Source organism: Battus philenor, unplaced genomic scaffold (assembly GCF_028537555.1).
Source record: "Battus philenor isolate CCGP_79_NKW_IND1 unplaced genomic scaffold, ilBatPhil1.0.hap1 SCAF_12, whole genome shotgun sequence".
Taxonomy (NCBI): domain Eukaryota; kingdom Metazoa; phylum Arthropoda; class Insecta; order Lepidoptera; family Papilionidae; genus Battus; species Battus philenor.
This window is the reverse complement of record NW_027181674.1, coordinates 4,974,173-5,046,261: the sequence shown is the minus strand read 5'-3', so window position 1 is coordinate 5,046,261 and position 72,089 is coordinate 4,974,173. Positions and strand designations below refer to the sequence as shown.

At 32.9% G+C, this 72,089-nt stretch overlaps 2 protein-coding genes across 3 annotated transcripts; one reads left to right on the top strand and one right to left on the bottom strand.

The window, feature by feature from the left end:
- The first annotated feature begins 12,998 nt into the window (after positions 1-12,998).
- Positions 12,999-49,420, top strand: Sap-r (Saposin-related). Of its 2 annotated transcripts, none has more exons than XM_068776347.1 (21): positions 12,999-13,212; positions 23,118-23,187; positions 25,484-25,628; positions 26,853-27,050; positions 27,933-27,978; positions 29,442-29,502; positions 31,779-31,926; positions 36,526-36,723; positions 38,050-38,163; positions 39,129-39,328; positions 39,991-40,088; positions 40,721-40,971; positions 41,342-41,530; positions 42,562-42,696; positions 43,468-43,605; positions 43,868-44,174; positions 44,927-45,057; positions 46,195-46,381; positions 46,759-46,898; positions 47,950-48,096; positions 49,101-49,420. In XM_068776347.1, exons 1-20 carry the CDS (start codon positions 13,158-13,160, stop codon positions 48,088-48,090), a joined length of 2,952 nt encoding a protein of 983 aa, XP_068632448.1. In that variant the 5' UTR covers positions 12,999-13,157; the 3' UTR covers positions 48,091-48,096; positions 49,101-49,420. The 2 variants fall into 2 exon arrangements, with proteins under 2 accessions (XP_068632448.1, XP_068632447.1); XM_068776346.1 differs by having other exon boundaries at positions 46,756-46,898.
- A 3,704-nt stretch (positions 49,421-53,124) lies between these two features.
- LOC137932855 (nucleoside diphosphate kinase homolog 5-like) lies at positions 53,125-65,324 on the bottom strand. Its single transcript, XM_068776537.1, has 4 exons — positions 65,184-65,324; positions 59,772-59,944; positions 58,384-58,529; positions 53,125-53,463 (listed from the first exon to the last, which is right to left on the bottom strand). The coding sequence occupies exons 1-4, from the start codon at positions 65,322-65,324 to the stop codon at positions 53,228-53,230; spliced, it is 696 nt and encodes a 231-aa protein (XP_068632638.1). The 3' UTR covers positions 53,125-53,227.
- Between the last annotated feature and the right edge of the window lie 6,765 nt (positions 65,325-72,089).

The window sequence follows — 72,089 nt, the reverse complement described above, 5'->3', positions numbered from 1 at the left end:
TCTTTTCGAAAAAAAAAATACAAACTTAAATTTGCAAGAAAAAATAAATTAATGAAGTACGAATGTTAAAATAATAATTGATTTTAAAATAAATTGATGCTTGCAATGATTGCTTATTAAAATAAGTTTTCTATTTTGTATTCTTTAAGGTTTTGGTAATAATCTGAGTGTAATCACTCATACACCTACATTAATTGTCATTTCTATAATAGTATAAGAGATATTTGTTTCTTACTAACACGACTATTTTTAGTTTATTTTTGGCAAAAAATCTATGACAGCTAAAGTCAAGTGTTTTATTTTACTCTGTGCTTCAAATTTAAAAAAATTGTTCTTACTATTTTCCAGGAAACATTTTTTTCCCTATATGAACCTTCCTTCTTAACTAAGATGAAACAACTAACATAATTCGTTGATTCGTTTTCAGACTTTGCGCTTAGTAGTGCATTTGATGATTCATTTTTTATACTGATAAGGTTATTAATTCATAATTGTAATCCGTAGTAATTTTTCATGTAGGAACTGTATGGTAAAACTAATTTGTTGAGGCCGTATAGGTTGTACCCTTCGCTTGGGTTTGACCACGGTTTTGATTATAGGGTCGTCCTGTACTATTGTGCGTACTTAAAGAAGGCTCTAGAGAAAATTTTAATGAAGTAAAATGTGCTTAAATATGTTGTCGACTGAGACGCAATCAAAGGTCACGGGTTTGATTCCCGAAATACATTCTTATTTAATTCACCCTGTACATTAATTATATACGATTGCCGCTATTCTTAAAAAAAAAATTCCGGAGAATGGGCAGCAGAGTTCTCTGCGTACTACAATATTACACTTAAACGACGATTACTACGATATGTAGATGTAACCGCGTTGTAAATTCAGATGTTTGTAAAAAATTATTGTTAAGACCAGACGAAAAAGTCGTGCTGGTAAGTATAAATAACGACGCACCGACGGCACAAAGAGAGAGTTATCTTCTTGATGAGTGAAGAAGAAAACGTATTAAGAACATTTTTAATTTGTCTAGCCATATAACAATAATATATGTATATTTAATAAGTAGTTAATTGAAGAACGCTTAGTAACTACTACATTTTTTTTCATATTTCTTGCACCTATTGTGTTTGTATCTTAATTTACAATTAGTCCTGAATTTTTTAGAATTCTTTAATAAACGAAATAGTTTAATTACTCAATAAAAATAATGAATACGTTATTTCTAATACTATTAATACTTTAATTGAGAAATAACTGGCTGGCAAGACATATTTAACGTGAAACAAATAGCAATTTCAAAACACTTGACGTGGTGTAGCGAAATACCCGAGCAGTAGAAACGGGCATGTTCAAATTTAACGTTGTTCCTACTCATGAATAAATCATAAGAAGTAAGCGGGGCTCGACGCCTTTATAATTCTACATAATGCATTAAAACGGCGTACAGATTGCCCCCGCCTTAATAATATAAACTTAATAGGTATTTTAGCGTGTGGAACGAACGTACGCTTTGAGGCGTTTGAAACTTCGCATTTATTATTTATTAAGTATTTCGGCGATTTACAAAATTTTGTTGTTACATATAAGTAATATCGCAACAAGACTTATTAACGCTGTGTTTTATGATAAAAAGTACACTGATCTTTTAAATAAATCCTTTTTAAATTTCGTTTAAACATTTTAAAAAAAGTGTCTTTTGGAATACATTGTTATGATAAACTCATGTAGTATTGCAGACGTCCAAAGTCAGCTACAACCAACAACCACTTACCACGATAGTGCCGTATATTGTTTGCCACCTTAACATAAATAATGTAAATACAGGGTGGTCACTTAAAGGTGCTTAGCTTTTAAGGAATTAATGTATAGCTCATTTGCTGTCGCTTAATGTATAGTACACCCTGTGCAAAAATCATAGGTTTCAGAAATAAAATAATAACGTAATAATAATACAAATTAAAAAATAATGTAATAAAATAAAAGAAAAAATTAGGATTGTTGAATATCAAAATTAATTATCGTTATCTGTCTCTACTGACTTTGTACTGCCAGAAGTTATTAGATTGTCGCATTCCTAAAGTAAAATAATGAATGTAATATATTTCAGAGCTAGCACTTTATAATTATGTTTTGAATATGTGTTTAATATGAAAGCTTTAAAGCTTTTTGCAGATGATCTTTTACATCCATAATCAATCGCCTTTTATATGTACGCTAATATAATTTATAAGTTTTTAAATATAAGATTTATGTCACGTAGCTTTTGTGGTTTTGACTTGTGGTATTATCTAGGGTTTAGCGTATAAATAAATCAAATAGATGTCCTAGAAATAAATTCTCTGCCACGTTTTTTTTAATGCACCTTTGTAGCTTTAGAATAAAATGCTCCACTGCTGTGTTTACTTGCTTGTAATTGATGTAAATCCTTTAAAATCAATGTGCGTTTGGAACTCTCCTAGCTTTAAGTTAAAAAATGTCGTTTAAGGGGAGTTTAATCTCATGCTTATTTTCAGCTAATAGCCGCACAACAACGAGGCATAGGCCCCCCCCAAATATCGCAACGATTGTTGCTCTTGCGCTGCCATACAGCAACATTCCGTGACTTTAACTAAGTCGTCGGTTCATCTAGTGCTCATGGTCACTACTCTAAACTACACTAAATATGTACAATTCTATTCTTTCTTCTCTTTTCAAAGACACCCATTGCAAAACATAAGCTTCCTCCTGAGATATCTATAGGGGACATACTATTATATAATCGCACAATGTGGTATTACAGTACGCAGAGGGCGCTTCCGCCCAGCCTCTGGAAAGTTGCGATCAGTGGCAATCTATATAATTAAAGCAATAAGTGTGAATTAGGATTGCATCCCCTGAATCAAATCCGCGACATACGATCGCAAGCCTCAATCCTCTACCGCAGGGCTAGATTTATCACTAATATGTACAGTTATTGTTGTAAACGTATCAAACAAAATTACCGATAAATACGTACTTTATTTATAAAAAAAAAGAAAATGACTTAATCATTTTTAGCTGTCCCAAATGGAATAATATATGTATAAGCGCGTGTGTATATTTATATGAATTCAAACGTACTTATTTAGTATGGAATGCCTGAGTTTCGTTTTGAAAAAATTTACAAATCCTTCATAGACATATCTTAGACCTTTCTTCTCTTAGTTTTGAAATCTAAAATAAGAAGTACATTATTAAATAAATTAAAAAAAATAGTTTATTGAAACTATTATTACGTATGCATCAAATTTTGTTAAATTTTATTTAAGAAGAGTATCTGTTGCGCTTCTATCCGGTTCTTTTTAACAGACCAACGTTCCGAGCTGGTGGTAACTTACTTATGACTTGAAAGTAATTAACGATTCAAAAGTGCGTGTAAATTGCCTACAGGAACAAAAAATTTTTTTTAAATTTGAACAGCGGATGGATCGCGGCGCACTGATCTTCCATAGCCTCGTGTTGAGTGCTTGCGGTTTTGTCATATTAATTGAATAGTATACTACATAATAATAATAAATTAAATAAAAACTGCGATGGTGTTCAAATTCAGACCGCAACCCGACCAATATACTTTTAGTCCACAAGCGATAGGCATTGATTAACACGCGCTTTTTGCGTAATCTGTTGCCTTATTGTGCTGTTTTCTATGTTTTAAGCATACCATTGTATTTTCTTTTTGACTCGGATGTTAGAGTAAAAAAATGTTAAATAATTTCACTCCTCCAACATTAAAAAGGTGGTTCTTTACGAAAATATTAGCTTAATTAACTCAATGTAAATTGTGAGAGCGGCATGATTTAATTCATTCCGCAACTGGGCCGGAGTTGCGTTGTGCCTAATCTTGAATAATGGCGGACATTTGTCTTTGTGGCCGTTCACGTGGAATTGAATGCTCGCCGTTCATTTACACGCGGCCTTCGAACGGTTGCGGCGTTACCTTTTTCCTGAAATGAAAGCTGAAATTTATGTCGCCCTATAGGCTACATATGACGAAGATTATTAGATATGAATTCCGAGGAATTCTTTTTTCGCAAATTACAGACAAAGTCAATTAAAATATAGAGTATGGACGTAGTTAAACAAAAAGATCCAATCCAGTAAATTTTATAAAGTGTGTTTTACACACAAAAATAACACGAAACAGCCTCTTTAAATTATTTTTGAAAATCAGAACATTCAGCACAAATTTAACTTGCAGGTAAAGACTCGATATTCTGCGTTTAGAAAATTATAAAAGCGACTTGGTTTAAACAATGTGTTTTCAGATCCAAGCGTGTCATATGGCTGTTCCATTTCGGTTGTAGCTGATAAAGCAGACGTCTGCTTACAAGGTGGATAGACAACCTTGATGGAGTTGTCTGCACTGGTGCTATTGGAAATCTAAAATAGAGGACTATGTCCAGCGGTTAACATTCTACGGTTAACTTGATGATGACGATTGCTACGATGTTTACAATATACAAATTAAACCATTTCAATGTCGTCTGTCTTTTTAATAGGCCACTGTGGTCTACAGATTTGCTTAAACTACGTCCAAATATTAATCTCCAAATTTTGGTAACACAAGTCACCTTCCAGAGAATGAGTATGAGGCGTGTTACATGCTGATTCGGTTGCCAATTTTATAATGTATGCCTTGATCATTTGAAAGTTGTTTACTTATTTATTAATCCACACATTGTACCGCCTCACAGAAATAAAGATAGCAAACCACAACAGTAACTATCATTTCTCTCTATAAAGTAAAAAAAATACATACGCGATACTTAAATTAAAAAAAAATCAACTTTTTTCGTTCCATAATGCACATTGAATGCAGCTCGTATACTTTATAAAAACCTCTTTAAACTGTTTTTATTTTATTTCTGTCTCAATCATACAAGGCTTCCTGAATATGCTTTAGATCACGTTAATGGTTCTTGGCTGTATAAACATGTGAAAAAGAGGTGAATGTATAGCTTACATGTCAGCAAATCATTAAAACTTTTACACCTACTTCCAATCACACTGCATACATTCACATTGTGATATGCGTTACATATTTTCATTGGAATATGAAAGACCAATTATTTCTGGCAGTAAAAAGTTTCCAGGGACAGATAGTTAATAACAATTAATTTAAATATTTATTATACATGTATTATTTATTATTTATGAAACTTAATTTGTGGACATTCAATCCTCTAAACATATTACACCTATAATGAATAATGCTGTATATTACATAGTCCTCATAGCTTATTGTGTTCCAATAGAAGATATGAAAGACACTAATAAAATCACTATTAAAGTTTACACTCATCTCTTGATCCGCAATAAAAAGCTGCATTTATCAGAGAGTTCTTTCGCAGAACCTTTTTAATATATCGAGTGTTTCAGTGCAACGAAACAGCGGGTTGTTTACAGTGGGGGAGGGTCCCCTCGGGGATGAAGGGTAGGAGGCAAGATGGCGGCGTCGCCAAGGCAACTGCACTCGCTTCCTTAATCGACCGTCAGGCTGCGCGAACCCCCAAGTCTCGGATCCAATGTTCGCCTGTAACTTGTATTGCACTGAACTTATAAAAGCTAATGTGCTTTTTGTCTCATTCACGTTTTATATGCATTATCGAAGACGGTAACATAGATATACTTTAAATAGTTGTTTATATGGTAGACTAAGTCAGTTGAAATTCATTATTATATTCCAATAAGTCTCATGAAAACCAATTTAAGGTAATTAATTATAAAAAGGGTGATTGGTTGTAACTTTAAAAGCTTTTAGGGAGTGAATGTCTATCTTATTTGCTGTCAATTAATTTATGATAACCAAATCTAACCAAAAATCGTTTTTTACAGAAATAATAGGTAAAGTAATAATAATATTGTGAAAAAAATTATTAGAATTACTTTGTGTTTACTATCAATCCTTGCGGAATTTAGTCTGCCAGAAGTCACATTACAAAAGAGTTTCAGAGGGATCTCTTTGTACAGAATGTTTCGAAATAAATGTAAAGCTTTTTCTAATATATGTACATTACTTAAGACTTATATATCTATAACTAATAACCACACGTAGATATTAAAAATAATTATTGTTTACTCTGTTCATGGAGACTTTGTACTGCTAGAAGTTATTGGTCATATTTCAATGTTAAAATAAATTAATGTAACATATTTCAGAGTGATCACTCTCTACAGGTTGATTCAAAATTATTGTAAAAGCTTTAAAATAAATGAAAAATGAACTACACGCTGAACCCTATTAAGCTTTTATGCTTATAACTAATCACCATGTATACACGCTTTAAGATAATTATATACTTCAAATAATTTGAAGCTATCGTCAATTATATTCAGTACACTAAGTCAAGTATAATATTATATATTAACAACACCATTATGGTTTATTATACACACATTTTATAAGGCATCATTAACATATTAAATTTAATAGTTCGTATGCATAAATTCATAAAATAAATTGTCTTTTTGTCACTGCTGGCACCGATAAAATCAGATCAATGCAGGAATTGATTTATTTTTTAATTAAAGAGAGAAGAGACGATACCGCGCTTCCGTCGACGTTGCGAAATCATTGCTCGTACAGATTTATAACTCGGACACTCATCAATATACTCGTATGTGCATATAAAAATAAATTTATTCGCTTCTGAAATATTTTTTATACTACTTTCTTGTTCGAACACTAACTATTTGTAATTATTTTATTAATTTAAATTATTGAAAATATTCTGACCGCAGTAGATATCTGTTGGCATATTTAAAAATCATATTCCTGAAAGAGTAAAATATAGTTTAATACTCATACAAATGAATAATAAAATGGGAATTTTCGGCTTAATAAACAGTAATGAACTAAAATTTATAATGGATACAGAAAAACTACGAACTCCGATTAGTAAAACAAGAAAAGAATCCTAATTAAAAAGAAGAAGCATTAAAAGTAAAGGAAATTAAAATAGAAGACAGAAGAGAGTTGATTACAGTTTGTTCGCGTTAAGAATCCACTTAATTATTGTTCGTGGGCCTAATAGTTTTCCACGGACAAAAATAGAGTAGTACTAAATTAGCAATTGCATTAGTGTCCAGATAAAGGTAAACTTTCAACGATGATTCACAGCGTTCTTAACGCAAACGGCCTGTGGGCTATATCATACATTACAAAATTATATAAATATTTATATGTTATATATTAGAAAATTATTTTTTAAATCAATACTTTACGATCAGATTAAGGCCGTGGCGAGCAAATTCCCTACTGATTATATCTCTACATATTCAATTGGTGCTTTCAATAACAAAAAAATATTTTCTCTTCAATCGGCTCATTGTCTTGAGAATGGCCAATTGCACGGCGAGTTGATTTGGATGATTGTCTAGCCTGACTTTATATTTCGTGCTATTGGCTTTAATTTCCTGCTGCCATCTTTTTTTCACAGACCACGGAGCCTTTGATACTTGAGGATATAGTTCTGACATCTCTTTATAATAATTATGCTGGAGTTATAGACTGAGCATCCAGAGCTGAACTTCATAGGTCTATATAGGGTTTAACACAGGTTTGTAGAATAAGAACATGTTATATATAGAGTTTGTCGTTATTTTTTAATATTGTCGAAGTCTTTACTCGTTAGTGCCCTTGACGTGATGCATTGATGACTTATAGCCCTGATACGAGACATCCTTTACTATGGGTCAAAGGTCACCCAGAGAACAATGAAGAAAATCAAATCAAATGTAAGTTCACCAACGTATCGTAAATAATTGCTGGTCTAAAGTGTCTGTGGGATGTTTTGATTGATTATAATTTAAATATTACGTCTTTTTAAAATATATCTTTTACAAAATATAATCATCATTATTAACGTCATGTCAGATGATAGACGCCCACTGCAGTGCAAAGGCCTCCAAAGATCGCCCCTATGACCGGTCATATGCTGCCCGCTTCTAGTGATTTCTCGCGACTTGACTATATCATCGGTTCATCTAGTGGGGGACCTATCCACGTCGCGTGTGGTTACTTGTAGTCGCCGCTCTAGAACTTTCGGCTACAACGACTTTCAACTTTCATCACCTAAAACAATTTCCAAATCCCATCCATGTTATATAATTCTATTACAGAATAAAAATTTTATATTCAACGCAACGTAATAAGTGTATGTAACATTTAGCAGTGAATTTCGAATGAACAAATGTAGCATATCCAGGAGACGACGCAGGTCGAGTGGAGTCGCGAAGTTGGCCGGCAGTTAGGGAAGATTTGTCGCGAGCGCGTCTAATGCCGTATACTTGTGCTCCTGTAAGTAAAAATTATGATTATCGCCCGGCGTGAGCTGAGCCTTTGATCCCCGACTAACGGCAGCGCGCGGCTCCAAGACGGACTTTCCTTTTCGTCTTAAATATAACTCTTTTTTATTACCCACCCGGCTGCACCGGCGCTGGCCACTGGATTACGGGCTGGCCTAACTGATCGAAGTAACCCTCTCGAGCACCTATATAAATTTCAAGTAAAGCAACCGGCGCGGTGTTCGATTTTTATTTTCCAATAGCGATATCATGTGAAAATACTGTTTGCTGTTTTTGTAAAATTCTTGTTCATTTAAAACTTATTGATAGTAGATTTAGCTGAATCATCATCTTCCAGGGTATAATGTTAAACTTTTTTGTTTTAAAGACAAAAGTCATTTAATAGAATCATTTCAGCTTTAAGGAGGTCCCAGCTCTAGATGCACACGTCGAATAAAAACGGTTGAAAGCAGACTGTACCCAGCGTCTTCTAATTCGTGGGGAACGTCTACGCTATGCTTGTTTGACCGTGGTCTCGACTCCAAAAGCTTAAAACTACAGTAGCCATCTGTTTTTCGTGCTATGTGACAGACCATTGCTACTTCAACTTGCCAATGTCAATGGTGCCAATCTATGTAGGTTACATTCGTTTAAAATTCCTCATTCCTAATTGGATCTTGTAAAGAAATCAAAAACAGTCCGTCCGCCCAAGCGGCCTTGTCTTAGGATGATGATGGCGCGTTGATACCGGTTCTCCGGAAATCTATGTAAAAGCTTAGGTCCAGTAATAGATGTCCCGTGACTGAAATGATGTTGATGATGATAACATTCGTCACTAGTGCCGTTATATATATTTTTATACACGTATACATTATTTTACGTAACCATTGACTAATTTTCTGCAATACTCTACACATTTCTGTAATTTCTTTAGTTAAAAAATAATTACTTTATTAAGGGTTAAAGTCATCATTCTAACACTGCTATTTTCAATATAAAAACGGATTTTCGCTGAATTAATGTGTTTAGTATTAAAATTTTAAATTATTTCTAGGTTTCTTAGACATTATGAAATCAATAATTAGGTTAAGTAGGTGGGCTGATATGTCCATAACATTCCGGCTACACATCAGTGTCAACCACGAGCCGAGGTGAACCGATGATATAGTTAAAGTCTCTAGAAGCGAGCAGCGCAAGACTGTTCATCGTGGCTATCTTTGAGGGAGCTCTATACCTTGCAGTAAACAACGCTCGGCGTATACTTACATAATGATACCCTACCTATAAGAAAGCAAATTCAAATGTACTTAAATTTTGCCAGTATATTTACCATATTTCTAATACAAGTTCACTCGTCTTTATTTTATTCGCCTCTCAAAGGACATTTCATAAGCTAAGTTCGACTTGCAAAAGTATGTAATAAAAGATGTTTTGATATCCAAATAAAGGACATAAGTGTGCATATACAGTCACGTCACGTGGACAACAGTATGAGGACAAACAAGGATGTCCAGTTGTTATACGCGAGACGATATTGAAGTGTTATTCAGAATATGTGAACACGGTCTACGTGGCGACAGAAATGGAGTCGCTATTACATTTAAAACTTTTGATTCAGACCATCCACTGATACAGTATTTTATTGTTAAATTACAATTTTAATAAATGATAAGATACTTATTTACTCATCTGCCGTTTAAACAATTAATTCATGTTAAAAAAGTCCAATAGAAAGTAAACCAAAGACTAGGGGCACATAGCAAGCATAACTGTCCGCCATAGGGATAAGACTGTAGTGAAACCACACAATGTCGACAGACGTCACTGTTAAAGTCGTAGGAAGATGCTTGATGAAGGCTTCTTCGAATTGACTATATTAGAAATCTGTGGGAAAAGTCTATGTCCAAAAGTGGACGTCATCTAGCTAAAGTGATGGTAATGGTAAGCTATTATGCAGTATCGTTGATTAATGAAATCTCTGGCTATGAAAACTGTCATCATCATTATAATACTTATACGGAATTATAGTTACTATAGAAGTTAACATATTAAATACAACAGGGGATTATATTAATAGGTCGCTGCGTGCGTGGTGCTTCCATCCGCTCCTTTTGGAGAATCGATGGAGAGAGTGGACGTTCTATTGCTGAAATGATAATAATTATGATTAGTAATATACTATGGTAATATTTATATTTTTTCGCTAAGAACTTTGCCTAGAAAAGTACTAAGACCGTACCACTTTTCTAACAAAGACTGCCTCAAAATTTGATATATAAGAAGCAACTACCAATGTTCTTTGCCTGTATAAAGTATTGCGTACCTTACTATCTCCCAAAGGAGAATTAGAAAACAGTGAAAACAACAGCTACAACTTCAGAAAAGAAATCAGTAGCGAGCAGCTCCATTGCCGTCACATTCGGCTTCCACGGGCCGCCGTTGGATTTGTTTTATGCTCACCGTCGGCACAGACTTACCGCGACCGCTCGCCCGGGGCGTCTTCTTAATTTTATTACACGACCGACCCTCCCCAGGGAACGCCGCCTAATTGTGTCTTCGGGAAAACTAACCTGGGAAAATACCTTCTGTTTTCTTTTTACATCTAGGTAAAAAGTAAACAATTTAATTAATAGAGGCTAAATATTGTATATTTTTAGCCTATCGTCGTCTTATACCAACACGCTGTATTAATAAGATAATACCTTCGGTTCCGTCTGAAAAGTAACAGACTTCGTCAGAATCGAAATTTTCTCGTGTTTTACAGAGATCGTCAACCTCTGATTATTCCAGATAGAAGTCTTGCTGGAGTTTTTTCCGCGACTTCTCCCAGCGCTAACGCTTTCTGAAGGAGTACTAAAGTTAGTCAGGCCGACCAAGTCGAGGTTTGGCCCTCTCTGCCGCCCTTGAATCGGAATACTAAAAGGGTATCATCGAGTGACATCCCAAACCGAGATCCCCTTATGGGGGCACTTGCGCCTAGTCATTCCAAGGAGCGTCCCAATCCGCTGAAATTTTAGCATATTGCGGCCAAAGCCGCAAATCCTCAGAGAACCCTCGTTACATTGAAGGTAATTATAGGCTGCCCCCTCGTTCTACAAGTGCTACTTGAAGAATCTGCAGATGCAGCATCATGGTAAGACGAATAAAAAAAACCTAGCATAATAAGACATGGTTATATTGCATATTGTCACAGATTCAGTTGATTTATATTAAGTTGATGTAATTTAGCTAACTTTTTAATTATAATATTTATGTTTGGCTTCTAAGTGAACGTGAGCATAAACACAATCGACTAGTTTATATGGACCAATATATAGGAATCGAGTCAAAAAAATCAGCCGTTGGACGTCCACAGCTGGACATGGGGCTTCGCAATAGATCTCCAAAAAGACGGTCTCATAGCATCTAGAGTCTTTTACTCGTAATAAAAGTGAAAACGTTAGAAAATGTTAGTAAATTTAAAAAAGTGAAAATAGGCTTTAATTAATTAATGAAGTTAGTCTTCATTAATACGGCATGCGTTTTGACAATTGCACATTTTTATTATTTTCAATAGGGGTTTAAGTCAAATTGATTAAGATTTAATATTGCAGGAAATATGTTTGCACTTTATCAATAGTAAATATTCAATTATTTTAAATGACCCATGACACAAAATGTTGTAATAAATAATCTAGAATAGGAAGACACTGAAAATACAAAAATCACTGTTTTTGTCTTTACGTTATTAATGAAAACCGAGTTTTCAATACATATTAATCTCGTTATGAGGTAAATTTTAAAAATTTGATTTGAATTAACGCATTTAACAGGTGCTTGTGCACGTTTTTGCTCTTAAAAATCAGCCCAAATGTAATGACGATGGTGAGATTACTAGTGGCAATCAAATTCAAATATTCGTTCGAATATAAATTCGAGCACGCACGAATGATTGAATACAAAGTATTATGGCCTCAGTGGCCAGCAATACGAAGCGTTGTTGTCGTCCACGAACATAGGTACATAGGTAATATATTCAGTATGTGCTAGGATCTAACACAATTTAAAGTAGTTTAGTCACAGATATCGTGCATACTTTTAATTCATCTTATCGTTAAATGTAATAATAGTTTAGAAGCTTTCAAAATCAATATACAACAACAATGTTGGTTTTACCACATATAACATAAATGTAATTTTTCCCATAGCAGTATATTTAAACTTTCAATTACATTTTTGTCTGTATAGTCATCTCTTGTTAAGTAGCGTTACCATTTGGATCTCAAGTAGTTCTTCCAACCAATAATAGATGTCGTCATATAAACTACAATTTTCAACAGTTTGTTATCATTAAATAATTATTTAAAATAGAAAATCTGCTTTAATTAATCATAATTTATATGTGTCATATTTCATATACAAAATTAATTTGTTTTCAATAATGTTTATAGCAATAGTAAAAATAGTTCATCTCAATTTTTACTAGCCCAAAAATCGATATACTTTTATTTTTGAATTTTTGATAGGACTATAACCATAGTTCTGTGTATAATAAATTTTATTAAAGATGTTTTTTACAATTTCAGCTTTATGAAATGAGTATACACAAATTTCTTCCTTCTTTCAGTAAATAATCGATGTTAGAAATAAATCATAACAACATTGATACATCGTTTACATTGTTTGACTAGGCGCATTCGTAATAACGTCACAAGCACAGTAATATTTTCCTGTTTCGGGTGACTTGACACTTGTTTATCAAATCAATACGCAATAACTTCCAAACAAAGTAAAATTGTTGGGTGTTTGTATTTATTTAGTCTTTCGATCGCCGTTCCTGAAGTAACACGAATAATTAATTTTCGTTTTTGAAAATGACAAACATTTTAAGTGTTTGTCTATTTTCTCTGCTATGCTTTTATTACCCAGGTAAGTTCTGTTGTATTTATTTTGCTTATAACGTAATTGAATTATAGCCGTGTAATTATTTCCGTTATTGTATTCTGTACGCATTTTGTAATCATTTTGTTTAATGAATCAGTTGTTCTTAAAAACTTTATATATGGCATTATTTATCCGGATTTAGCAGAATATATTCATACTATTTACATTATTATTCAAGCTTATAATAACGATCAAATAATTGCATATATTATTTTAATGCTATACATATTTTAAAAAGTATTTAGCAAGCCGATTTTACTACGTTGAGTACAAAGTTATAATGACTAAGGAATGCAATTACATTGTTAGCTAAACATCGTAATTTCAACGCCAAAATAGACAAAAAATATAAATCGTACAAAAAGTGCATTGAGGAATATTGTCCACCAATTAATTTCGAAATGCAGAGATTTTTGCGTTTAAAAGAATATTACAAACAGTTGTAAAAATGAAATTGAACCTTATAAAAGATTGATTGCACAAATTCCCTTAACATGAATATGAGCTGTGGTAATACAAATAAGTAAGAGGTCAAAGATTTTAAAGGCAATAAATTATGTGATTAATAAGGATTTTTCTAAAACTACAATTGTCAAATGGAAAAATTGACCAATGACCAAAGATGCAAAAAATAATGGAACAGAAAATTGAATTATTATTTTTTTAATAAAAAAAAATCAGAAACTTAAGTAATTTAGATAATGATAATCGTTAGATTGCATAAAAAATCTAGATTTTCTTATGATTATAGACATACCTACTAAAAGTACTTTCACTTGCTCACATGAGAGCAGTTGGAAGAGCACTTTATTACCTATGCTTAGCAATTATGATAAGTTTCTTGTTGCTCTTTGCACATTATTAAAAAGACTGCAAATTTTTTATATCTATATAGCAGCCTTCATATCTGTATTATAATGAGTGTAATAAAGCATAGGCTCATTGTTGATGAATCACTGCAGACATTTAATTTTTCTTGTGATTTTGAGAAGATACAGTCGTGAATCATGGTGGGGGGCCTTGTAGTATGTAAACCACATACACTGGAGTAGTGTGTGAGCAGTTGTTTTCTAGTCCTGGGTTGCTCTGCACATAAGACTGCCTGTAACACTTAAAGTAAACAAATGTTTGTTAAAAACCAGTTAAAACCTCTGTCACAATGCTCGTGACTGAGATTTTAACTCAGAGAATGATTATTTACTCCAAAACCTTAAGTATGATTAAGAGTGCGACCTTATATGTGTGCAATTGTACCTAACTTCAATACACATATTTTGTACTTTTGTCATATAATTTCAATTAATTTAAATGAATATTAAATTGTGACTTGCAAAAAGTTCCCAACTTCAAACAATGGCTTGAACTATCATCGAGCTTGGCCATCAATGTTATATATCAAAATTTGTTATAATAGTTTGTCTGCTTATCCACAGTTAGTAAGTAAATATAACAAAGAATAAGAGTTTCTCATGAAAACATTTCTTAATAAAGTAGCATCAGAATAAAATAATGTCCCCTCTGACATTGATGTTGACAGGAAATTTGATCAGTCCATGAATAAAGTGTGTGAATCATAAACTTCTGTTACGGCAGCTGTGCAAATGTTACTTATCAATATTCAGTTACTACACATTGTATCTGTGAAAATATTTTTATATGTATTCTATTGAACTACTATTACGATTACTTACATGCCTTTAGTTATTTTTTATTAAAAAGAGGCAGTTTCAATGAGTTATTAATAATTAAAATGAAAAACCAAACTTTCTGGGGCTATAACTGATACATATGTCTAGTTATCTATTGCAAACACCCATTCATATTCTGTGATTAATGCAGTACAAAAATGCTATCTGGTTATTATTGTAATTTAGTATCTATATTTTACTGAATTAAAAATATATTACAATGTTATCTACCAGTTTATATATCAGGATGTTCTCCTATATCTAATATAGGGATATCTCTGAAGCCATAAAACTTAGAGACTTGAAATTTTATCAGATGGAATCATATATACTACCCGCAAAGGGTTGCTCATTATCAATCATATATATATTAAAAAATTCATATTTTCAGACTAGCTCTCATAGTTATAAAACTCACAATAAATGCATGTTAATATTTCCCTAAAATGGATTTTATCAAATTACCCACAAATAATAATGCTCCCCATGTGAACTGGACAAGAGACAGCTAGTTACTAATATAATATTGACACAACATCTCAATATTTGAAATTTAAAGAACAGAGAGTTGTCTGGTCTTGTCTTGTTTCAATGGGCTGTTCTTTGCAACAAAATATTAGTTTCGGTCTAATAATATCAGTTTTTAGTCTAGCTGATTCAACTATAGAAATGCCAGCAGATCCTTGATAGCAATCTCTAGGAGGTCCCTCAGTGAACTGGGGTGGGTGGCTCTGTAGAATGCTTCTCCCATACACTTCATTATTACTTGACCAGTAGTCTACTTCTTGTAGGCATGAACTATGGACATATGAAATACATACATATATAGGACAATGGCCTGTTTGTAACACTTAAAGTAATTAGTTTTTATAAATGTTAACATATTATTATCTTTTTGTATTTTTAGTAAACAAGTGATATAATTGCAATTTAAATTAATATGTTATGTTATCTTAAGTCCAATAAACTTGTTATTACTCTTAGTGATTTCATACAGTACATGTTGTTACTCTTGTTCTCAACTAAATGACCTTTATTTGTTTAACTTTAATAAAAAATATTATTTATTGTGTACAAGGTGAATGGTTGGAGATAAATAAGCTTTAAAAGTGTAAATGTATAGCTTATTTGCCTTGTTTATTTATCCTTTGTGTTGCCAGAAGTTATTCCTGTAGAAAAAAAAAATAAATATAACATACTTTAGAGAGATCACTTAACCTGTCAGCTGCTTAAGAACATATCTGTCCAAACTCCCTGGGTGCATACATTCAATCACCTTAAAATATAGCTTAAAATCGCTTGTTCTATATCTAATACAGACCACAGAATCATAAACAATAATATTTCATTTATCATTTAAAAAAATTCATTTCTGATATTGACCGGCGCTATGTTGCAGCACACAAAGGGTTAATATAAGGTTTAATATTTCACACCTATAACCAATTATGAACAATTTGTTGTCTTCCTTATTCAAACTCATGATTCTATAATCAGGACAGCAAAGTTTATGTTTAATAAGAGTAATTTCATATTACTTTTTGAGCAAATATAAATCTTATAGAGTTATAATCTATGTATATTAATTATGCAGATATTTATTTAGTTTAAATAAATCTCTTCACTTTCATTAGTTTTAATTAAAAGAAAAGATGCTTAATTTAAATTTCTTGTATGGTAAAATATTTTTAATTTTTTTGTTCTTAATATTAAAGTTGTACCAAAACATTAAAATTTATTTATTAAATAGCTGGATACTTATTGAAACAAATAGAGATTTGATAATATAAAGATTAGGATTGGCAACTCAAGTGACACAATTTCACTAAAAATAATTTGATAAACAGTCTTAATCTGGTTGTTATTTAAATAATAGTTTTTTTGTTTATTAAGTCATATCATTGTAAATGTGTACCATTTATGTAAAAAAAATCGACGATAAAAGTAACAATATACTACCGCTAAAGATATTACAGTTTTTTCCCAAAAATTGAGAAGTTGTTATCCATCCTAGATTTTCTTTTTAGTACACCTAAGTTTTTTTTTTGTTTTAATGATCGATTTTATTACCATCTGTCATAATGTAAATATTTCTTCAAATCTCTTCAAACATCAAATCGGCACAAATAACTTCGAGTGATGAAAGTGAATTCGAAAAAAAATTCAATTCAATTCGGAAAAAAAGAATGAGAGTGATTTCTGACAGCGATAAAGGATAATAAAACACCTTTGGTTTTATTTATTATTCTTCTGTTTAATGTATTGTAATTAAATAAAAAAACAGTGTTTCCGTAATATTACAAAATAAAATGCATTGACAAGTTAAAATATTTAATTTTAACCTGTCAATGCATTTTATTTTTATTTCTGTGTGCACTAGAAATATTGAAAAAAACCACAACTTTTAAATAGCAAAATTATGCATTTTTTGCAAGTTTTTCGATTTACATGGTTTTGATTTGAAATTTTTAAATTTTTGATTTACACGTTTTTCTCAGGAACGTATCTAACGTGTAAATCGGGGGATAGGTGTACTATCTTGGGTGTTGTCATCGTGGCTTTTATGGCTTTTACAACATTGTCAAACTTGGGGTTACACTATTTTGATGTCACTTAGTATAGTTTAACAAATAATATAGACTTCTACTAGACACAATTAGATTTTACTATATTTTTTCAATTAATGACAATTACTTAACTATCATAAAAACGACTAATTTCCTTTACACATTTATTTCATTTGTAAAAATGAACATCTGAAGAATATATGCCGTTTTTTAAATTATTTATTTTATTATAAGGATACAGCAAGGGATTTTTGTGTCAATGTGGACAATATTGTTTATAAATGACTAGGTTCAATCCATTGTGTATTTTGGATGAAATTTATAATCAACTCAAGTACTTTGGGAACACTAATCACAGTTTATATATCTCATTCACATGATTGTCTTTGAAACTTGGCGCTTTCTTATTATTAGCAGATAGTATAATCTATACATTTCATGTCATTTGATAAGTAGTTTGAAATTGGTAAAATAAGGACGCTGCTGTGATTAATAATTAAATACAGTTTAAATGTGTATATGAATTTATTCCATATTAGAGCAGGAAGGGCAGTGAGCATAAGGTTTATAGCACTGCCCATTTTTCTCTTTTTCTTTTGAAGCATCTTGTACATGTACAATTTCCAGTTTTTTTTCTAGTATTTTGCTCTTTACCAGTAAACTAATCTCTGTAGCATCATTTTTAAGAGGCCAAAGTATGTGCAAATAAATGATTTATTCTTCCATAAAATGTTATAATAAATTTATGCTTACCCTTACAGTAAATATTTTTCAAGTAATATTCTAAAACCCTTTATTGCACATATCTACAGTTTCATGAATGAAAGGGAAATTTGAATTACGAAGCTATATCTGGTTTTTAAAGATGATTTTAAAGATATTTTTATAATAGGAAATAGAATTTTTCTACAATGAAACTTCATAAGTGTAAACTGGACATTGGCCAATTTATTTTCGTTTTCTGTACTTGCTCTAACACTGTCGTTAAAAATAATAGAAAAACATCATATTCTCGTGATGATGTTTTTTTATGGCCTCTGTTATTAGACACTTCTCATACACCCAATCTGGATGTAGGACAGGGTTTGATATTCTTTAATGATTTTTTTCACTTTCTTTTCTCTTTATTTCTGTCCTCTTCTATCTTTCTTCGTATGACCTATCGTTCCTCTTCTTTCATTCTACAATTTTCTACCATTCTTATTCATACTTATTTCCATTCATTTATCGCCCCACTTCCTTCGCCTCGTTCCTCTAATATTACTGATAGGGGTTCTATCACATTTCTTTACCCTAGTTTATATTTTGTGCTATTTTACATTCTTATTTAATATGCAAATTTATAGTGAATAATCACATTTTATCACAATTTCTAGATTTTTTATTTTATTTACCTAATATTATTTTGGGTTTTTGTTATTTCTTCCTAGTTCATTTAATTCTAGTTTTATTTCTATCTTCTCCTAAACAGGAGTTTCGTTGTTTTCCGGACCTGTATCACTTTTATTTATTTTTATTGTCCTCCACTATCTTCCTACAGCATTTGAGGAACGCATCCTGTTATTGTCATGGTGATGATAGTTGTTATAAATAGTTTTTAATGAATTGTTTTATTGCGACTTTTATTTTATTATTTTTAATTGCAAATGTATTCTTGGTTCATGAGGAATAGTGTAATAAGTCATGGCCTTTGTAGTGTTTCTTGACACTATTATACAAAATTAAATTTATAACACGGTTAGACTGTAGATTCCGGCTATACAATTCATTATAGAACAAGTCATATATGAATTTAAAAGAGCAAGGACAGATTCATATTAGTACATGCATGTAGATTTATTTTTAGTCATTAGTACTAATTTATCAAACATTATTCAAAAGAATTATTATTTAAATAACCTATCTAGTGAAGAAAGTAAATTTAAAATAAGGGATGCTATTACCTGATGGGGGCTCCCTAAAAAACTTCCGCCCACAATTTCACCGAATTTAGAGGCCGCCGAGCTCTTTTATCGCTTTGGCTGACTGACCTTACAGTGACTAGGGTCATGGGTTCCTATGAGGGGACTCCGAGAGGTCCGAACCTCGACTAGGTCTGTTGCTATTGTTTAAATTTTGTTGAAAATGAATTCATTAAAAACAAAGTACATATTCGTTTTCTCTGAAGCAATAAATTAAAAAAAATGGATTTAGCTGGAAGCGTTTTGAAAGTCTTTTTTTAAAGAGATTTGCCAATATGGAGTGCAATACGCGATCAGAATCATTAAATTAGATTATAAAAAAGAAAATATACGGGATCATACGGGGGCTTTGGAAATGCGGGTGCTAAGAGTGTGGTCTTAACTAACACTAAGTCTCGTGACTCTAAGGCGGCCAGTCCCCCCCCCATCCCCTCCAATCAACAAAAAGGCCATAGACCAATATTTATGATTTCTAAACGAAAGCAGTTTTATCGAAAAAGAATGCTCATTATTAAGGCGAACACTAGGAGATTTCGCTTTCAGTTCCCCAGTGACATTTGCAGCCTGGCTAAAGAAAAGGTACCAAGTTTATTGCGTGTCTCCTCAGAGTTTCTTTTTAAATACAGCGTGCCATCATCTGGCGATTTTCTTGTTGTTTACTCGAAACCTATGGGAACACAGTTTGTACAAGAAGCCTGTTTTATATAACAAATTTTTAAAATTCTAAAAATCTACGACGTTAACTAATCCAACGCTAAAAATATCATCAGAAATGAACTGATAAATTGGTCTTTTACAAATCGAAAGTTTTATGAAAAAATTCAAATAACTTCTATAATATCCAAATTTTTTTCTTTTTGTTTTGAAAACTTAATAATGTCTAAATTGCACACCATTCCAAAGTGACATTATGGAAATTAAAATATGATATTGTTACTACTAGAGCAGTGCATTTTACGTACAATAACTGCGTATATCCATCGTCACTTCAAAACATGACTCACGGAAAAGTTTAAACAACAAACAGTATATTGTTTACCGCAGTCGGCGCGTTGTTGATAAACCCGGCATCCCCTTACTCCTGGTTTATCACTTCCGGCTTAATGCTATATATAGACTTGAGATTTAATACAACAACGCATTTTTTGATAATATACATTTTACTAAAAATTTAATAATTAAATAATATACATTACATAATATTTTAGAGACTAATATGTTATAATAATTAATATAAATAATACTTGGTCAAGATGCGTATTAAATTATAAACTTGTGTCGCTTATCCATATGTAAATCAATAATAAAATAATAAAAAAACGACAAAGATCTACACTGATCTACTAGTGAAAAGAAATGATGTAACAGTTAATATAACTATTTTTTACTTAATATATACATAATAAATACATTCTGCGTAATTTTTGGGGTTATACGCTTATTTCATCTCTAACCTTCAAATGTTAACATTAAACAATATTAATTTAACGGATATTTATCGAACTCTGTCTTAAGTTAAATTCACACGACTACATTTTAAATAGTTTTTATTTCTAGTCAACAATATATTCACTTTCGTTATCAACAACCTTTTGCCATCTAGTATACAAATTTTCAATGCCGGAGCGGTAAAAATCGGTTTTTCTTTAAAATATGTCGACAGAAACGGCATTACTTTTCCGTTCAATTTATTATATTTATTAATTGCTTAATTGAAATTTTGCGATAAGTACAAATTTATAATGTGAATAAAAGGTGGGGCTGTCGCTTCACCATAAAAGTTGATCACTAGGCAAGTGCCGTTTAAACTGCGATGCCAGACTAGTAAACTAGTATGCCAAAGCAGCTTTTGCTAAGAGGCGTCAAACAAGCCTGTAGGGTATAGCCGGTAGTAGTAAATAGTTGGTTAGTATAGAAAGCTAGTAATAACAAAGAGAATAAGCTAAATAAGACTCTTTAAAGAATGGTATTATGAGTCAGGAACATATGTATTCAATATCGTCATTATAAAATTGTTTAAAAAGTAACACTTATTTAACTCTTTGTATTTTAATTTTGTTGCCTTTTTGGACTGTATGTTTGTTTTGACATCGTGCTACTACAGTTTACCGGTGATTAAATGGTAAATTAATTTTGCATAATATGGCGGGCCATAATAAAGTTCATTTTTTAAAATAATATTGAAACAATACGTGTTGTGCTCTGACCTAAATGTTTTTTTTTTTAAAAAAAGAGAGGAATATAATTGATTTATATATTCTTCCACTCGTCACTGTTTTCAAGAACACGAGCTCAAGTTTAAGCTATTGCAACCGCCTCCATATTTTCTCGAATGTTTTATTTAATTCAGTGTTTTTGGGGAGTGACAAAAGACTGCTTTGAGATCCCCCCCATAAACAATTGCATGGCGACAAATCTGGACTTCACAGTGGCACCTCAATGTTATTATCTTAGATTGCCTTATGAAACTTTGGTTGCCGGAAGTTATATAAGCAATGTAAACTTTGTAATAGCCCACCCATTATTAAATTACTCTTAAAACAACTCACGGCAGCAGTCACGTGATTACAATAGGTGTCGACGCATTCGAAGTCGTATAAGATTCCATTGTTTTATATTGTGTACAGTTGGCTATATGTATATGTAGCCAATGCGGGTAAAACCGTTTTAATAGGTCAAATTAATAAAGGATAACAAACAGTGTGTTCGCATTTCTTACGTGAAATCGTAAATAAATATAGTGTATACTATATTCCTATATATATTATATTTATATATATATAGTGTATACTGTATTCCTTGTGCTAGAACTAAACACCTTTTCGGAATACCTGTTTGTTTAAAGTAATTTTTCAATAAGAAATTTTGTAGGCGATCTATTTTCGAAGTCTCCGCAGGTATAGTTATCTTTCTCGCACTTCCATTTGCCTTCCGAGATTTTATAAATACAAGAGTTCTTTCTATAACAAGTTTACTGTAGATTATTATGGAAAGAACTGTTTAGGTAAATATGTATTTTATTACAATCGTTAATTTTACTGTCGTCACACATCCCGACTTTCAAATTGCTGTGGCTATTATTTACAAACTAATTCCTTTTAAACGTCGCGCTGTCCTGAGACGAGATCGAGACACTGTCTCGAGTTTCCGGACGACGACAATAAAATAAGGCACATAAAACAATGTCAGTCAAAAACAAGTCATACTCGCCAGCGACGACTTGTAAACTACATCATGAGCATAGAACAGGTGGCCGCTGGGATCTCAGGGTTCTGGAATGAAGACCATAGACCGACAAGCGTAAGACGTCCACTCCCAAGAACAGATGATCTTGTAGGTCTTCGGAAAACACTGGATGCAGGCGGCTTCCTTGCAGCTTTTTTTAAATTTTATAGGAACGGCTTATGTCCGGCCGTAGACTTCCGACAGCAATGATGATGAACAATTATTAATTGTAAACAAATATTAAATCATTTGTCAAAGAGTAGACTATAGTGACGTGAATAATAACATTAAGATACAAATAGGAAATTAAGATAAATAACTAAACACGTAATTAATAAATAGATACTAAGCTGGTAGCATACTCTTATCAACAATGGCATTACCACGTCAGACAGAATGCTTATGTGAGTTATAAGAAAAAAATTAATAGCAACCTTCTTTTTACACAGGTATAGGGTCTGCACGGCAGCTGCCGAAAGAATGCTCCAAGGGTCCATCCTATTGGTGTCAGAGTCTTAAGTGAGTACGAACAAATTAATACAACATTTATACATGTGTAAAATATAGATCGACATCTCAGGCAAATGACTAGTTTTTAAGTCAACAAAAATATCGAAACCGCTGTACCGCACCTATGACATTTGTATGACGAAACAGGAAGGAGAGAAGTGTCGTTCCATTCATCTTTAGCGTTCGTAGTTGCGGCGCTTATGTTTTTTTTTCTCTGGCCACTTCTTCGCGTATTCCTAAAGGCGGTTTTGTTAACACTATAAAAAGAGTCGAGGATTTAATTGTTAATTGCTTTCACGCTCTGTGCCAGCGATGTTTACGCATAGATAATTAATTCAGTTTTAAATTATCTATTACTCCAACAGATTCATGAACGAATAATTTTTATTATTGTTATAGTTACATTGATTGTTGAACAAACTAAATAAATGCATTAAAATTATAATCAACACAATTATATTTTTTCTAAGTCCATCATCATTTTGATTGAATAACGTGTAATGATTGCCTTCGAAGGCATAAGTCATGCGATTTTGTGCATATTAATTTTTCAAGGTATTCGCTTACAGCACATTTAGTTCGTAACCTACAAATGAAAACATTGAACAATAATAATTAAACGCTTATTAGTTAGCTCATGCTTGAAGTAAGACTATTAAAAGTTAATATACTATATATACATACATTGTATTAGGGATCCGATTTCCGGTATAGTTTAATAAATAAATAATTAATCATTGGATTTTTTTAACAAATTAGGTTTTTTTTTTACGAAATTTAATGATCTTTAAAATAATGTGGCTTTGATATGTGTGGAAATCATATTATTACCAAAAAAAAATTTTAATGAACTCTTAAAAATACGATGATGAAATTTAACTCTTTGCTCTTGAGGACGTTTTCGTACAGACCAACCAGCAACTCGAAATGTTCCGGAACACTTGATGAATTTACTACCTCCAACGTAAAATAATTACACACGTAACTTTTATATTTTAGTATCATCTTTACGAACATTATTTTTTTAAATATTAGTCTTTGTAATTTTTTATTGTTTGTTATTTTATAAAATAGTTGCCGAGATGTATGCCCGGGTTTTCAGGACAAATATTATGTTGATTGATGTCTTTCGGCATGTTGATTACGTTGAAAGCAGATTTTGCAATCTTTCCTACTCCTATTAGAATATTATGCTTTACATTTAAGCGCAGATTTTCAGGGAATTTCTAAGGCCAAAAAATAAGGTTTAAGCCACCATTTCAAAGATTCAAACTTCAACTTTTCTAGACTTTACACCGCTGCTGTCAAGTTCGTTCTGACACTGAGAGTGCATCCGGTTCGTGGTTGCGTAGTAAGATCATTTTAAACTTTGTAGCATTATACAGAGTGTAAGAAGCCGTGTCGAAAAAACAAAACGTAAACAATTACCGGCGCGAATCAAGTTACCGCAGCGAACGAAGTGGTGAGCGACAGTCACCTCTAGAATTGCGACATCGAGCCGCGTGGTTAAGAAAGCAAGCGAGTGCAAAGGGTTAAGAAAGGTTCCTATTCAGAGGAGTGATATTTGTGACCCACCATGTCTGCTTCTTGATAAAATTTAAATTAAAAACGTGAATATAATATCGTAAATCTAATAGCTAACAAATGGTTTATTGACGTATTGTGTTTTCACTCGGAAAGCAAAAGATAACCAAGGATGCTAATTTAAAGGATCTAAATTGCGGACTTATCTTTTCTTCTATCTATGTATTCAATCATCACGATATCTGGAACCATAATGGTTAGAGACTTGAAATACGATCGAGAAGGTAGATGGTACTCTATTAAAAATGTTTATTTATAAACTGTAGCTCTTATAGATATAAAACTTGACCGGAATTTTTTTTTTCGGTATGGCATCCATTATACAGCTCAGGCCATCCTACACTTTGTTTAAACTGTTAGTATTAGTTAAAGCTTTAAGGGAATGTTTAACCCATTTGCTATCAACGAATGTATGGTACATCCGTTACAAAAATCACTTGTTCCTGGAATAATAAATAACATAAGGATAATATAGTAAATAATGTGTTTTCACTATTCGTATTACTTCAAATTAAAATAAATTATTGTGTACTATCTTATTCCGCGGACTTTGTACAATCCGAAGTTATTGGTCTGTCGCATTTCAATAAAAAAATATAACATATTTCATTATCCTTTTTATATACTTGAAAATATTTAAGGCTCCTCCTATTTTCAGTTGCCTTCTATAATCATTTTTTAATAAGGATAGAATTATTAGAATTAATAATTATGCCCTTAGACTGGCTGCCGACTGTGGCGCCGTGGGACACTGCATCGGCACGGTTTGGGAGAAGCAAGATCAGGAAATACGCAAAAACGATGTCTCCGATAAAATAATCCGACTCTTCAGACAACTGAAGGATGTCAAGGACCTTATTAATACAGTAAGTGCTTGTATATCTTGTGTCTATGGTAATGTTAAATATTATTTTCAAAGACAGTATATTACATTTTATTTAACATACTTTACATTTTATTTAACATACTTTACAATAAATAAAACATTTTTCTGATTGACAAAATTGCTTTATAACTGCCAGCTATATATTTAAATCGTGCTTACGTTTTGTTTGATCAGTATTCTACTAAAATTGCACACATGGACAAACTGTTAACACAATTACTCATAACAACGTAGTTTGCTCGAAATCGGAGGTATACTAGACATTTCAGCGTAAATTTGTAGGTATAGATGAATCAAGAAATTGAGGTCTTATATGCGTTTAATTTTTATGATATCATCATGTTCGACCAACCACAACAATGTCCTGTGGTTTCCACTATATACTATGATGATGTATATAGTGTAGTGTTGCCGCTGTTTATAGAACGTATTGATTCATACATTACTCCTTATCCTTTTCGATAAAATGCTTGAAAAGTTAACAAGTAGATTAAAAGAGAAAGGTTTGGTAATTCTTAGGAATTTGTAGAAAACACTATTATCTATTTTAATATAACACCTATATAACTAATTTATAACATTTATAATACGTGTACTATCATAATACCTGGAGGTTTTTCAGTGCTTATAAAAGTAATTATGGGTTTACACTTAAATTTAAGTAAATTTTTGTATATATGTGTCGAAAACTTATATATTTATGTATGTAAAAACTTTCATAATTGTGGAACAAAGTTGGTTATTCTTTTCGCCTGCGGTACCTGAAAGATAGTATAGGTGTCATTTATTCGCCAATCTAGTGAGATAAACAATGTAACGGTTCGTTGTAGAGATTCATGTATATTTAAAACTAATTAAAATGAAAATCATGTTAAGTTTACATAAAATAATTTTTAATGGATTTTGCATTAATGATGTGACTTGTATATCTTTGAGATGTTTTTCGGTTCAACATATTAATTAACCGATTAATTTTAAACAGAAATATTTTTGGTACATAAAATATAATATCTAGGAGCCTAATATATTACATAAATTGAACTTTTTATTTGATATTAAGTATACATGTAAGTAGTGTAGAAATAAAACATTACGGTAACAAGTGAAGCTTTTTAAAAACTAGCAAAGAAATATAAGTTTTAGCCCGTGATTAATTGTAACCATTTTTAAATGAGATAGTTAATCGTTATGTACTTTACCGAAGGAGTACCTAGCGGCACGTATGAGTTCCGCGTGCCGTGACCTCTCGGACACGGCTATAACGAAGTACTGCCGGGACAACACTGCCTATCTGGAACAGTACCTCTCAGCTCTCCTGTCGTCCGACGCCTCACCGGAAACCATGTGCAGAGTGGTCGCCATGTGTAATAGCGATAAGATGGAAAACATTATGGCTATGAACGTAAGATAGTACTTTATTTATTTAAACACTTACACATATTATAAAATGTTAAATTTAACTAGCAATCGCTACTCAGCTTGAAGAATTGCTCGTTGCCACTTCAGTCATTGGGTGAAAAAGCAAGTGCCGCCTGTTAGGGCTGAAAGGTTAGTTTCTCCACTAGGTGGATCAACGGTATTGTGAATGTCGCGGAAAGTCGCTGTTTGCTGGCAGCGCAAGATCGTGACAATCTTTTTAGGCATCGATGCCTTGCAGTGTGCGTCTATCAGCTCACATGATTATAATGAAACTCTTGATCCTAACTTAGATATCCGGAAAATTCGTTCAATAATTATAGGCTTAAAATATTTTGTTATTATTTTAGGTCAACGAACATTATTTAAGTCTATCTATTGTATAGATGACACTTTATTTATTATAATATATGAAGTTATAAATGTGACTGTCGTAATAGAGTTGCCAAATAATTTAAATAGAATTAAATGTGTGCATTTAAATGACGCGAAGTATAAATTAATTAAAGCAGAATTTAATTTATTAAACAAAAACTTACGTCGTCTTATTGAAAATAATTTTACATTTTCGAATAAAAACTGGGATTTATTTAAAAAATATGTATATTTATTTATACATGTAAAATATGGGCAGAATTCACCGATAGGCTAATCAGTTTTCGAAATTCCTAAATCAAGGACAAAAAACATAATTTTGATCGTCCGTTAATCATAAGTCAATTGCAAATTAAATAATAAATATTGTGTTCAGATCGCATGTAACGTTAAACAACGATTAACAAAAGATTATTCTAAAACTGCAATTGATTGACCTTTGAGAAAGTGAACGGCAGTATAACTTAATGTAACTATCCGAAAATTGTTTCAGAAAAAGAAAACGATGACACCTAAGTCGACGGCAGATAAATACGGAGGTAAAGCTAATATCGCAGTATATAATTTTTTTATGCTAAACACAAATTCTATCAAATTTCATCAGTTCAACTCAATTCAATTAAAATTCAATCCAACACATTTCAATAAAAAAATTTCAACGACAGCATTTAGCGCCGGTGGTTGCTTACCACTTATAACGTTTAAATAATTGAAGATTCAAAAGTGCATGTAAATGTCTACTTGAATAAAGATATTTTTAATTTAAATACACAGTATTATATTTTAGATACATATTCTTTGTTGGCTATACTATAAAAATAAAAGGAACTAATTATTTTTGCTGTGACGTCGTCGTTTCAGACCATAGACATCCACTGCAAGGTATAAGCCTCTCTCAAACATATCCATGGAAAGATACACCATAATCGCCACGCTTGGCAGGCGGGTTGGCGGTCACAGTGTGGTATTTTTGTACGCAGAGGACGCAGCTGCCCATCCTCTGGAAACTTGTTTGTGAGCTGTGGCGATAATGGACAAGGTGGAAATTATATATAAGACATTGTCCAGGGAATTTAACCCCTGGCCTACGATCGCAAGTGTCAGTCGTCCACCACTGGGTTACCATTTTGCTGTGTACCTATAATTAATAGTAAAAAGTCATAACAAATATTCCAGGTCTTAGTGACTATGAAGCCAGAAAACATTATGCATCTTACATCACAAAGATCAGTTCCAGTATTCACGATTGGAATACCCATAATCATACAAACACACTCTCTTACATCCATTATTCTTCTAGAGTGCATTACATCCTTATTATTTCTTTTATTTTTTGTATTCTTTTTCGTTCTTTATTCTTTTAAGATTGGTTACATAATATTGTAAAATGTATGAGAAGAACTGTCCTTATATACAAGTTCCTCTTAGTTTAAATAGCAGGACTGTAATTACAAAGACTTGTAGTCTTTTTTGTGTTAAAAAATATTATTGTAAATTTAAAAATCCGTTCGCCCCGCCTTCATAACCAATCAAATCGTTTGTAATTAGTAAATCGCGTTCACAGTGACCAGCTGATTGCATACATTCGAACCCAACGGCTAATTAGGACAGAATAATATTTATTATAATTAATTTATAAGAAAAATTATTATTTAGTGCATTCAAGATTTTTGTACGATTCATTTAAATATGTACTTGATATTTCAATTAAAGTTTATATGATTTTTATAGCTCCACGAATATGTCAACATCTCACAAATCAATTACACGATAAATACCGAAACGTGAAATCGAAGTCGCGATCGATTTTTGTAACTTGTAACGAAATCGTTGTTATGCATTAATGTCGATTGCGTTGCTTCCGAGCGTTTGTTTTTGTAGAATTTTTTTTGTAAAATCAAATTTTGTACATTGGAGCAGTTATTATTTATTGTCTATGCGTTATCTATCTTTATGGTTGTTTTTATTTTATTACAAACTCATGTTGGACGCCATATTTCAGGTAAACTATTGGGGTCATCTCGATGCACTTGGGGCCCGTCGTATTGGTGCAGCAATTTCAGGTAAGACATTCCAAAATTAATATATGGTTAAGATAGAAGGTACAAGGGCCAGTCGGTCACGTACTTGCTAGCTTGAAGCAGTTAAAAAAACATGCACCACCACCACGTACGCCACCATAACACTTTTAGAAAACAGAAAAACCTGGATAAAACTGGTAGAGGAGAAACAAACTGACATAATAGGCAACGACCCTCAGTCATGAGGGAACGAGTAACAAGAAATATTAAACCAACTCAATGCATCTGTGGAATATAATTATAAGTCTAATTTAATCAATTCTTTTACTGTTGAAGACCTTGGTTCCTTTTAACTCCCTCAACCAGGACAGTCCAATTCTTTACAGTAAAATTGAAGTGTCCTGGTTCAGGGAGTCGTAGAGGGACACTCTAAGCTTGCGTCATCTAAATATGTGGTCTTCAAGGCGTCATGTATAGGGCTCCTGATTGCAGCTGTCTCATTCTAAATTGCACATGCTTATGTAAGCAAAATCCAAACAAAAATAAAATCGGTAAAATCTTTCTAAAACTTTCACCGACGTGATAATATAGGTTAGGATAATTAAAACAACGGTCGATGTTTCAACGATTTATTAATTCTCATATAACGCATAAACTACAATTGGCAACATTGAAGTTAGTTTTTTTTTAAATAGTCGTACGTCTTTTTGATAAGCTTGTTTACATCTTGTATTACCATGTCCAATTGATTTTATATTACCATTACATCTTTTTAAATAAGATATTCTTATACAACTGTCATGTGTTCAAATAGCGAAGTGGAGACATAAAACCTCCTTGTTTAAATCCAGCACAAATCAATGTTTGAATTCTCACATTGAATATCACAAGCGACCTTTTGAAATTGGAACACCAATTTAAATCAAACACGCGACTTACAGTTCGCGAAGCCGTTGAAAAAAGATAATCTACGCGAAGTCGGCAGTCGAACAATGATCCTATTGTTGCATAAGCGGGCTATTGTCGCGGCTGAGACGCACTAATTATTTTGCGGAACTACCGACCTTAGAACGAAGTTCCGTTTATAAGAACGCATTATAAATCATCCTTGTATATGTCAAAGCGAAATATTATTCTTGTCAAAGCAATATCATCTACATGAAAAAATTATTATTCTTATGTATAAGGTAAATTATATCTTTAATTTTGGAAAAGTTATATTTTTTCTTTTGCCTCCTTAACGCCACTTTCGGCTAAATTTGATTTAATATTCCCACCTAACTTCAAGTCTCTAAGCCTTATGGTTCCAGAGATATTTTCATACGTTTACATCTCATATCAAAATTGTGATTATGGCTAACATTAAAATATAGTACAAAACAATATGTATCTTATCCGTAAGGCGACACAGCATGTGTTGCGTAAAATTAATATTTGTCAAATAAATATTGTTATGATTCTATTTATCACTGTACATATGCATGTATTGTATTCTGTCTAGTTTATGTATTACTATTGTACGTAGTTATTTTTATAATTTATATATTATTTATAAGTACATTTAACCTCCTTGCGTCAAATCTTTACTTAGGAACGTGGCCCATTTTCAAAAGTTATATTACATCAAATATAAGTACTTTGTATTATAAGTAGTCTGTGATATGTACATTACCATGTACTGGGCACAGTCGAGCTGGACTCGTGTCTGGCCAAAATGTTCATGGGTCACGGGGATCACTCAAAGTATAGGTTTAAGCTCAAACGGAGTTCCTCGTGGATCTGTGACCCAGCGGTGGACCAGGTCGCGGTGGAGGCCACGTATATGGAGGTCTTAGATTGCTTGCGGCAACATCGCTTCCCTTTTGGAAGAGTAGAAGAGCCGCCACATTTTCATGCGGTTTTTTACAGGGTGATGGGTGACGTAATTAGGCATAACTAAACCGCGTAACAGGAAGTGTGGCGAGAGATGGCAGGCGATGCGCAAATGTACTGTGGGTGAATGCTGTATGTTGAACGTATGCTGAATGATAGAGAATATGAAGGATGTAAGAGGAAATAAAGAGAGAAATTGTGAACGATGAGAGAGGGAGGATGAAAGTAGGAGGGTGTATATTCCCGTTCAGGAAACAAGATGGGGAAAGAGTAATTTAAAAAAAAATATGTACATCAATTTTCAACAACTTAAATCACTTGATAACTATCTTCTCTATATTTCCTTACTTACCAATGGATTTATTATGGTTATCTGAGAGGTTCAAACTACGACTCGGGCACTTATTACATAGGAATGTTTTAAATAATGCATTGTGTTTATATAGCACTGGGCGAGAATGCAAAGCGACGCACCACTGCGTAAGTCGCGTATGGCCGCGTATGGAGTATCCCCAGGACAATGACGACATTTGCAAGATCTGCACAGACATGGTGAAGCAGGCCCGGGATCAGCTGCAGAGCAATGAAACACAGGTAAACGTCACAAGATATCTCATTAGATCACTCTTTTTCAACTTAAAGGTTGCAACCTATAGCAGTTTCACTAGGTCCTAACAAACTGACTGGCCAAAGGTAAAAGCCAAAAATTGTAAACAACAGTAAAATTATAATTTCAGTATGAAGCAGTCTAAAGCAAATTCAGTAGGTCTAAAGCGTAGTTATTAAAACATTAGCAATTAAATATTGTTATATTTTTTCTGTTTTAAAAATTTATGTCATATTTACAGAGTATAGCGTATGACCTAGGCACTAAAGTAAATAAAATCATGAGGATAGTCTTTTTAAATTACCAATTTTCTCTCTTTCGCAAAACGGACCTTTTGGCCAGAAATTTTAGACCATCAAGGGATCGCACACTATACAGGATGATGATAATAGGCGTGAAGGTTTTTAAGGAGTAAATTAAATACTGAATTTCTCGGAAAAAAGATATGAAGTTTCTAAAACTCCAATCACACTGTATAAAGTGATGATTTTAAAATATTAATTATTTCTATTGAGATGCCTCAGGTCAATAACTACTGGCAGTGCAAAGTCTACACGGACCGAATAATAAGCAATAATTAATTATATTAAGCAGTTATACGAATTTAAATCTCGTGTAACCTAAGGCTGTTAGGGTCGAAAAGGTTCTAGAGTGGAGACCACTAATTGATAGACGTGGCCTGGGTAGGTGGTCCCCTACTAGATGGACCAACGATATAAGGTCGCGCGATGCCTTTGGATGCGGACAGGTTAAGACCTCGGCGAACTTTGGGAGAGGTCTGTCTTGTAGTGTGTCTATGATTATAATAAGTTCGAATTTTGAAAACGTTTTTTTTTATCACTAGGTTATGTATTATTTATGAAGCCATTGATTTTTAATTAGGATTGTACGATATAAATGAGCTATACTTTCACAATTTTAAAGCCTTTATACAACCAATCTATGTGTTACGAAGTATAGAAATATATTCTAATGAACTAATATATAGTAATAATTCGTCATCAGTCATAAAATGAATCGTTTATGAGTAATGCAGAAAACTAGGTGTTCTTACTGTTTGTTATTAATACGTCATTTGGCTCGGTTGGTACAAATATTATAATTATATTTCTTTTGACCTGTATTACATATAAATATGCATGTATACATACACTATTAAACCTAATCATTTAAATTAAGTACGTAGCAATGGATTGCAGTTTGTGTTTTGAGATTCGTTTCTACATTCAGAGTGTCTTTTCACGAGTATATTAAATACTTAAAGGGGGACTCATGTGACTCCGCAAAGAAATTATATTAATATGTTAGCTTTCCTATATCGTTTAGTAGCGTAGCTTTTATCCAACCCCGAATCGAAGCAAACATTAAATATCTTCTCGATTTTTAGATGATCGTTGGAGACCTAAGTTAAATAATAGTAGTTGCGTACGTATCCTTATAGTACTGCGATAAAAAAGTAACATGAATTTGTTTGTAAAATGTAAATAAATTATTTATTCTTCCAAATCTATTTCATCTCCTTCAAAGTAATCCCCGTACGATAAAACGCATTTTTGCCAACGCTTTCTTCAGTCTTCGAAACTGTTAGAAAAGTCTATTTCCCGTATAGCCTTCAAGACTTTCTTTGATTCGTTTTTTTATCTGTTCAATGAATAAATCCGGAACTGCAAATTTTCAAGAGAGACGAAAAATTAAATATTTGGTTATAACGTAAAAGTTAATGCACTTCAACAATTATAATATTTTTATTGTTCGAAAGCAAATTTTATACCGAAAAATACCTTTTATTCTTGCTTGTAATTTACCTTGTTTATTTAGAGATGAAAAGATAACTTTGCGTATCTCCGGATTTATTAGCTAGAAAATTATGGAAAAAATTGACATGATGTGTTCGGAACTCGTAGATTTAAAAACTTAATAAAAATTATAATGACAATTGTCATTTTATTCGGTGTGGGCGGCGTGTTCGTCTATGGATCTCCTCATTCCTTATTCTATTTCATAAAGAAATTCCTAGCATAGCTCTCTTATTAGCTCCTTGAGCGACTTTGGATTCTCAAATGAGGTTGGATAACGTATTGTACAGGTGCCCTGTGACAAACAAGTATGTACGGGTGCCCTGTGACGAATTTAATGTTCTGAGATGGTTACTCATATTGTATAGTCGGCTCCTTAAACCTGAAGTAGTTGATGGAACACTTGATCTCAAATAAAGCCCTCAAATGTTGAAGAACGAAGCTTGCCCCGCTAATACATAACTGCTGTCGGTATAATCTTGTGAGCTGATGACTTCCAATAATTCCTCGTGAACTACTGCGCAAATATCTACTCGTATATATTAAAATTGGTTTCAAATTGCTTTGATATACAGTAGCATTGAAGGTATCTCGGAACTCTGACCACTATTTTATATATATTGCGAAACATTTTGTGTTAGTGAAAAAAAAACAAGGCTTAATTGCAACAACATGTTTATATGGCTAAATATTTTACGTTTAAATGATTGTTGTACATAACAATGTGGTTACAAAATATAATAATATTATTGGCGGTTAACATCATGCACGAAAGATAAAATAAATAACTAAACTAACACGTTGTTTGTTTACACTAACCGATCATTCCAGTCGAGACTGACCTCTGTCACTGACCGATAACAGATAAATCGACCTTTAGTCTACTTTATTCTTTCATGTTTCTCGTGACAAAATACATTTTTATACAGATAGCAAAAGTATTGCTAAAGGTTTTATATAAACTTTTGTATTATTATAGTTTAAAATAATGTTAGTTCCAAGGATACAATTATACAAAGTTATTGATTATAGTTTTATAAGATTTAAATCGGGTGAATGAATATTATATTTTATTTTTTATTAATACATTTTATACACCATAGAAAATAAATAGAGGAAAGAAAAAATGAAACAATTCATATGGTACAAGAGGCGGTCTTGACATGAAAGATAGGGCAATTTAGGGTGTACGTACATACAAATACATACACTACTACACACATACAAGTATACTTACGTATACATATATACATACATACATATCCACACATAGATATACATATATACAAATATTTACGTGTAAAAGGTACTACATGAATACGAATAGTTAGGAGATGCTACACGATATTCTATTTTAGAGGCGAAGGAAGTAGTCTTTTACCATTTTATTAATTGTTGGCAGCGATCTGACGCGTCTTATATATAGTACAGCGCGAATTATATAGCTCATTTTTTCGCAAAAAGCTTCTCACCTATTTCCAACTATTACAATATGTTAAGTGCTGGCGTTAAAATCAGGGAGGAGACAATAGCCTCCCTGATAGGCGAAAAAGAAACTAGGAAAGAATTCCTCGCTTGTTGCAAGAAAATAGTTAAAAACGTTATACAAAAAAATAAAAATCCAAATATACAATAAGAAATTTGATAAAATGTGATAAAATAAAACTCAAATGTGATATATAATGTATTATAGAAAATAAGTAAAAATGTAAAATTAAAATGGAAGATGAAAAAATGTCAAAAGAAAAGAGGAAAGAATGATAGATGAACAGAGCAAAAGGGTAAGAAAGTAGAAATTTAGCATGAAAGATAGATATTAGACCGAAAGAGAAAGTAAAATATGAAAGAAGAGAGAGAAAATAAAAAATCATATGAAAAATTAAATTGCAAATAAAGTCCCTGTCCCACCATAAATAGGGGTACGAAAGGCCCCCAATAGCTTCCGTCATAAAAAAATATGTTAAGTGAACAGTCTTAAACTCGAATTATATGCGACAGGCCAATAACTTCTGGCAGTAGAAATACACAGGGTCAGATAGTAAACAATAGTTATTTTAATACGCAGTAATCTGTATTTTGATGTTTATTATATATTATTTTTGACATCATTGATTTTTTGATGAGGTGTACCATACATTATGTGGTAGCAAATGAGATATACATTCACTACCTTAAGGCTTTTACACTTATAATTAAATCTTGTATTTATTGAATTAATACAGCATGCAAATCAGTCATCATCATAATAACCTGTTTCAAAAATAATATAAACATTGTTATATATACCTATAATGGTACTGCATAATTTATTAGTCAATTGTATTTTATAGCGTGTATCGAAAGTCGATTTAATTAAATAAGTTATTATTTTATTGAAATTAATTACCTTAAAAACATGCTATTCGTTCGCACGATCCATTTTATTAATTTGACAAATAAAGGTTTTTTAATTTCAAACTGGACTTTAGTAATAATGTAGTTATATTTTCGTTTTGTTTCGTATTGATAGTTTTGCAAGATACCTTTATTTTTTTTAGTTTTGATTGACGTCAAATATTTGACTGCTGGCAGGTGATTGTAATCTTTATAAATGGATAAAGAAATGTATTATTTTGTACTATACTTTATTTTTCGTACCCTACAAACCTTCCACATGCGTTTCTGATGACACAGGTATTTATGTTTAGATTTTTTAGTTTTTTTTTTACCAAATTAGTCAAGCCCTGCGAGATTTATGCACTTAAAAATGGAATTTCAATTAATAAAGATTAAATTTTTGTTATTGTTTAGGAGGAGCTGAAAGAGGTGTTCGAAGGATCGTGCAAGCTGATTCCAATAAAGCTGGTGCGTAAGGAATGTATTGCGCTGGCTGATGACTTCGTGCCGGAGTTGGTGGAGACACTGGCGTCGGAGATGAACCCACAGACGGTCTGCTCCGTGGCCGGACTATGCAATAGCGCGAGGATCGATCTCATGCTCGAAGACTATGTGAGTATCAATTAAAATGTATTTATACGCCTCTCTATAACATATTCGTCATCGTTCCAGCCCGAGGACGTCCATAGCGTCCGTTTAGATTTCCAACAGGGCCGGTTGACTTTAAAAAGGTCGTTGTGACTCCTAAAGGCCCCATGGCCACCTGTTCTAAAAAATCAACCTTAAGAATACAACAATAAAATTCAAATTTTATCCATCTCACTATCTACTCACACTCCAAAATCAGTTTGATGTTTTTGTTTATTATTGTTTTATATTTATAATATGTATTATACCTTATTTAATATAAGCATATTTGTTATTTACATGTATTTACATGTACTTATGTATGTTTATATACATGTTTTGTACAGGTTAACTGCCTATTATTTATACTTCTATCTTTTCCACACTATGGTTGTCTGCAAGAGATTGCCTTGTGTGATAAGACCGTCCATTGTATTTTTTTTGTTTATTATTATGAAACTATTTAAATTTATCCTAGCGTGTACAATAAACAATATTAAATAAAATAAATAGATGGTCTGTTCTTTTTGTGTCATCTATTTTGATACTAATGGCTTTACATAAATGCTAATATTTTAGCTTTAGGTAAATATACGTCCAAATAAAGTTTTAAAACTGAGCATGGGACATTAAAGCGGTTGATTTTTATTGTAGATGCCTTAATAATATATATATGCATACGGAAGCCATTTCACAATTTTTTTCATAGCCCTTTTTGGGACCTCTCGTTCCCCCTGCCATGTGTGGGGCAGGGACGTTATAACCCGGCTAAAGTATTTTGTTCTTTTATTTCACTTTCTCCTTTTATCCTTCGCAATCTCTTATATTACAATTTTCTTCTGTCCCTCTCAGTCTCTATCTTTCACATTCAAATCGTTTTCCGCGCATCACCTTCCTTCCCTCATCTTCGCTTCTAGACCACAGTTTACTACATTGTCACTGTTTAGATTTTTTGACACAATTTTTCGATTTTATTTACATTTTACTATTCATTTTAAATTTTATTTCTAGTGTTATTTTTCTACAATTATAGCTATTTTATTATTTTTTCTTATTTATTAAACCTATTTTGCTTTATTCATGACTAGTTTGGGATTATGATCGGCCCTTTTTGTCTTACTTCTGTATCTTATTCTTTTCTATTGTACATTGTACTACTTTTTATTGGAAAATTCTAGGAAAATATATATTTGTCGTCACCCACGATCCAATCTCGACCGATCTCGACCGCGGTATTCAAGCGGGCACTACATAAATTTTTATAGTGCTATAAATATTTAGGATTCATCCCACTCGTGATTGTTTTTTCAGAACAAGAAACTAGAGCTTCGTGCTGGTTGCAACAATTGCAGAACAACTGTCGGAGTGCTGAGGAAGAGGTTCGACGCTACCTCTTACGAAGATTTTCTCATTGGATTATTGCAAGTATGTTTATTGCAAAAGCTTGCAATCAAAAATCTTAGCTTTGGTTTTTATATGAGTTATGTCATCATTGTCATTTCAGCCCCAGGACATCCACTGCTGAACATAGGTCTTCCCCATAGATTTACAATAGTTGGAAGTACCCTGTATCCAACGTAAACCGATGAAATAATTATGGAGTTTGTTTGCGGGAGTAGTTCCTATACTGCGCTTGCCAATCTGTGTTCTGTTACGGAACCTTAGGGACCCGGCAGCCACTATATCTTAGCAATCCATTGGGCTATATCGCTTACTTTCTTCGTTCATCTACGGATTCCTTCATTATTGATTGTAATAGAGAAATCCCTAGAATAAGTTTCTCCGTTACTTGTTAAGTAATGTAAATTAAGATATGTATAAAGTATAAAGTATTTAATGTATTACGAGTTAAAAAAAATTATTACTACTGGAATTATTACTACAGGGGTGCCCAATGAATGCAGTTGAAAGATTTATATTCCTACTATTTGCAAACAAAGCTCAAAACAGTCATTTGAGAAATAGAAAATTAAAAGACCGATTACGTTTTCTGGACAGACGACTTCTTTGGAACTATAATAAAATCGATATTACATAAGCAGTTTTTTAGTTATAGAAAGAAATCGATGTGTTTATGTCAATGACATGTATGTAGCTCTTTTCCTCGTTTATGGTTACGGCATGTATTTGTAAAATATTAAGTAAATAAACGTAAATATATTTATCTATATATGTGTGTGTATATACGTATATATACACATATTTGTCCTTCATGTCTCTCAACTCCATCCAGAGGTTGTCTGGTAGAGAACGCCTTGAACGATAAGACCGCCTCTTGTTCCATATGAATCGTTTCTTTATTATTTCTCTATTTATTGTCTATGGCGTACAAAAAGTGTAAATAAATAAACATTCAAATGTAATCATAACGTGATGGTAAACTTGAATAGGTGTGTGGACAAATGAGCTCTCTGTCGGACTCGTGTTCGATGCTGGTATTCAAATACTACGAGAATATCCTCGCTGCCGTGAAGAAGGATCTGACTCCTGCTAGCATCTGCCACCTCAGCGCACAGTGTTCCAGCCGCTACCATTCGCACGACGATTATGACTTCCCAGAGACGAAGTTCGAAGATATGAAGGCCACTGAGTAAGTTCTATATACTAATGTCTGTTTACGTTATATAGGCTATGGTAGCTCATGTACAATTAATAAATTAAACAAAATATTTATTTAGAAATTTAATTTGCGTTTATACTTATATTTTTGTTAAAGTGTTATTGATAAAAAATAATATATAATTATAAAATAAAGTTAAATTCAACTAATTGTAAAATTCCTTTTTTTATGTAATAGAAAGTTTAGCAAAACCATCTTAAATTAATCTAACAGTAATTTAAAAGTTTATTAGGTGAATTTGACATGTAAAAAGGCGTATTTGATTTGTGATAGTTCATTTGAATTTAAATATATGTTTTATTAAGAATTAAGTTAATTTAATAAGTATTAAAAATTTTCAAACTAATATCTGTCATGACTTCTATTTATTAATGTTATGAAAAGTTTATTATAACCAAATTTTCGTAAAATATGGGTTCAACTATGAACTTTATAATTCAATGCTATTAAGGTATACAGTATTATAGACACACATGTAAGCAGATATTAATTGGACAATTATAATATTGAGTGATGCATTACAGTTACAGTGAACAACGTGAAATATATGAAATAGAATATATATTAAAAGAGTAAATAATATTTAAGTTATATATATATATAGTACAATATTCTGTCATTTATGTGTTTAGTGACGTCCCGTGTGAGTTCTGCGAACAAGTTGTCAATCATCTCCGTGATGTGCTTGTTGCAAACACTACGGAGGCTGAATTCCATCGTGTTCTCATTGGTATGTGTATTTGAACAAAAATATTTCAAAATAAAACTTAATTACTTCTTAATCCTTTTTAATAATTTCAATATATTCGACTTAATTTCCGGTTTTACACGCCGTTCGTGCCTTGAAGCTTGTAAAACTCTGGCTCTTTTTGATAAATAATACTTTTTTTAAAAATTTGTTGTTTCACTCACATAAATACTTTTAGTAAATTTTATGCCCTTTCGTCTCTTTCTGCACAATATTTTTAACCACTGAACTTACGAAATTTTTCGATACAAAAATTTATACCACAACTACCAAAACCAAATCTTGTCAATTTTATATTTAGAAAATTAATTTTCCAATTCCGTTGTGTTGAAATATTTTAGACATAAAATGAATTTCATAATTAGTCAATATTTCAATTTTAGATAAAATTACAAAGGATTTGATAGAGAATAAGGATTTAAGATAGTAAACATATATGCATTCTTTAATCAACAATTTGGCCAGACTGCAAATAAATGAACTGGTTTAAATTGTTGCACCTTATAGGCCATATAAAAAAGAACCTTATAAGAACTGACTTACAGTACATTTAACTTATATTGAAAGTGTTATTTTATACTCTCTGAAATTTAAATGATATACATTTATTACAGGTCTCTGCAAGCAAACTGGCACCTTCAAATCCGAATGCCTGAGCCTCGTTGAGCAATACTACTCCGTTATATACAAATTCCTCGTATCGGAGTTAAAAGGAAATGAAGTTTGCGCATTGATGGGCATGTGCTCGAAGAAGATTGATGTACCTGTTACGGTGTTGCTCCCCAAGGAATTAGCAGTTAAGACTCTGCCACGGTCATCCGTTCTCATAGGAGCTGATGAAGCCAATAGTTACACTACTTCGAAGGTCATTATTTATAAAAAAAAAATATTAAACTTTTAATTACTTGTTCTCAAAGACACGTCCGATGTAAAAGTTATTCACAACGGAACCTTATGTCTCCAAATCTGTTTATAGCGAGCGTTTCTATTGCTGTGAACAGAGTCAAAACTCGAGAATACACAACTAATGTCATTAAAGCTAAGGAGTTGCCAGTGATGACATATGGAGAGTTGGTCACTTACAATGGGACTCATAAGAAAGCTCAAGGTCACCAGGAAAGCGATAGAGTGGATTATACTGGAAGTTTCGCTGCAAGATCGAATGAGTGTCCAGTGCTATTTGTAATTATTGTTTATCGTTTTAAGGAAATAAAAAAAAAAATAATATATTTCAGGTTGGCCGCGTACCAGTGGCGAGTAAGCAAACAAACGTTCGCATCGTGGGTGCAGAAGAACCGTCGACCGCAGCGCCTTTGCCCATAGAACGAATGTACGTGACGCTACCACAGAACAAGGCGCTTTGTTCCTTCTGCCAGTATTTCCTGCACTATCTGCAAGTGGAACTGAGCGACGTTCGTACCGAGGTCAGCTTCAATGCCAAATATATTTTAGATACTGATACTGCTCAATATAAATTGGGGATCGCCCAATCTACCAATAGTACATTAAAAATCAATCCCTAGTGCTGTCTCGCTCGCACAGTACATACCACACGCAGACCTGTTGCGGGTTTACTCACCCAGGAGTTGTACTACGTAAAATGTATAGAAATAGCGGCAAAATGAAGAAGCCAGATTTAGCAAGAAGCAAAGAACAGTAAGAACAAGCCAAGTATTGAATTCAGTGTTTTGCGACGAACTTTTACTCGACGACCAATCTCTTACACAGGTATTAAAACCGTTCCCTCCACATATAGAGGATAACAGGTACTCATAGAGAATGGTCACTTGTTCACTAAAATGATGCAGTTTGCGGACAATACCACCGTGCACAATTTCTTAAAACTTTAACAAAGTAGAGCCTGAAGAATTGTATGTTTGTCTATAATCCTCAGATATTGAAAAGTGTCTAATAAGTACGTCCGTTGGTATTAAACTGATCATTCTTTCACCCGTAAGACCTTCGATAGGCATAGGCCATTCACATTGATTTAGGCATGTGTCCAGTGACTTTCGACGACCATAGCAAAGTCGTCTGTCTACCTGTCTGGCTACAAAGCCAGCATCCATCAGTTCCGCTATACCAATCACATTATCATCATCATTTCAGCCATGGAACGTCGCTTGTTGGACATAAGCCTCCTCTTTAGATTTTCATAAGGACCGGTTGGAAGCCTGCATCCAGTTTCTTACTACGATCTCAGCAATGCGGTTCACCATAATGGTGTATGTCCTTGGCCATACTTGCCGGTCTGTGGTCACACCTTAAGGCCTCAGCGGGCAAACCTTTCTAATCCTTCCTGATTGAAAAGTCAAAAGTGCAGAATGAATAATTGAAGGCAATACTTGCACTATTTATGAGCGATGATAATTCAAAATTTGCCGCGTTACTCTGTACCAGTGTGTCTCAAAGCTATTTATAAGTAAAGGCTATAAATATAGATTTTGTGCTCCAGGACGCGATAAAGACCGCCGTATCCAAAGCGTGCGACAGTCTGCCCGAGTCGGTGGATGGCGAGTGCAAGCAGTTCGTCACAGAGTACGGGCCCGCTGTCATCGCGCTGCTGGTGCAAGAGATTGACCCATCTAGTGTAAGTTAATACTTTCAATATGGCAACTACAAAAATACATTGATAGCATGACAAACATCCTGACAAAAAATGGAAGGGAAAGAAGGCAAGGGTATAGATGGCGCTCATAATCTTTTTTCTTCTACCTCCACTTTGCTGCACTATCGTAAGTCGCGGTACAGTTGTTGTGGTAGCATTATACCATATTTTTCACCACTTCAGTTCAACTTAAGTTTAGTTTTATAACACCTACATAGTAGTAATTTATTGAAAATTGGTGAGTAAATACAAATAACAGTCAAAATTGTGAAATGTTTGAAAAACACATATTGCGGAAATTAGTTTGACGCTAATATAGTGCAATGGCTGAGTAAAACACGTATAAAATTTTTGATTGTAAACATGTAGCAATAGCCGCTGTGGTATTCATAATAATCTTGATATCAGCTGTGTAGCTGACATATTTAAAAATATTTCAGTGATTATGGTCTGTTCATGAAATATGACACTCGAAATTTCCATTCCACACCAGGTTACTATTTCAAGGAACCCCCCCCCACTTGGAAATATTACGTTACAAAACTTAGACATCACTTCCTAAAAATAATGGATAATCATAGTAAAATTTAATACCTACCAAATTTAACTAAATTATGTCTCACCTGTTCTCACAAAAACCGATTTTGTCATATAGTTACGTAGTCATGTCTTCGAATGGCTATTGTACTCTTACATACGTTTAAAAGATATTTGTAAAAATCCAATAATAATATATTCCTGTAAATTTTGTAGGTTTGTCCAGCGTTGGGATTGTGCCCTCAGACGGAAGAAGTTCGCCGTGTTTCCATCAACTCGGAAAAGTCCAACTGTCCTCTCTGCCTATTTGCTGTTGAACAACTCGAAGCTATGCTCAAGAACAACCGCAGTGAGGTAATAATGGCAGGAGTATCATTTAAATTCAAATTATCTTTATTGATGGTTTATTAACTCGTACTTTTGATTTTTCAATTATTTTATCTGCTGAGAAGATTTGGCGGGAATCTTAACAGATGTTCTCTTTTAAATGAAAAATGATATTTAATAATGTGACGTTATTATCAGACGAATAGTTGTATATATATTATATATAATATATATAATTATACATTTATTTTTTAATCTTTGTGACTAATAATCTAAATTTACATTTAAGGAAAGTATTCGTCGCGCCTTAGACGGCCTGTGCAGCCATCTATCGGCGAAACTTCGCACAGAGTGCGTGGACTTTGTGGATGCTTATTCCAACCAACTTGTGGAGATGCTCGTAGCCAATATGAATTCTCAAGAGATATGCGTGTTCCTTAAACTGTGCGAAGATAAGGTCAAGGACCCCTTGAAGATCACCCGCCAGACCATAGACAAGTACCATGAGCAACCGCAGATGAGAGGTGACAGGAATAACTTCAGAAGGAAATCCATGCTGCCTAAAGAGATGTTGGAAACTGTAGACGGCGATATTAGTAAGAAATACTTATTACTTTTACTATATGTATACTAGAATTTACATAAACTAGTTTTTAAGTACTGTGTCAGAGACACACGTGATAGAGGCAAATATGTTCAGAATAAAAGTAATAACACTGGTTTTGCAACCTTTCTTTTGTGTAAACAGTAGGTAAAACATTATAAGGCAGAGGACAATTAATAGCTTATTTATTTTAATAAATGGAAGACCTAAAGGCCTGAAAAGGTCAAAATGGTCACTCTTGGCATAAACCGATCTCTTATGAAACCCGTACATAAAACATACAAACAATAGGAAAAAAAGAATTAACAATACCAAAAATCAAACTCTATGTGCAAATGTGTTGCTAAGTCAGACTAAAGAACAAAAAGATTCCCAATGTTTTTTTTCTCAGCTTCAGCCTATTTGTATAAAAAAATATCAGAATTGTGTAACGTATGTGAAAAGATTAGTCAAGAATTCTATTTTCAAATTGTTATATTATTTTTAAACTTGCCAGTTTTTCAATCTTTTAGTGTTACCAACATAATTACATCAAAATATTTTTATAGTATCCTGACTGTCTGTTAGATAGTAGACATATTGTGGACGGTCGAAACACTCGCTTTCTAAAGCGGAGATAATAACACAAAAAATTTTATTTAAAATATCGTTACTTTACCACATTTTTAAACTTGAGATGATCAGAATTGAAAGAAAAAGAAAGGTTGTTAGATATTTTTTTATATTGTGTCTGATGTTCACCAGGTACCAACGAGATCCCCGACCACACGGTGAATGGACGTCCAAAGAAACATCTCAAGCAGAAATCTGTGTGCGTCATTTGCGAGTTTGTCATGAAGGAGATAGATGATCAGATCAAGGACAAACACAATGACGTAAGTCTTTATATACTTTGAAGTGGATAGCACCTTTGTTTTCCTACCTTTTAATCCGTATAAGCGAATGTATTTATATCTGCTCTAGGGGCTTCAAAGCTTTTTGGTTCACTATACTGTTGGTGGGATATCTTTACTATCTTTTGACTAAAAGGAACACGACTATCTATAGAATTTTAGGAGCACAAAACCTCAGCAGTAGTGTTGTTCCCTATCCTTATTGAAATAAGACATGTGTAACCGCATTAGTCTTCCATATGGAATAATATAAAGATTGTTTTTTTATTGTTAAATTGCTATTTGTAGCACTGCATGAATATCATTAGGTTTTTTGCAGTCGTTTGGTGCATGAGTTATTCTTGTTGCACTTTACTTGTTACTAGTAGTCCGTTGTCTGCCTACAAGACGATTATTCCGGCTTCGGTCGGTATTCGCGGGTTACAAATGAGGTGATAAAATAGGAAGGTTCAAGTTTGGCACCAATAGGAATATTTTATCCAAATATGGTAGCATTCACTTTATAATACGAAATGTCCGACAACCCGGACTAAGAGTTTTAACTGCCTCCAAGTGAAATAACTAAAGTAACATCCCAAGCTGAAGCTCCAAAAGCAGTGAGTGTCAATTTTGAGATTTTTTTGTTGAAAATGAAATTATTAGAGACATTGGTGTATATATATATATTTATATATATATATATATATATATATACCATTTTTTATTTCTCTCTGGTTATACGTTGTTTTCCTATCTTATAAACGTCTGTACAGTTTTATTACTGTAGTGCTACTGAAACCTCTTTACCCTGCTTTTGGAAAGCAGTGTAGTGGGGGTCCGAGGAAAAAAGAACAAGTCTTTTAGCGAGTGTTGACGGCAATTTGTCAGAACTTTGAGAATAATGGTCTCTTCTCTTTTCATCTCGTTGCACTCATATATAAAGCGCGGTAGCACAAAGTATATTAATATAATGTTCACAGAGCTGCCTTTGAAGTAACGTATATTTGTATAAGCATTTCAATGTAATGAAATACTACATTACTAAGAGCTTGATATATTTTTTATTCCTTATGTTTTATAAGTAATTTTTCCTAGTTTTTGTTATAAACATTGTACAAAGTAAGGCTTTGTTGTTTCAAGGACGAAATAAAGAAGATAGTTCACGGTGTATGCAAACGAATGCCTAAGTCGGTTCGAAGCGAATGCGACCAGTTCGTAGAGAAATACTCGGACCTCGTGATCAGTCTACTGGCCCAGGAGTTGGATCCCTCTGAAGTATGCCAGGAGTTGAAGCTTTGTGACCCCTCCGGCATGCGAACAGTCAAAGGTTTGTTCGAATTTTACTTGCCTAACACAGGTTTTTTACATCTTTATACTCTGACAATAAGGCTAATTAAAAGATTGTAAGAGGTATGCTATTGTTTTATCTAATAGGTGTCAAGACAGTGTCATGTCTGTCTTTACTCAATTACCACTTTAGACGGGGGCCTATTGGAAATCTATACCGGAGGCCTATGCATGAAATTATGATAAATCAGCTGTTTTAAATACACATTAATGATTTATAAATACTTTATCCAACTAAATGATTGATGCACAACTTAGTCTTAAATACTTCGACTTGCTTAGATTCAATCGGCAGAGAGATCTAGCTGGAGGATTCTACCATTGGTCATTATTAATATTAGTTTGTTATTCCAGCAGAGGCGATACTGGACTGCGCGGTCTGCGAGACGGTCGTGATGGCTGTGAAGAAGGTGTTGAGCAATGACAAGGTGGACCGCAACATCGTGCACGTGGTGGAGAAATCTTGCGCTCTACTACCAGCCAAGTACTCTGACAGGGTCAGTATCTTCATCATTTCGGCTGCAGCACCTTCTCTGCTGGACATAGACCATCACTATAGATTTCCAAAAGAACCAATTTTCTATTAATATATGCAATAAATAAATAAAAGTATATGTAATGTTTCTTGTTATATAAAAATATGTATAAGACACTAGTGTCTGTTTGAATTTTTAATGTTGTCTCAGCTATAAAGGAACACAATAGAACAATTGCTTGTGGTAAATTTTAAATTACATTTAACTTATGTGTACTGCTGATGTACCTTAATAAATAAATCTGTCATTGCCATTAATATCCATTTCTTAAAAGACCGTATGAACCTTACTGGCTGAATATGATTGAGATAATCTTTAAATGTGCAAAAATGCTTGCAATTCACCATTCACATTGAACTTTACAAACAAACAAACTATATTATAGTATTATCTAAACCAAAAATCTATGTTTATAGACAAACAAAAGTACTTTTAAACATTTTTTATAATTTATCTAGAAAACTAGTTAGTAATAACTGTTAATTGCCCAAAAAAATTTTTTTTACTGTCACTTCAATGCCACAACTGAGTCTTATTAGTTCTTTGCTTTTGGCAGAGGATTCATGATCATATAGGTTGTTGCTCCTTCTTAGTCTTTTATAATTTTTCCCTCTAGAGATATTTGCTCTGTTCTGGACATCATTATCATTTCAGTCATAAAATCGACAAACATAGACCTATCCCAAAGATTTCCAATAGAACCTATTCCAAGCGGTCGACCTCAACAAGGTCGTTTGTCCACTTTGGTTGAAGTTCTACTCCATGTTTGCCAGTCTGTAGTCTTTTGCTGATCTATCATATTTATTTGATCGCATAGGACATTAGTACAAGAAGCAAAAGTAGGTTTTAGTTGTAAATTACCCAACTTAATTATTATTGTAAAAATATTTAACTAAGCCGCAGATTGACCCGGGTTAATTGTAATGGTATTGGTTATAAGTTAACAATCAATTTAACTACTCTTGGTTTCTATATTATTTAATTTTTATCAAAGCATTTTAATCTGCCACAGTGCCACACCATGATGGAGATTTATGGGGACAGCATCATTCATATTATCGAAGATCTGGGTACCAAGGGAGTCTGTGAGAAAATCGGGCTGTGTTCCGATCACAGCGCCGCCTACGTGCACATGCATACCGACGGCAACTAACAAATGGTAATTACATTCGAACAATTCTTCTAAGCTTAGTATATTATGTCTATGTATGTATGTGTGTGTATATATAAATACATATATATATATATATATATATAATTTTTTTATTTACTATATAACAAATAATAGACTCATCACGATACCTCTGAGGCTATACAACGCAGAGACTTGAGATTTATTAAGAATATTCCTTTAGCCGAGTCGAGGTCAGATAAGAATGGATTTTACGAAATTTCTAAAGATTTGTTTTAAACCAAAATTAATCAAACAATTTATTTTTATATTTATGTATATTTATATGCAGTTTGTTCACATATAATATGTTAGTTGTCAATGATGAAAAATTATATCATACAGATAAATTCTTTTATTCGAAATTTAAATCACAATTTGTCAAACTTGCAGTTTTTATTAATTAATGACTTATATTTTGTAATTTAAAAGGTTGTATTCGATTCGATTGTCTATATAGACAGCGTTAGCGTACAATATATAATCCACTGGTGTCAATTAAACAATTAAAAGAAGAATTATACAAACAGAGAATCTAGTTTGTAATAAATTTATTGTTACGCTAGCTGTAAAATATGAGTCAATAAATAAATATTTTAATATCAACAATCTTTGGCAATAATGTTGCTTGATTAGTTGGTTTTCATTTAGTTCTATATCTGACAAAAAGTAGTATATACATAAATCAGTATGTTTAATTTTGTTTAAAACATGTGTTGTTGTGTGGTTTCTTCCTTCTTCTCCACAACCATAACACCTTGTAAATCAGAGTAGAGATAAAAATGAAAGGTAAGCGACCACATTTTGGATACAATCGTGTGCTATTTAGGAACGAGCATTGCAGCATTATCCCGGTCACTGCCACTTCGGACAGATTACAGTAATTACCGTAGATTCCCCCGTTTTGGTGTAATTTTTTGTATTAATATATTAAATTAAAATGTTTATTCGTTTCTGTACACGTTGTAATTTCAATATAAATTTTCTTACAGGTTGCAGCGGTTCCTTCATATAAGATAGAAAGATTCGTAATCTCTTTATATTTACTTAAGCCATTTTACCAAATGTAGTAAGTGTTTTTGTAACAGAAAACCAATATTGGATAAGAGTTTATAATAAACGTTTCATTACAGATGTGAACAATATTATATTTTAAGTCATCAGTGCATGCTTCAGTAAAAATCACGACAATTTGTAACACTATCAGTTAAGTAACTAATTGCGTTCATTTTACTTTGCTTTAATGATGAAATTTATTAGTTGACATGTTAGCCTGTGATAACACTTTTTGTAACTGTGTTAAATAAAGTTTTGGGAGAAAAATCGACTTTCATTTATGACATCCTGTACTACCAATTGCTTATTTATTTATCTATTTATTCAACCTTATTACAAAATTTGATAACTTTATTGGTATTCTCTTTTATGGTGTTAAGTCATCGCGTAACTGAATTATATGATTAAAAATTTCGGGATTAAATTGCATGTTTCCTTTTGTGTTTTCAGTTGCGTCGCTGCTTAATTAGTACTAATTATCACTGTGTGATTAGATACGGTTAGATTTCAGAGTTTCGGTTTTTTGGGTTCGAATCTTCAATTTTTATTTCTAAAAGATGGCAAAACTTGTTTCTTATTGAGCTATGCTATCAAAACTCGAGGATTCATTTTCTTTATATTCTATAAATTATTTGAAAAGTTTATTTTGTTTTAAATTTTAAGTTTTTTTTTTGTATCTATGTAACAGAATTTTGTTATTTTAGTGTTTTAAATGTTTACTTTGTTCAATTTTCATTGAAAAAATAGCATTTTTGTAACCACGGAATCTATCTTCGATCTTTACATGGTTTGCTATAGAAACTATTTATTCGCATTGCGTTGTTTTAATTTGCGTCGTATATTTTAGGAACGTAACCACGATGAAAAGTGATGTATTGGTGTACTGTATCGCGGATATTGTAAAAGTAACCATTATTTATTCTGGAATCTTCTCAGATCAAGACGCAATTGGACGCTTAGTAGCTTTAAGTTGTAGGATGCCAATCTAGGAGAGCTCAATCTGATTAGTTTCTTCAAAAATGCGCACTTCTGGCATTCTTCTCATGGCGTACATTGTGGTAACTGAATTATGTGGATAATAACATAAATAAATTATTTGAAAAGAGAGGACTAAGAGTAACACAATTCGAAATTCGAATTATTTATTCAACTTAAATTAGATTATATTTTATTGCCGTCATAGTGGCTCTACCAAGTTTCGTTATTGACAGAGTTTGTAATAAGTGTTGTATAGCTATCGAAACCGCTGTACCGTGCCTTTAGTACGCTCGCGGCGAAGACGGAGGAACTGTCGGTATTATGTTAAAACTCGTGGCGGTGGCTCAAGCTCATTTTACATTCTTCGGCCCCAACTTACTGCGCTATATTAACGGTACAGCGTTTTTGACAACACTAGTCAATGTAATGTTGTTTTCCTCTGCTATACAACAGAGTTTAATCTTGGTAGAGCGATGGTGGATATAGAGGGTCTACGCATGGTATTATTTAGTCTCATATATTTTGTATCTCATTAAGACATTCGCACGTACATATTTAGAGGTAATTCTTTGAAGGCTTTTATTTGACTATCGTAAAATCAAGCCTCATCTAGATGTAGGTAAAGCAATTCACTCTATCAAGGACAATAAGAAATCACAGCGTTGTATTTTTTTCACATACATACACCCTAACAGAGTTTATTTTATACAAGAGGTCTCGATTAGTACACATTGAAATATTTTTTATTTAATTATTATTAGGTGTTGGTGTTACGCCTCTGTTTAAATGCATCATTTCAGTGGCAGCACGTCCACTTCTGGACATAGATTTCAACTAGAACCGGTGAGAAGCGGCCTGCATTAAGTCTTCCGATGACCTTAACAAACTAGTCTATTCATATGGGTTTCGTTCTACTTCGGTACTTTAAGCCCAGCGGCCACTTAAACTTCCTATCCCTGTTGATGACTTGTTATTCTACAGGTCTTCTACATAGTCTAAAATTTATACGGTTTGTTTTGAAATATTTTTCGTTTATATAAAGTTTAAATATTGATGTTACACCGATGTTTTAAATGAAGATTACTTAATTTTTTAATTTTTTTTATATGTACGATATTTATTTCTTCTTGTTTTCAAACGATAGTATAGGCCCCACTCAAAAACCGCTAAGATTCGAGCGATTTCTCACAACCTTTACTATGTTGTGTGGTCCAACTAGTAGAGTGCCTACCCACGCCGTGTTTACAAGAACTTTTCGGCCCCAAAAGGCTCCGGTTCACGTGCTTTATTCATTGTAAGTTATTACTTGTAACATTGAACAAGTTTAGTGTAACGTGACGACGATGACGTGTACTTAAACCTGTCAGTACGGAAAATAATTAAGGAACATTTGTATTAATAAATGTTTTTAATAAAATACAATATACGTATCTAAATAATTCAGTGTTAACTATAAAACAAAACTAGCAAATAAAGTTTAAAAAATAAACATCAATAATAATTTAAGTATTTTAAAAAATTAAAAAATGTTTGTAAACTTATATTAAAACACACGTACACATTGATAAAAAAGATTCATTAGGAGGCTATTGAAGTGTTTGGGCTGTGGCATTCACGGTCGTCTACATTCACCTGGGCCTCGAATTTGGGTTGGTATGGGTTATTGCTCGCTAGGTATTCTGCCAACCAGATTATAGGTTCTGACGGTTTCACTTCTGCGAGAGCGGCTAGTGCCGGCACTAATGCAGGCTCTAGGCGATTTTGAATGTAGTCCTTTATTTGCCAGTTAAGAAGCAGACTGTCAACAGTCACTGTAAACAAACATATATAGTAACTGGTTACAAGTGTAAAACTTAAAAAGGATGAATATATATAATATAATTATAGCATGTTTGCTCTGAAATAACATACGGCACAACCCATTTAAAAATCTATGGTTTCAGAAATAATACCGCAATGATAATATAGTATAAAAAAGCGTTTTCAAAACTAGGATCACTAAATATTAAATTTAATTATTATTTTCTTATCCCCGCAGACTTTATACTGCCAGAAGTTATTGGCCTGTCGCATTCTAATAGAATAAATTAATAAGGTAACATTATAGTCATCAAAGTAACGTTTGCTAACAAATGTACCATACAATAACCCTTTAAAGTTTTTAAATCTATATGTATCACTCAAGCAAGTGATTTCTAGTAACGAATAAACTAACATCAATTTTTAAAAAACATATTCATGCCTTATATCAGAAAACAGGGTATTATTTTTTTACAATTAAAAAAAAATTAAACATTCAACTTTAAAATTGGTAAAGGAGAGATCCGTAGACCAAGGGAAGTAATTGTCATATCCCAACGGATTGAACAGGCAAGCCGAGTAGCGCGCAGAAAAGATAGTCACTAAGGCGTTCGAAAATAAGACAACGATCCCGCAAGCACCAAATGGGACATCTACTCACAAAGAGGACTGTCGTTGTGGATGTCCTGCGGCTGAAATGATAATGATGCAAATTTTAACCATTCAATGTTCCAGATTCAAATCTGTATAGCATTAATTTTATAGTTTAAATTGTGTACAATAAAATAAATAAACATTGTAATTGTTTCCTTTATTGGTAAGTTTAAGGTACATCAATGTGTTAAATTAAAAATAATAACTTTATTTGAATAGTTAACTAACAAATATTATTATTATATTTATTATATATATTCAATTCAATATCTACATTCCGTTCACGTAAAATATTATTATTCGCTAGATCAAATCAAAAGTAATCGTTCAAATTAAAAGTCAAGATGAAGGCATACTTTCAAACGCAACAGCTAATTATAGCGCTACCGAAACCGCTGTATGAATAAAAGGTGAAGTGGGGGCCGAGGATAAAAGAGCATGAGCATTGCCGCACTGAGCGTTGACGGTGGACAGACGGGACGGACGATCGATCTTCCCCTCAGTCTCGCCGCGCACATACCTTAGGCGCGGTACATCGGTTTCAGTAGCATTATAGAAGCTATTTGATTGATCACTAGCTGTAAAATAATGTGTTTCGAAAGCAAACGGTCTGTGTTATTAGTTATAGCTTTTAGGACATCTCCGTAGGTGCTGGCGTGTGGCAACGTGGGTCACTTTTCTCGTGAGTGTGCGGTACGACCTCAGGTTCGCTGGGATGGTTTTCGATGAGGTAGTTGGCCAACCAAATTATCGGTTCAGCTGGTCTCTCCCGGGCCACGGCTGTGAGTGCCGACTCTAGTATACCTCCGAAATGTTTCTGTATGTAATCGTTTATCTGCACGTGACGTAGAAGAGGACCTACAATCACTGTAATACAAAAGTTGTTGAATTTTAACGTAAAGTTAGCAACTAATATAAATATTACATTTGTATTCACTATTCCTAGGAATAATGTATAATTATATAAATAATAATAACAATGCAATTATGTACCTTGTAACGTTGCAAGTTAACGTCCCATAAATCTTAGTTAAAATTTTAACCAAAAAAATATTATCACGAGAAACGTCTCATAAATTGCAATACAGCAAAAAATTGTTCAACCCTTAGCGGGTAACGGTACGTCTCAAGTGGCGTGGGGTCGTGGGAGCGCGCTATTGGTTCAGGGATCTTTGTTTTTATAACAAAAATTCCTATGCGCCGCGCACCAGCGACAGCAGTTCACATTTGCCAGGAGAAGGATCCAGGCCTCGGTCGCGTTCACTAGCTAGGTGTCGTCTCACGCACCGACGCACACTCTTTGTGTCGGTTGCGTTCACCAGCTATGTGTCTTCATACGCGCCGGGGCCAATTAGAATTTACGTTATAAATTCACGCCTTGGTCCTATTCATTCTCCGGGCATCATTTAGTTAACGCCACAACCTTTACATCGTCTCGCACCCCAAGGGGTAAGTGTTGAACAAATATTATGAAGACATCATTATTAAGTAGCGCTTATCTATAAGTTAGAGCTCAACATTTTGTCTGTGTCCATAGTTCCATCATTATGTATTCATTATTACTTTTCAATTTGTTTATTTATTTATCTCTTCTATTTTTGTTTTACATGCTTTACATTTTGTAACTCCGTTCTGACAGTAAACAATCACATCAACTGCTTTCGGTTTCTACCCTTCCTTCATCGCAAGCCATCTCCGGGTTTACTGTCAGCGGAGCAATTGTACATATACTTATATATGTATATCATAACTGTGACATTTATTCACAGGTGCGAGTTTTAGATTGCAAAGTTTACACTGCGACTTTTATACTGCGAGTTTTATACTACGACTTTTATACTGCAAGTTTTACACTGCAAGTTTTACACCGTTGAAATTATATCACCGTGCACCGGAACCGACACATACTGCAACCTACCGGCGCTCCCTGCTCTCGACTTGCTGCCGCCTGACCAGTCCTGGGAGATCGTGCAGCTGCCTACCACCACCATCAGGGGAGTACCGAACTGCGGTGCAAAATTAGACCAGGCCTTTATTTTATTGCCAGCAACTATTTCTCTTTCAACCGGCACACTGGCGCCCTTAACGTGGTATTAAAAGGTCTGATTTTGCATTGTAGTGTAGTTATGTGATTGTTTTTTTATTTAATTAATTTTGTAAAACGTTATTTTTGCCCTTTTTTTTATTGCCAGCAACTGAAGTGTACATCCTTCACTTAAAAAAAAAAAACTACTTCACTTTCCAGTTTTTTTGTTTAGTTTAACATACATTTTGTTCTTATGTTGTAACTTTTTTTGCTTCTGCTATTTTTTCATAGGACCGTACACATTAGTTGCAGTTATACGCATCATTTTCATATTTTTTGTGTTATTTTTTTTATTTCTTATACTAGCAACCATAACGTTCGTTAGTGAATTTGTAACAGAACGGAGTAGATTGAGTAGAATACTTGTTCAACACCTTCCTTATTGTGGTGCATTTAATTTTTTCTTCTTTCTCTCTTTACCAATTTATAAAAGTAGGTTAAACATGGCGCTATTGTTAACAACTTACGTAAACAAATCGCTACACTGGGTCCTCTTTTTCCTTCTGACGATGTTTTATACTAATAGAGTCATTCAAAATTCGGACGATTCCGATAGCGTAGAAGACGTGCTTGTTAAGACATACGTTATTCTTGATTCTTTATATAAAATGTATAATTAAAAATAATTCTCTCTTATGTATTAAAAGTATTGGCCGGTAAAAATGTTGGAACATGGCACATAAAGGATTTAAAAATAATAGGTTTGAATAAATAATAAACATAATGCGACACAACATAAACTAAAGCATTACCATTAACCGCGTAATATTTCGTTTGGGTTATTAGAATGAATCTATAACCTTCATAATTGTTTGGTCGCGTTAGTAATCCTTATAATGATTACTATTGCTAGTTTGTTTGCGAGAAGTATGAAAGAATGAGTTTAAAAGGATAAAAATGAAATTGTTATCAATAAGTTCGGATTTTATTTCCTTTAAATGAAATAAAATCCTTCGGTGACGCGCGGGGTAATGTAACGTTGCAAGTTAACGTCCCATAAATCTTAGTTAAAATTTTAACCAAAAAAATATTATCACGAGAAACGTCTCATAAATTGCAATACAGCAAAAAATTGTTCAACCCTTAGCGGGTAACGGTACGTCTCAAGTGGCGTGGGGTCGTGGGAGCGCGCTATTGGTTCAGGGATCTTTGTTTTTATAACAAAAATTCCTATGCGCCGCGCACCAGCGACAGCAGTTCACATTTGCCAGGAGAAGGATCCAGGCCTCGGTCGCGTTCACTAGCTAGGTGTCGTCTCACGCACCGACGCACACTCTTTGTGTCGGTTGCGTTCACCAGCTATGTGTCTTCATACGCGCCGGGGCCAATTAGAATTTACGTTATAAATTCACGCCTTGGTCCTATTCATTCTCCGGGCATCATTTAGTTAACGCCACAACCTTTACATCGTCTCGCACCCCAAGGGGTAAGTGTTGAACAAATATTATGAAGACATCATTATTAAGTAGCGCTTATCTATAAGTTAGAGCTCAACATTTTGTCTGTGTCCATAGTTCCATCATTATGTATTCATTATTACTTTTCAATTTGTTTATTTATTTATCTCTTCTATTTTTGTTTTACATGCTTTACATTTTGTAACTCCGTTCTGACAGTAAACAATCACATCAACTGCTTTCGGTTTCTACCCTTCCTTCATCGCAAGCCATCTCCGGGTTTACTGTCAGCGGAGCAATTGTACATATACTTATATATGTATATCATAACTGTGACATTTATTCACAGGTGCGAGTTTTAGATTGCAAAGTTTACACTGCGACTTTTATACTGCGAGTTTTATACTACGACTTTTATACTGCAAGTTTTACACTGCAAGTTTTACACCGTTGAAATTATATCACCGTGCACCGGAACCGACACATACTGCAACCTACCGGCGCTCCCTGCTCTCGACTTGCTGCCGCCTGACCAGTCCTGGGAGATCGTGCAGCTGCCTACCACCACCATCAGGGGAGTACCGAACTGCGGTGCAAAATTAGACCAGGCCTTCTGCCCACTACCCTTAGATAATTAAATACATATGTATTTTTCTTTGTCTGCCTTTTTACTGCCAACTACCCATTTAAATAAATACTTTTCTTTTTTTTCAACCGGCACAACCTCAGAAGAAGAATGTCATAAGAGACCAATTTAATGGAATCAATTTGAGGCTGTAATAGCATCCTTTAACTTACAATCCGTGTGTTCTAAACTCGTCCTTGTGTGATAGGAATCCACAACAAATTCACTAAATACCTTTTGTTTGATACACTTGTTTAACCGAGTGCTTGATAATTCAAAGGCATTACAAGAGACATTCTTGTAAAAACGTACACTCGCCAAAGAGATTTATATTTAACTTAATTAGAAATTACTTTTATTTTTACCAACACGACTAATTATTTAAACTAAAAATTCCTTTAATTATGGAAGTCCAATTGCTTTGTTATAATTTATATATAATATATATATTTAAATTACTTGATATTTAAGATATTTCTTTAAATCTTGTTGATTTATTTTGATTTCTATAACAATAGTTCTAAATAATGTAACTGTTAATAAAAATTAAAGCGATTATTTAGTTAAGAATAAAGAAATAATCTAAGCACTCAGCGTATCCAACAGCTTGTTTTCACTTCGCATTCAGTTTGTAACGTCACATATTTATTATCTACACTCTTGTATATAACGTACACAAACGTAATATTTTTCTGCGTTTATTAGGTTTTTTTCATCACACTTCCACTGAAAGTTTATGTACGCATTGCAAAATTAAAAACTATTATTTACCAGTTTTAAAATTATTTTATACAAAAAAAATAATAGAAAAAAATTATTAATATTTTTGTATGCGAGACTATGCTTATTCGTTTATCTTAATTATTGTTATCTAGTACCATAATGAAAATATTACAATAACATTGTAATATTGTTTATTTGATCGATAAAGTTAAAGGCTATCCAGAACTATCCTAGGGCACAGTATTAAAAAAAAATTAATCCTGGAGCCTTGTAAAAAACTTCAAATAATTTGAAAATTATGATCTCTCGCTTTAATTCAAATATTTCTTAATGGTTATGTTTTACAATCGGGCCACATACAGATATTAACTTCTTGAAATATTGAAGTAAATTTAAATAACTTCACCGTCATCATTTTAGCCGTAGGACGTAAGACGAGGAGATGGTTAGTATTTCCTGAACGCTGCCCAAAAGGTGTTTAAATTTTTTACTAATGACCATAAAGAAGTCAGTTTCTTCTTTTTATTTTTAACCGGTGGACGCCCACTGCAAGGCACAATCCTCCCATAAAAATCGCCAAATGTCCGGTCTATGTCTTCGGTCCACTTAGTGTGGAACCTACCCACACTGCGTCTACCGTCATCACCGGCAACACACGTTGGTCCAAAACCTTCTAACATTGTGATGATTTGGATGAGAAGAGGTTTCGGAACTTCCTAAACGCTGCCCATCCGAGTTGGATTTGGCACGTGGTGTCTTTCTTAAAGTTGGACGGTATAAATAGACGTCTACAAATTCCAGCATAGCACCTACGACAACTACTTGAGTAGGCACATGGATATAAAACATAAATTTCATCTTATCTATGTTTAAGTCCTGCTTGTTCGGAGGCTTTACTGATAACAATATATCAAGTCAGATTATATAAATAAAAATATTGTAAAAAGTGTACCTACTATTAGGAAAAAAGAAGTGGATCTCCCTTAGAGCTTCAGCGTGATCCTTGCTCCCGTGTAGTGCGTTGAAGTAGTCACCGTACTTCGTGCGGCGACCGTAGCATGCACGCAGGCTGTCCGGCCAGTAAGCTTGCGCCTCGGCTACTCTGTATGTTAGAATATTGCATCATATTCATTTATTCATAGAATTCACCCCATAGGATCATTTACAGTAACATCACGTGTACGTCAAAGAAGCCACAAGAGACAAACTATGTACAAGATGATTGGATATAGGTAATAAAAGATTTAAAAGGCTTAAAAGAATATAAATATATTTAGCTTATAAATAGCTGTGTATATAAGGTTAAAACCTAAAGAAGACCAGTTTGATGTTTTCTTTAAGCTTTTTTTAAAATTAGTAACTCTTGTAGGCCGTTATAAAGTCTTGTGGGAAGGTGTATAGTATTGCCGTATACAACTGTGTACGGTAATGTATGTAATGCCTCAGAATCGTATGCAATAAATTCAAACAAAAACTTATTTTAATGCGAAGGATTTTTATGTGAACATAATGTTGGAAATGAATTTCTCTACTACTATAAAAGTAACCACAGAAACAACACGTCTGTGTTACGTTACATTGTTGTGGACGCCTCTCAAATGTGGATGCGAAACCCTCGTAAAATTGAAAGATGCTATTATAGGGGCGTTGAATCTGATTCTAATTTCCATAGACCCCGTTTCACCGCCCAGCCCGCTTTGATTGTTGGGTAGTTGTCATTTCGTAAAATCCATTCTTAAAAATTTCAATCATGCCTCAAAAAACAATTTTCTGTCCTAATAAACAAGACCAAAAGAGCTATAGTTTTAATTTATGTATTTTTTTAATAAATGCCTTCCTAAATTTCTACCAAATATTACGTCTTTAAGCCTTATAGTATTTAGGCAATATCGCCCTAATGATAGATAAATAACTCTGCCACAAATTCCTAGAATAGTCTAGGAAAATTTTCAAGGAGATTATAAGCAAAAATAAAGGTTAGATTAATAAATAGAAATAAAAACCCGGAATTAGGAATTTGAAATTGTAAATTAAATGGTATGAAAGAATATAGCGAAAGGAGAGCAGCGTTACATGTAAGGGTTGTAGATAAAAGGAAAAGAAGAAAATAAAATGTTATAAAAGTAAATGTAACAATAGAAATAGTAAAAGATCAGAGAGGAGAATTAAAAATAAAATGATAACACAGAAAAAAATATTGCTAAATAAAGACCCTAATTAACAACCGGGTCATAAAAAAGCCTTGTAGTTCCAGCCAGCTATGTCATGTTTAGTCAGTACATACATAGGTACAAATCTCAGGTACATTCGTAATTATAGTGTTATAAGTTATAAGAGTTTATACCGTGCTGGTCCCATCAGCGTGCGCCACTTCTGAATGCAACCTCGTGCGGCGAGCACCATAGCAATGATAGGCCCGCTCGACATCTGGGCCACGAGGTGCGGGAAGTGATGCCGGCCGTAGTGTCCGCGGTACAGCTCCGCCGCTTGCTCCGGCGTCAACCGCAACTCCCGCCTCTGTCAACGATCTGTGCTTTAGTGTACGTCTCATAAAAGCAACCGATATCTTGCGCCAGCTCAAAGAAATGTCTCCTACAGTGACTCCAAACTATTTTTCGATCCAATAACTTTATTTAAATCAGTATTCCCTGACAGCTTCATATCTATTAATAAAGATATGTCTCATTTTTTAAGGTCTATCTAATTGATTTTTAAAATATATCTAGTACTGACTCTAAAACAGTCTCTTGGTTTTTTTTCAATGTATGTGAGTGACATTGACTATATTTTGTCATAATTCTAAACTAACATAATATAACTTAATAATATATAACGTATTTTTATTTATTTCTTTTATTATGATACATATTTGTCTAGACTTTAATCTGACATAGGACTGTCGGTAGGAATCGAAGCAATGCTGCTGAGTAATATGGCATATAAAACTTTAACATATGTCAATTATTACCTAAGTTTTGCGACTAAATTATCATTGAAAATTTTTAAGATGTCATTAAATAGCAACGACTTGAAATTTTAATTACACCTAAATCAACCATCAACTAACATTTAAAAATGTGTTGTTAAATATTTGACTCGCCAAAGTGTTTTAAATATCATTATAGTACAAGTGTGTCTTCATTCTCCGGACTTCTCGGTACTTAAGTCTCTTCATACAGAATTCTACGTAATATAGCATCTGCGATCGTTGTTATGAGCAATTACACTTTTAATACTCTGCAAATACAAGGGGTATCTACTTTGTCTCTTAAATTAAAACACAATAATGTAAAGCTGCTCGGTAAGAGCAAAACAAATAGTAACCAATAGATGACCATAGCAGAATAAATCACTATCGCTAGTTGATCAATGCTCGGAATCCGACAGATTAGATAGAGAATTAATAATTATTATCATTAACAGAATCAAGCGAGAATTGTAGACATATAACTGTACTCACACTAAGTTTAGTTTAGGCAAATAAACGGACAAATGTTTACAATTTTTTGCTTCAAAGAATTGTATAAATATCAAAGCAATACAACAAGTTTTATAACACATTCGTAAATTAGATTAAAAGATTCGTTTCTTTATATGTCGTAACCTTAGAATATTTGCTCTTCCTATAAATAAATTATTAAGCTGTAGTAAGTCCTCGTAACATGAATATCGCTTATGTACTAGTACCCTACTAACGTCAAAATACTAGAAGGTTTTGTAGTTATTTTTTTTAAATGAAATAATGTTAAAAAAGTTTCGTATACTCTCATGTCTCTGCAAGTTTTTCAGGGTACTGTACATCTAATGCAGGGTGTTGGGTAAAGCAAAAGCAGTGTAATCAAAGAGCTTTCAAGCTTTTACGCCTATTTCCAACTATCCTGTATTAAGTAGTCACTCTGAATATGTTGTATTAATTATTTTATTCCAATGTGAGTAAGAGCAGATAGTATACAATAATTAATTTTAATAGTAATCCGAATTTTGAAAACGCTTTTCTTATTTCAGAAAACATTTAATTTTGTTCTATTAGTGTACCATATATTAATTGACAGCCAATGAGCTGTATATTCAACTTGCTGCGTTTCTTTCGCCTGTTCTTCTCAGGTCTGAGGAATTTATCATCCGAACAGATGGTGCTACACTTTATGAAGAATTTTTGAATTATGTTTTCGGTTGGAATCGCCATTTTCGTGCTATTGCTAATGAAGAGAATCTATTAGGGTCATGAGTGCGCATGTCGCGTGCCACACCCCACTAGAAACGTCAAAAGGAATGTTTAATTAATTTTTTTATGGTTTCTATAGATAACAGCAGTGACCGCTCGGGTAGAGATAGGGCGCTCAAGGATCCGTCCGGTAGGGTTGTACAAATTACAAAGTTATTTTACGATACATGTCTAAAAACAGAAAAATGTAAAAAAAACATAAAGGGTTAGTTAAAGATACAAAAACTTCAAAAAAGTGAATATAAACACATCCTATCAAAAATTTATTGTATCAGAAATAATAAATAGCGTAATAATAATATAACAAGAAAAACGTTTTTACAATTCGGATTACCACATATTCAAATTAAATTAAAAAAATTGTTTACTAACTGTCTCTGCAGATTGTACTGGCAGTAGTTATTATCCTATCGCATTCCTATAGAAAAAAAATAATATAACCTATTTTAAAGTGATTACTTTATGCATGGTATACCCTATCCAAAAATCCATGGTTACAGAAATGATAGATAACGTAAATGAATGTAACATATTTCAGAAAAATAACTTTATACAAAGTGTTTGGAAATACGTATAAACTCCTTTTGTACTTTTTCAGTTATAACCAATCATCCTGTACATTTTAATTTTACCACTGGAAATCACAGCTTTTCTCTCACATCATTTAGCAAACCATATTATTGAAGACTTTTGGATTATGACGTATTTTTATTACAAAGACGTTACGCTAATAATGTGTTTGTCATACGATTTATGCGAAGGTTTGAAGCTAAATATCCTGTTTTATCTTAATAAAGTTCATCATAAGGCATGCATTGCAAGGCATGCACATTTACATAAACAAAGCAATTACAAAAAATGAAATTAAAGACAAAAAACTACATTAAAACTGAAAAAGACAAAATAAATACATATATTAAATAAAAATATTCCAGCATGTAAAATATAATATGACGTAATAAAATACTTAATAATATAAGATAATAAACAAAAATACTTATCGAATATACAGTAGCATGCCATATATGTAGAGAAAAAATGTGGGAAATATTTCGGTAGATAGCATGACGGATAAATATACGATCATACGTGATAGGAGAATCTGTTGCCAGCCCTGTGCAGACGTGGGGATGTTTGTGACGCGTAATAATAAGCACGCTTAGGTTGGCTGCTGTCTAACGCCGATATGAGTTTTGCATACTCCAATACGACCCTCCGTCGACCGCTCGGACGCCGCGCTTCCCTCCCCAGTTAAAGGGTACCACACCTCACTCTCAGATTTGATGAATGCTGATGTAATGAAATATTACGACGCTTGCTGCTTTTTATGTTATACACGCAAAGATTTCAGAAAATTAAACGACAAAAAATTTAAACTTCTTGTCAAATTAAAACAACCAAAATTCTGTAATCAATCTGAGTTATGTTTTAAGGAATTAAAACATGGTCTCTCACTTTTGGACTTACACAGTCACGCAAAGAGCTTTGGAATGAGACTATACATATACTAACGAATATAGACGTCATAATCCAGTAAATTGGCAAGTTCAAGTGGGCATTGGCTAGATCACATAGCGTGCAGAACAAAAATCCGATAGGACTTTCAAGTTCTGGAGTAGTGACCACGGATTGGCAAGCGCAGCGTTATATACGTCACCGGTATTATACTGTGGCTGCAGGCTGCTTCAAACCGATCTTATTCAAAACTTCTGGAGAAAGCCTACGTCCAGCAATAGATGTCCTATGGCTAAAATAATAAGGAAGCAGCTACAAAAATTTAGCTACTGCTTTAAAATATCACAGCATGTGTAATATTTCAAAATTTCTATATACAAAAAGTTAGTCCAATCGATATGACCTACGATTTTTTTTTTCTAATATTCTTAGATACAAATGACATTTATGTACTCAGTGTCTTATCAAATATACGACAGCTCAAATTTTAATCCAATCATTGTCGAACAATATCCGGGAAAACCTATATTCAAATAAATAATATTTATTTATTTAATTACTCTTTACTGTACATTGACAGGGTACTAAATTAGATGAAATAGGCAAAAAATTATAATTATTTAGTAAAGAGCGGTCTTATCGCAAACGGTCATTTCTTCTGTATAGATATATATATGTAATAAAATTGTATAAAATGTATTGTATTGAAAATGGATGTACACGTCACAGATTAATTACATTATTGGAAATGATTAAAAAAATAGTTTTAACATCACCTAAAATTATCTGCATATATAATATATTTACGTATGAATTAAATTCTGAAATAGAAAGTCTTACACAGCATTTTAAATTTCATTAAAATATTAAATCAAAACGCAGAGTAAAAATTTCGATCGTTGCAACTAAAATAATGACGAATCTCAGAATTTATAAAAGTGGGGACGTTGACCGTCACCCCAACCTATACCTCCTGCCTTTAAGCGAATCTGTCTGTTAATAGGAAAGATTTTTAAGGACAGTGTCCAGTGTTTCACTTCCGATTTTTTAAATTATTAAAATAAAAGTTTCTTTCTTATACACATATATTCAATGAATAAATCCTAATTCAAAAAGTATACAGGATAATTAGTTAATATTCAAGCGGAAAAAGGACTACATAATAATAATATTGTCAGAAAAAGCGATTTCTAAATCCTTCTTACTACTTAATAAAATTAATTATTTTTTACTATGTTTGCAGACTACGCTGCCACATATTAATGGCTTGTCGCATTTCAATAGAAAATTAATGTTAATTGCATTTTAAAGTGATTGCTTTATAAAGGTTGATTGAAAGTAGTGTAAAAATTTTACAACTTTTTCAGACAAATAAGCTATACATTTTAGATTATTATAATCACCTGTATATATATTGCTTTAAAATAAATAAATAGGTGATATTTTTAAATTTTTAAAATGGATCTAAATACTAATTTTACTTTAAAATACCTTTTTAAAAATAAGTGATAACAAAGATAGTATATGCAAAAGGAACACTATGTTAAACGATAATGAGAGCCTTCATATTATTTTATATATATAATGACTTGATCGACAGACTGAAGATACTGATCTTGTCTGTCCATCGATGGTTGTAGTTTTTTAAAGAAAAGAGTTACGACTATTTTAAATAAAGAACATTTATTCTTTAATAACAGGTAACCAGAGAGTCTCGATAAGCGAGGGCCAGCAGGGCGACCACCAACTCGATGGGCGGACTCTGGGCGGGTGGTAACGGGCCTCGCAATAACGGAAGCACTCAAAAAAGCAAGTCATAGAAGCCTGTGGAGGCAACTCGTCGAATCAGCAACCATGACTTTCCAACTAGGGTGCGACCTTCAGCTATGAAGGTAAACGACCAAGAAGTACAGGTAATATACATTTTTCAAACTACCTTTTAAGTTTGCAAAGCTATTGATAAAAATGTTAATTAATATATTGGAATGATACTGGAATATATAGTAGGATCGAGCTGTACAATTCTGTTATACTTAAAAAATAATTTAAAAAATAAAACTGACTACATTTACTAACAGCCAATATAGAAAATCCATGATTCTTTATGTGATTTTCTATTGCTTCGGCATCTTCGTAGGCTTCTGGCTTTATAATCGCTAACGTTCTTTCAGAATACGAATGGTACTCCGCTTCCGAGTCAGATGATTCTGAAGACATGGTGTAGATTATAAAAAAAATATGGTTATTGTATTGTGGTCTTTTAGAAAATATATTGCGATAGACTTCCATGTAGTTTGACATCTATGATTTTGACAAGTATTGATGTTTTTTTTTAAATTTTTGTTAATGACCAGTTTCGCTTTTCTTACACTATGGAATTAGACCTTTTTGATTCGATTTTCAAATAAAACTAATTAATTGGGATAACTAATATACGGTGCAAACATCTTGAAAATAATTTTGAAACCATGACTAAAGTATTGTAATTTAAATACTTTAAATTACTAATACTAGTTTAATTTTTATGTATTATTAGGTTTTATCTCTTGTTGAGCGATCGCAAATATAACTACAGTATTTTCATTGTTTCTATTATTATACTATTATATATCCTGCTCCACAATATCAACCTCTGATTACTGTACCGATATACCTGAATATTGGACATTTTTGGAGTTCCTATAGGGGTTTTAAAAGTTTTACTTTTCTTTTTTTTTTATAATATCACGAAGATATGTATTTAACGTAAGCATGTAATCTTGGCTTTAATTAATTTCACATACTCGTATCTTATGGTATTATTATTATTTACAGAGCTGTGTACGTTTTCTGTTTTATTAAGTTATTAACGTTTAGATTATATAGAAAATAGGATATTTGTGACCAGAGCCGTGTACGCCTACAAATAGTAAAATATTTAATTTTGTACTTTATTTAATGAAGTTAATGTAAACTTTTTTTACGTTTTGCTACTGGGGTGCCTGTTTGAAAGAAATAGATAAAGGAGAAATGTGTAAATATGTAATATACTATAAAACAGACGAGATGAGAGAAAAAAGATAAAAAGCAGTCGATTACAATGGACGAGGCCATCACTCCGTAGTTATCCGCTGTAGTGCGGATAAAGACGTCATAATCAATACTAACAATCGGCGATTGCAGTCGGCATTGAGGAAAACTGGCACGCATTTTCCGGCGCGACCGGCCGAGCCACCCCGAAGGCGCGCGAGTGCGAAGGGGGCGACGGGGCGAGGGGGCCGGGGCAGCCGGGGGCTAGGGAGAGGGGAGGCGTTCGCCGGCCCCAGTGCCCCCCGGACGCAGCGGTGGCGTGACGCCTCCCCGAGTGCACCCGCGGTATGCGGCGCTAACCGACTCCCGCCACCCATATCGCCGTACACATGGACAACTCCTGCCTTCTCGACCTCCTCATCAGGTGCTTCGCTATGACCGAGCCCGAGGACCTGAACTTCACCGCGTTCACTGACCTCTGTCGTCTGTGCTCGCTCAAGAGCGGTCCTCGGCTGCACATCTTCGACAAGGAGTCCGAACAGCGGCAGATTCTCTTCAAGCTTCGGACTTGCTTGCCGACTATGGTAAGTCCTATTAGAATATTAAATGAATGCTCACTATTTTTATAAATGACCCTAAACAAAGGTGTTAAATTAGTGATATAAGTAACATCCATATTATAAACAGAAGTTTTGAGAGGAGAGTGCAATGATAGCTACGAGTGTCGCGTCGGCGAGTGATCGTAGCCACGTAGCGCTTGCGCGCTACGCCGCCCGCTACGGATAGTGGAGACACCAAGACCCGGAATAATGAAGTCACGATACCTGTTGAGTAACGGAAAAATTTATGCTCGACTCTCTTATACCTCTGGAATCAAATAAAAAGGCGTTACAGTTTATTTAAAACAGAAACTTCAAATAAATAAAAAAGAATAATTTTTGTGATTTGATAAATAATACCGTTACTGATTTTAAAACTATATCATGAGCATATTCATAAGTAATTAACTTGTTTATACATGGTTAGTTATCTTTAAAGTCAAGGTCCATGCACAAAAGGAACATTAAAAAGGCTAAAAGACAATAATGAACAGAAATTAAATACGACGAGCTATTCAAAACACTTCCATAATTTGAAACACATTTTAGTTTACGAAATAACTATCAAAACATATACCTAAATAATAAAATAAATTCTATTAAACATATTATTCCTAATAATTCTTTACATACTTTTTTCATGTATATTTTTCAGTGAACAATTTACACATATTAATTTATTAAAAATTGTATGTGCTAGTTAGCTTAAAAGTCTTTCTCTGTTGAATATAATATTTTAATTTATTTATTTTTTCAAAACATAGAATATACAAAAATAATAGTAAATTGCCTTAATTACAGACGAAATGAACTTGTATAATACCTATAAAATAGTGAACGCAATATGCAAAACTTCTCTGCAATCTGACAAGAAATTCACTATCTTCGGAAATTTGTGAACATTTCGATATCTAAGAAGTCTAATACGTTCCAGCCCTAATTTAAATCTTAACATTCTATTTTACGAAGGCGTGGTCTTTCCTCGGACGATCCATTAAACCGTAGTAAAAAAAAATTATATGACTTTTTTTCATTATATTATTAAATAAAAATTATTGATTTTTTTCTCGTAATTATAATTATCACCTAGCATCTAGCTCTAATGTTATTAAGAAATAACACGGTGATTGGTGTTAAACCTTTATGTTGTGAATGTATACCTCATATGCTGTCAATTGATGTATTGTACACCTTATCAAAAAATCAATGGTTTAGAAATAATAAATAATGTAATGATAGTCAATATAAATAAAAACTAATGGATGTCTGTGTGTCTATCTTTACTTAGATTAAAAAACCAACCGCAGTTACTAGTTATTCACTCACAATTGATATTCGCCAGAAGTTATTGTCCCGTCGCATTCAAATAAGAAAAGATTCCGTACGATCACTTATACAAGTTAATTGCAAATAGATGTAGAATCTACAAAGCATTTTACTAATATAACAAAACAGTCTAAAGTCAGCAAAGTATTTAAAATTATTTAAGTGCCCTCTGAGCGCGATCATTTATAATTATTTGAGGGACTTATTTTATAATTAAAATGTCATAGCAACAAATTGCTCAGTAAAACGATGATCTACCCCACGTTTATAATTATGGGGGCATTAATCACATCAAACGAACCTTCGTTTAACCAAAAATATATCGATATAACACAAATATCATTGTCTTAAAACAAATTAAAATTAACAGCTTGGGTTTTTTTTTAATTTTCTTTGGGGTAGTTAACAATTGCGTAAGTAATCTAGGTTAATATCAAACGTAAAAATCTTAATAATTACACAATTACCACCATTATCAACTAAATTATATTTTTTATAAAAGAAAGCAGTACAATGATAGAACATTACTGGAAATACAAAAAATATTAATATTTAAAGCTAAACGTATTTTTTTACTCCGAGTTATCCGAATTATCTGCTTTCATAATACAGTCCCTTCTCGCCGTATTATTAGTTCTAATCTTATGTATGAAGTCAAGTAATTTTTTTAAAAAAAATCTTAAATTGTTTTTCTTTTTTCGAATCTGGAATGAAGAATAACAAACGCGCACGAAATGGAATTTTTAAAAGTGTAGTTACTTGTGGTAAAGGATATTTTAGTTATAATATAATTATTCAAATTAAAAAAAATTTTTTAAATATAAACTATTAAAAAATACAATATGCGATATACAAGTAAAAAATAAAGAAAACTTTGCTTTTAAATAGCCAAAGATGACTTATAAAGTTACAAATAAAACTTTATTTAGCGATTACCCGGGAAAAGTTTTGTTTGCTTTGATTTAACTTGTTATAACATCAAACAATTACGGCACAGTCAAACTTTTTAGTTAAAGCGTATTACGTTACAATACATAACTATGAAGTAATTTCATAAAATTACAATAATTGTAGAATATACTTTTACGAGAGTTATATTTATCAAATAACATAATTTATTTTTTGTAAGTATATCTTAATAGGTAATATTAAAAAAGTATTCTAGGAATTGAATCAAAATACCATGTTTAGTTATTATGTGTCAATCTTTTCAATATCTATTATATTCGTTAAAGCAAATAGCTTTAGTCTTAAATTACTACATTGATCTACGTTTTGAATCGTGTAAACCAGTTTTAAGTTATGGTTTAAACTTAACATAATTTTTTTTAAGACAATAACACAACGACTAAAGAATTTTACAAATCAACATTCAATTTTCTCTATTTATTTACAATTATATTTTTTGTTTAACATTTGATAAGTGTTTTCTATATTCAAAGATGTCTTAACTAGCGATATTTCACGATTAATCCAGCAGATATCAAAAGACGACTTCCTGCCGAAGAAGATCTGCGAAAGATGCGTCACTCGCCTTGAACAGCTGTACGAGTGGCGGCAGAGTTGCCTCAGCACCGACTCCGTGCTTCGGAACTACGCGGAGTCCATGAGGATAGTCACATCAACCATCAACTTTCAGGTTACTCCACCATCTATTACACATTCACTCAAAAAACTAACATAAATTTCACTAGTAAAGTGTTATTAAAATATATATGCAACAAGTAACGTAAGCTTGAACATAAACGTCATTTTAAATATAAAAAAGTTGATGAAATTGGATTAAGCATTACATGCCGTGCACGTTATAACAACTTACTTTTTCCAATGATACTTGTACAGCATACGCGGGGGAATAAAAACTATAAATATACAACTTTATTTGATTAAGGATTTAACTGCTTATGAATTTCTCTAGTGTTTTCTATAAGAAACGTTACAGAAAAGTTTTATGATAAATAAAGAGAAAACTATAAGTAACGGTGTAACGCATTTGCTTAATTCTATATCTTATTCGATTTCCTGATTGTCGTCATCATTTTAGCTGCATGACGTTCACTGCTATACATAAGCTTCCCTCATTAATTCCAATAAGAACTTAACAATGTCATCTGTCTACTTTGACGTGTGGACGTTTTACATTGCGCTTGCCAGTTCCTGGTCTCCACTCCAAAATCTTAAGGCCATAGCGGCCATCTGTTCTGCTCGCTATATGACCTGGCTACTGCCACTTCTACTAGCCAATCAACTAGACTTTGTCAGTTACTTTAATTCTTCTTTTCTTCTAATCTCAACTTTTGTTTAAAACAGATCATATACTGTAACAGTGTCAAGAGAATTTAACCATTGACATTGATGGATAAAATTTCCGTTTTTTAAAACATGTATTTTTTTAATTTAACAGATTTAAGAATAAACAGCTACCCTGTTTAAGTTTTACAATAAATACGGCCGCTTTTAGCGCACATTCGAATAACGTTTTTCTAATTTATCGATTTTTTGCGTTGTCGATAAGCAACTCATAAAAATCGTTGGCAGTTCTGCCGATAACGCAATAGATAATGGTTATAATGATATAATATCAGGAAGTCATATGTATGTCAATTCTTTTACAAGAACTAATATGAATAGTCACCTAGGCATATAAATTTTTCAATGCATGTTGTATAGGCAAGATTTTTTGGTTCATCATCGTTATCATCATTTCAGTCGATCGTGCACTGCTAGAGGTCATCGAAGATTTCCAATAGGGCCGTCTGGAAATGGCTTGCATCCTGCCTTTCTAAATTAGAAATTTAAGGCTCCAGTGTCTATCAAAATCATCATTTATTTATCAAAAAAGAAATTTCCTGATAAAATAAGTGATGATAAGTATGAGATTGATTTCAATGTATTGTATAAGATACCATGGCTATCAAATACACGTTATGTATTGTTGTGGCTAGTGTATTAAAAAAGTCGTCGACGACGGCGGGCTCTGTGCAGCCCTACCCCTGTATCGATCCCTACACGGCTGGCTTGTATCGACCCACTACTAACCTCGCTCGCTACTCTATTATGCGATATTAAACCTTATCCTATGTGAAGAACGTTCAAAATAAGACGTCATAGAACGTTTCTTAAAAACACTCGTGTTTTACAATTTGGAACCTAATGTACGCGTGTTACGAATCATTATTGAGTAAGCGTGTCTGTTTTTTAAATTCGCGAATAGTTAATGGATTATCTACTTTAACCAGATAGTCATAAGGCTGTCAGAAAAGTGTTGCGCGGGATATATCGGAATTTGTGTACCGGCCACGCATGTCCAGATAATCTTTGTACTCTTTTTGTTTCATCACTCATGTTGTATTCATAGGTTGCGGATCAATAATGGTGTCTTTGAATTCAACATTGTGTTAAAAATTAAAAAAGCATACGATGGAAATATCAACTTTACACCACTTAAAAACTTTTATACATTTCAGTGTATAATAAAAATATGAGAAATAAAAGAAAATCGCTAAATGTGCTGCTAAGCGCAACGCATGAGAACTCGATTAGATCGATTACTTTTCCTTTCTTAAATTTTTGCTAAAGCACCATGAATATAAGCAAGTAAAAAAGGGGGATTTATATAAACAGCACTTATCTTTCTCCCTACAAACTATAGAATATATTCAAATTACTATCAACTGAATTCGAAACCAAAAGAAGTCTTTTTAAGATTAATGAAACAAAAAAAATATTGAGTACCATAAATAACAATTAAACTATAATCACTTTATTACTGAAGTGTAAGGAATAGAAAACTTTTCGTTTATTACTAAGACATGAAATCAATATAGACAAAACGTTTTTCAAACAGAGATATAGATGTAAAAACTTAAGAGGGGTGAAAGTATAGCTGATTGTTTTCGGTTAATGAAGGGTACACCCTATCCAAAATTCAATGGTTTTAGAAAGATTAACGTTATAATAGAGAGAAAAAATTGTTTTCAAAATCCATAACTACATATTAATATTAATTATGGTTTAATAAATTTCTTCAGGAGTTATAGGTTTGTCG

What these genes read in the sequence shown, in the direction of transcription:
- LOC137932855 (XM_068776537.1), bottom strand. Translation starts at nt 65,324, where the DNA reads ATGTCTTCAGAATCATCTGACTCGGAAGCGGAGTACCATTCGTATTCT. An exon ending in ATGGATTTTCTATATTGGCT is followed by an intron (nt 59,945 to 65,183) that starts GTTAGTAAATGT and finishes GATCGTTGACAG; the next exon opens with AGGCGGGAGTTGCGGTTGAC. An exon ending in CCACTTCTTTTTTCCTAATA is followed by an intron (nt 53,464 to 58,383) that starts GTAGGTACACTT and finishes TTTGTATTACAG; the next exon opens with TGATTGTAGGTCCTCTTCTA.
- Sap-r (XM_068776346.1), top strand. Translation starts at nt 13,158, where the DNA reads ATGACAAACATTTTAAGTGTTTGTCTATTTTCTCTGCTATGCTTTTAT. An exon ending in AAGAGATTGACCCATCTAGT is followed by an intron (nt 42,697 to 43,467) that starts GTAAGTTAATAC and finishes TAAATTTTGTAG; the next exon opens with GTTTGTCCAGCGTTGGGATT. An exon ending in CAGCCAAGTACTCTGACAGG is followed by an intron (nt 46,899 to 47,949) that starts GTCAGTATCTTC and finishes AATCTGCCACAG; the next exon opens with TGCCACACCATGATGGAGAT.